This window comes from Mytilus trossulus, unplaced genomic scaffold (assembly GCF_036588685.1).
Source record: "Mytilus trossulus isolate FHL-02 unplaced genomic scaffold, PNRI_Mtr1.1.1.hap1 h1tg000373l__unscaffolded, whole genome shotgun sequence".
NCBI classification, from domain to species: Eukaryota; Metazoa; Mollusca; class Bivalvia; order Mytilida; family Mytilidae; genus Mytilus; species Mytilus trossulus.
Window position 1 is genome coordinate 3308666 of NW_026963340.1, and position 72089 is coordinate 3380754.

The window sequence follows — 72089 nt, forward strand, 5'->3', positions numbered from 1 at the left end:
AAGGTACAATGATTATATTGAGCACGCCAGACGCGCGTTTCGAGTACATAAGACTCATCAGTGACGCTCATATCAAACTATGTATCAAGCCAAACGAGTAAAAAGTTGTAGAGCATTGAGGATCAAAAATTCCAAAAAGTTGTGCCAAATACGGCTAAGGTTATATATGCCTGGAATAAGAAAATCCTTATTTTATCTAATAAAATCAAACTTTTGTCAACAGGCAATTTATACAAATGATCACATTATTGATATTAATGTCAACACCGAAGTGTTGACTACTAGACCGGTAATACCCTCGAGGACAAAACGTCCACCAGCAGTGGCATCGACCCAGTGGTGTAAATAGTTATCAAAGGTGCCAGGATTATATCCTAGTACGCCAGATGCGCGTTTCGTCTATACAAGACATATTTCGTTTATATACAAGGTATGCAAAGATCTACGACCGCGTCACTACTGCGTGGAGACACCGACACATCGTATACACATTGCAGTTTCAAAAACAACTGGTAAACAAATTAGAGGTTTTAATTAGTATAAAATCAGATCTCTTCGATTTCACTGGATAATATATGTATCAAGTAAAAATATGGCAGTTGATTTTTAGTCGTTCTATGAGTTTATTGAAATGAGCTTTTGGTTTTGTCAGGTTTGTTTTTCATTTATTATCAATTTGTTTTTAAGCATTACTTTAAACACTCTTAAGAATGAATTATGTTAATTTATCAATTTGCCGGGGCGGTAATCCATTCATTCTTAATAAGCTTTTGTAATAAAACATCTTTTCTAATACTAGATGTTACACCATTAGCTACACGAAATGAACATGATTTAAAAACCAATCACGTCCTTCCTATTTTTTCATAGACTAATGGTTGTCGAATAGGTTGCATCAATACTAACCGATCATTTTAAAATAAAATAGCATTCCTTGTATTAATGTTTGATCCATTTAATATGCAATTTAATTTTATTCATATGCATACCGTCGGATTCATAAGTAAGAAGTTTGTAATTTCTGATAATCCAGAAAAATAGAAAAGTTTAAATATGTACGATATTAATAAAAACATATCAATCATTCTTCGTCTTAGAGAAAAACGATTTCAAAACAAACATGAACTAATCGGTCCTTTTGAATTAACCCAACAGATATACGTTGTCTGCTAATTGTGGTGGGCTATGTTCAGTTTCATCAAATATTCGTCATGGTTTGTGTTATAAGGAGAAATGGCCTTCCAAATAATGATTCGGGTCTTTACATTGATTGTCGAAATAAGAATATAGTGTACAATGTTATGCACCTCATGTTTGATTTATACCATCTTATCCGCAAGTTTAGATCATTCTATAAAGGAATTTGATTTACATGCACACGTATAAAAAATGCGGTATAAATGCAACACAAATCAAGCATAATCTTACAAATGACAGTTTCAGAGAATGTTTTCAGAATCAGAGTGTTCCTTTACAAAGTATGTTTATTCCTCCCTAATAAAAAATACGTTTATCTACGTTAGTCATTCATTTTGATTAAACAACGCAGTCTTTTAATTTGGAATTGAAATTACTTATGTGAAGTATTGATAATTCAAATGTTTTGATAATTTTGCAAGTTAAAAGAGTCTTACATTGTTTGTGCTTTAAAAGATCTTTGTATTTTTTTAGGTGTAAACATTTGATTCACGCAACCTATTGAATAGGCAGTTTCACTAAACGTTGAAGCCCGTCTTTGATTTCTGATAAAATAGATGTAGACTGTTTAAATAGAGGTTTCGTTAAGTACTTTAAAAACTCAACACTATACCGTTGTTTGTAAGGACACTTATGCAGTTTAAGAATCCAATACAGTGATGGAAGACTCAATTCTTCATCTGTGGTTGAAATTCCAACGTAAAATAGTACAGACCTATCATTATCCAGATTTTCCTCTGTAGTAAGTGTCGTTATAATGTATGATGAGTTGCAAGTGAATTTTAAATACCAAAATAATATGTGAAGCAAATAATGTAATGATATTTTCACACAAATAACGTTAGTTGTTTGAGGCTTTATCTGAAGGGTACAACTTCATATTTGTCATGTAGGTATGACAAGTGTTGCAACAGGTATTGCAACATTTGTGTCTTTAAAGATTGACGTAGCATGTGTTTTGATAGACCGATCTAGTTTCACAATTCTTATTTGTATCAACGTTCCAACAGACACAATTCATTCGGAAGGAGTAACTGCGTCTTCTTTCTCGTGTTAATTAATATTCAAAGGTACCAGAAATATAATTTAATACGCCAGACGCGCGTTTCGTCCACATTTGACTCATTAATGACGCTCATGTCAAAATATTTATAAGGCCAAACAAATTCAAAGTGAAAGAACATTGGGGTTCAAAATTTCCAAAAAGTGGTGTCAAATACGGGTAAGGTAATCTATGCCTGGGATAAGAAAATGACCACATTTTTTTATATTCATGTCATGGTTATATACCATGGTGTATAACATACATGCACTTTTTTTTTTAATTTCTATTGTCAATAAACACTTATTAATCACCTATGTTGATACAGCTTTCATTTTCGTGAGGATTATCATATGAACTGTTGATTTCCAACTGTTTTGGCAAGGTGGCAGAATCAGGTAGGTTTATCTCGACAGCAGATGATTCTTTGTTTGGTATATTTTATGAAAATAATAATTAAATATCGAGTTAGCCTTTACACAGGATTGAATATTGGAACATTGCATTATTAAATATTCACCTTGTATAGTAATGGTAATACCCTCGAGGACAAAACGTCCACCAGCAGTGGCATCGACCCAGTGGTGTAAATAGTTATCAAAGGTGCCAGGATTATATCCTAGTACGCCATATGCGCGTTTCGTCTATACAAGACATATTTCGTTTATATACAAGGTATGCAAAGATCTACGACCGCGTCACTACTGCGTGGAGACACCGACACATCGTATACACATTGCAGTTTCAAAAACAACTGGTAAACAAATTAGAGGTTTTAATTAGTATAAAATCAGATCTCTTCGATTTCACTGGATAATATATGTATCAAGTAAAAATATGGCAGTTGATTTTTAGTCGTTCTATGAGTTTATTGAAATGAGCTTTTGGTTTTGTCAGGTTTGTTTTTCATTTATTATTAATTTGTTTTTAAGCATTACTTTAAACACTCTTAAGAATGAATTATGTTAATTTATCAATTTGCCGGGGCGGTAATCCATTCATTCTTAATAAGCTTTTGTAATAAAACATATTTTCTAATACTAGATGTTACACCATTAGCTACACGAAATGAACATGATTTAAAAACCAATCACGTCCTTCCTATTTTGTCATAGACTAATGGTTGTCGAATAGGTTGCATCAATACTAACCGATCATTTTAAAATAAAATAGCATTCCTTATATTAATGTTTGTTCCATTTAATATGCAATTTAATGTTATTCATATGCATACCGTCGGATTCATAAGTAAGAAGTTTGTAATTTCTGATAATCCAGAAAAATAGAAAAAGTTTAAATATGTACGATATTAATAAAAAAATATCGTCTTAGAGAAAAACGATTTTAAAACAAACATGAAGTAATCGGTCCTTTCGACTTAAAGACAAATCCTTCTATTCAGATCTACCAATAATATCTTCTTTATATTTTATATTTACTTTAGGTTAGGTAAAAGCTTCAAAATCAGCAAATAAAAAAATGGGGTCACCGACCTCGTTTTCGATTTAGAACGCCGTCTTTTTCATGGAATTTGGAAATCGGGACCTCTAGTCAATAGCAGTGTAATATTTTTTTAAAAGTTGGTTTCCCATAAAACTTGTTTGTTCTGTTAACCAAGTTGTTAATACAAACTATTTTAATAATATTACCAATTTCTGAGGGCAAAATAATAGCGATAAGTTGCTATAATAATTTTCCCGCCTTTATTTATTGTGAAATAACTATGAAAGAATGATGTTTAAAAAAAATTGACCAATAATTTCTCGATGAGTATTCAACGGAATATGCGTTGTATATTTCTAGATAAAATCATGAAATAAAAAGATGGGGTCACCGGCATGGAAAAAGAGATATTTCTACAAAAGGGTTAACAATTTGAAATGGCGGGAATAAATATAACGTCGAAAGCCGTTCCGCCGGTTTGGGCGTTATTCCTATACAAATTACGGACAACACAGTTCTCGTTATTTGCTGTTATGTTGTTTGTTTGTTTTAAACTACTATTAATGCATATTAATTTACACGTGATAGTACTAAGTTTTCAGTCAGTTTCACAGACACGTAATATAAATGCGGTGGTTGGAAAACAATGCGTTGAACAAATGTACACGCGAATGGATTATGCTTCTATTCAACTTATTTAAAGTGTGTATGTGTTGAACAGAATTTCTTCTTAAAATAGTGAATACATTTGTTATATCATTTCATAGTTCAGTCAAAGTATATCTGAAAGACAAGACAGACCTTTGCTTTTGATATCATGAATTCTAATTTCGCGGTTAAGAATGTTGTTCCTTTTTGTTTTGATGATAATAACTTAAAATCAATATAAATCTAAGACCCCTAACAATAAAGATCGAGGAGCCGATAATGCAAATATGACTCGGAAAAATCGGACTTAAAAATACCACTTCCAAATGTAGTTTTAAAAAGATTGATTTGTTTATGAACCGGGTTCCGTTCACTATCATAGCGGCTACGTATTATAGATTTTGATCTTATGAACGAGTAGCTAGGCTAGCTGCAATCAATATCTATGTAGCAGCTAGGCTAGCTACATGTTAAATAGTCATAAATCTACGTAGCTCTATGTAGCCGCTACGATATTGAACGCAACCCTGATTTTTGTTTAAGTTTAAACGCTTAAGCTTAGGTCACACATTCACGATTTTTACTACCGTTCTTGACAGGACCATTCCCGATTAAAATTTATTAAAAGTCTGATCAAGATCCTGTGAATCGTGGATGGAAATTCAAACTTAAATTAAAATTTGTAAAAAAAATAATTTGATCACGACAACAATCAGATAGTATTCAGGAAGCACCGATATTCAACCGTTTCTAAGCGAATAAGTCCCGAGAATCCCGTTCTGAATCCACTTCTAATCCGATTTGTATTTTTCGCCAGGTAAAATTCGACCGAGTCTGTCACGACTGCGTCCCGACTCTACCGAATGTAATCCGACTGAGATCAGACAGTGACCAGACAGTGAACCGACACTAACGGAAGTTATTTGTTCGAAAACTGTCGGCATATTCGGGATGATCAGGTACTGTCGGAACGTAATCCTATCACGGTCCGCTCTATCGCATTGCAAACGGCTTTGTCTGGTCTCAGTCGTATTGTATTCTGTAGTTGTCGGGACTCTGACGTGGGTATCATTGACTAATTTCGTATTTATAACGGGACTGTTTCGGAACGGTTTCGGCAAAAAACGGTTCGCAATCGACAAGATCTGGATGCAATCTGGACTCAATCGGCAGAAAAACAGCTATGAAAAATTACTCCGGATCATTCCCGTTCCACAGGACACCGTCCAGAATACACAAGACATTGTTCGGAATTCGATCCGATACAGCAGAATCTGTCACGACATAGCCACGATTGTAATCCGATTAGACAAAATCGGCTGAGTTGCCCCGAATGTTACGGGACGCACCTAATTGTCGGGATGCTTTGCCGAACTATTCGGACCCTTCCCGATCCGTAGGAATCTGTTACGAACTAAAACGAATGCGTTCAGACAATGATAGGACATTCCAGATAGTTGAGGATACCAATCCGACTTTTTCACTTTTCATATCGTATTGCTGTCTGATCTCAAACGGGAGCAATAATCGGCAATGTGTGAACCCCGCATTAGATAAATCGATCTACAATTCAAAATGTTTTATGTAGATATCAAAATAAATCTGCGCATGGTCAGTTTAATATATTCTTATAAGTAACTCATTTCAGAGTTTCATCCGTATACTCAAATGATTTGACAGAACATGAAGATAAAAAAAATGTATACGTCGTTTTTTTGCATCATTTTTCTGATAGATAAAGATATGATAGCAAATAATACAAATTTCCACAAGAGACCAATTGACACAGGAACTATTTATAATAGGTCACCGTAAGGCCTTCAACAATGAGCAAATTTCATAATGCATATAAAGCTATAAAAGGTCCAGAAATGACAAATGAAATACAATTCAAACGAGAAATAACGGCTTAATTTATGAAAAAATTAAAAATAAATTGAAAACAAATATGTAATACGTTAACGACAACAACGTAATTACAAGCTCCTGACCCGTTTCAGTGCTCGACTGATACCGTTACTTATTCGTTCCGTATTCGCTAAATATACGTGTGTTAATCGGTGCACATTTTAAAAACTATCATTTCAATTGTATTTATTCATTATTATTTGTTTTTATTATTTTCTGTAAATTACTCATCTTCAAACAAAATGACCGTTATAAGTAAAATTATTCTGACATTTCTTTGTTTTTAAAAGGACTTATGACATTTAAATCAAAAAGATAATTAATAAATGCAGAAGCACATCTTATGAACCAAATATTTCCTTATTCTATTTACTAAGAGGTTTTTTTTAACGAAATGACCGATTATTTTAGGATTGCAATGTATACTAAATTAAAATCACAAGTTCTAAAAAGATCGTAAATGAGAGATGTTCTTAAAAGATCGATTCAATTTCGTGTAAGTGTTAACGGGGTCTATTTAACATACTACTGTTTTCATCATTCATCCATAGGCATCTATTATATCAAAATATTCCGTCATATTGCTAGAAACTCAGTCTAAGTATACTCATACAGTTGTCATATCGTGATTATGAATGGAACCTAGTCCGACTTTTTCTCAAATCAACTATTGATTGTTTATGCCCCACCTATACGATAGACTAGTAGAGGGGCATTATATTTCCTGCTCTGTGCGTCCGTTCGTACGTCCGTCCGTCTGTCCCGCTTCAGGTTAAAGTTTTTGGTCAAGGTAGTTTTTGAAGTTCTTGTTGCTTATGATATGATCTTTCTAATTTTAAGACCAAATTTGACTTTTGATCCCAATTTCAAGGCCCACTGAACATAGAAAATGAAAGTGCAAGTTTCAGGTTAAAGTTTTTGGTCAAGGTAGTTTTTTGATGAAGCTGAAGTCCAATCACTTGAAACTTAGTAAACATGTTGCTTATGACATGATCTTTCTAATTTTAATGCCAAATTAGATTATTTTACCCGATATCACTGTCCATTGAACATGGAAAATGATAGTGTGAGTTGGGCATCCGTGTACTTTGGACACATTCTTTTTTCATATGCATTCCTCTTTAATTCTTCCACAGGCAGGATTATGTTGGTTTTTTTTATATAAAAATTGCGCACCTAGTACATAAATATAAAATTTGGCAAATTGGATCATACTCGGGAGTGGTCAAATACAAAAACCTACAATGTTAGAAGCGTAAATGTTAACTTCTCTAGATGGACTTTATTTTACACGTATGCGTCGTTGGGTTACTGATTTGTTGGTGCTTATCAGAAATCTGAATATTATATTTGTGTAAAAATGTAATCGCCTTACACATTCAAAATACGTATGTGCAATTTGCCATATCCATATAGGTACGTAAGGTTTCTAATTCTATAGATACATTGAAATTTGATGACATGATTGATGATTTTCGTATTTTCTTAATGATTTGTGGAAATATAAATACAATTTAAAACCTAGGCTACCAAAGAGATTGTCTCTATAGAACAGATAAATCCATATACGTAGCAAATTATGGAAATTATTTTTATATTATAATATATGATTGGCCAATCCCTAAATCCCGGACTTAAAAAAATCGAAATCCCGAGGTCCCGAATTTAAATAAAGTAAAGTTAAAAAGGATTCCCGGATCCCGAAATCCCGAGCTTAAAACACCCGATCCCGGAGTCCCGATAAAGGTCCTACCCCCTCCATCTTGTTGTCGAGTATCCAGATTTTTGTTTCGTTCTTGACAGTTGTTAGTTTGCTGTATATATAGTTGACTCTCTTTTTATTCATATATTTTATCGTTTGCTGTTTTGTTGTTTGTTTCAGATACACTTAATTCACATAATTAATTTATATATCCAATTCTGGAACATGTCTATTGTATAAAAACAATTTTCATTTTCTTCTCGGAAAATCTACTCAAAACGTTTGTCACTCTCTCAATCGGCTCAAAGGGGAATAACTCTCATTAACGTTTCAAGTTCGCGGAAACCACGACGTCATAAAACGCTGACGGCATAGTACTGTTGCGCTGGTATATGCGCATAAACAATAGGGGGATTTGTCTTTAACCCAACATAGATACGGTGTCTGCTAATTGTGGTGGGCTATGTTCAGTTTCATCAAATAATCGTCATGATTATAAATATTTTTTTGTGTAAGACACAATTCATTCGGAAGGAGTAACTGCGTCTTCTTTCTCGTGTTAATTAATATTCAAAGGTACCAGAAGTATAATTTAATACGCCAGACGCGCGTTTCGTCCACATTTGACTCATTAATGACGCTCATGTCAAACTATTTATAAGGCCAAACAAATTCAAAGTGAAAGAACATTGGGGTTCAAAATTTCCAAAAAGTGGTGTCAAATACGGGTAAGGTAATCTATATGCCAGGGATAAGAAAGTGACCACATTTTTTATATTCATGTCATGGTTATATACCATGGTGTATAACATACTTGCACTTTTTTTTAATTTCTATTGTCAATAAACACTTATCAATCACCTATGTTGATACAGCTTTCATTTTCGTGAGGATTATCATATGAACTGTTGATTTCCAACTGTTTTGGCAAGGTGGCAGAATCAGGTAGGTTTATCTCGATAGCAGATGATTCTTTGTTTGGTATATTTTCTGAAAATAATAATCAAATATCGAGTTAGCCTTTACACAGGATTGAATATTGGAACATTGCATTATTAATTATTCACCTTGTATAGTCCTATTGAATTTGACACGACTTCATATTTTTTCTCTAAGATGTTATCTATTTCTAAGTGTTTTTTTTCAATTTCACTTAATTTCGAAATTTTAAATTGATGTTTATATTAATGTTTCATGTTCTGTCCGACTCGGCTTCTGTTAAAATTATTATTTATTTAGGTGGACGATACACATTTTGTTACTAGATTTATGATGTTTGTGGTAGAGACGGCAATGTTTTCTTAACCGTCTCATGACTTGGTGCACGTGTTAAATTTTCAAAACATCGCGATCCTCACCTTCAAAGAAACTTGTCTATACAAGAATTTCTAGAAGCTTTTAATATTTACAAAAATATTATCTGTGAAAAGCAAGACCGACGAATTGAAATCGATATGTTTATTCAAGATGTCATTGATATCTCTGCAAGATATAAAGGTCCCGTTTTCTACGAGTATCAAAAGGCTTTCGCAAATAAGGTAGCTGCTATCAAACTGACCCATGGTAAGTTGTTGATTGGTCCATCAAAGACGAAAAACTCTATTCATCCATCATAAGTGGAAAAATAATTAAAGAATGTGAAACATGCGGTAGTCTTGTGCATCTCACAGATGATCGTCAAACGCTACCAAGCTTTGGTCCATCGAATAATCGATCCAAACCAACTTATAATCAAACTCATTTTCAGAAATCACAAGTTGGGAGTAACGATCGTGTTGATTCCAATACAGATATACGAGGACGCCCTGTTCTTTTCTTTCGTGGTCTGGAAGTGTGTAACAATCAGGAAAATGTTTCAAGGGGACAAAATGTTCATTCGCCCATGTCAATACTAGATCATCTACTGGTGCTTTCCCGGACAATAGGTCGTCACAAGAACAATTGAGGCAAAAAAATTACTAGTGTCTACGCCTATTGATATCGATCAACTTGAATTTGAACTTACACATTATCCAGATAAAAAAATAGTTTTCAATTTAATAAATGGACTTCGATATGGTTTTGACACAAGCATAAACGTACTGTCATGCAAATCTTTGGAATGTAAGAATTTATTGTCTACCAAGAAATTTCCCGATGACGTAACGAAACTGGTAGATGACGAACTTCGTAAAGGATACCTTATTGGACATTTTACAAAACCTCCGTTTGATACTTATAGAATTAGTCCGATAGGTATTGTTGAAGGAAAGTATTCAAACAAATTCATTAACCTATATGAGAATTGACGACGCAATAAATAATTAAGTCATTAGGAATTAAAAGTCAATTATGTCAGTGTGACTTAACCGATGCATTCAAATTAATACCTGTACATAATTCTTTATGGCGATTTTATGGATCAAAATGGAATGACATGTACCATTTTATACTCGTTTAGCATTTGGTTGCCGTTCAAGTTCCAATATATTCGATACATTATCAGTGGCAATATGTTGGATCTTACAAAATAATTACGGTTTACGGCACGAGTTACATTTGTTAGGCGATTATCTCCTGATTAACAATCCTAAAGTAGATACTACAAGGAATATGAACACAATGTTATATGTATTTAATAGTTTAAAGATTCCTCTCAGCGCTCATAAAACAGTTGGTCCATCTACTTCATTAGAATATCTCGGCATAATTCTCGATTCAATGCATATGATTGCTAAATTACCTGATGAGAAGCTTGCTCGAATTAAGGATATTTTATACAGCTATCTTAATAGACGTTCATGCACTTAGCGTGAAATGTTAAGTTAATTAAGTCATGCATCTCAATTATGCATGTAAAGTAATTATACCAGGGAGATCGTATGTGTCGTATTAATTGACATTAGCACACTCCGTTAAAGAACTTTATCATCACGTTACAATTACAAAGGGATGTAGAGATGACATGGCAATGTGGTTTAAATTCCTAAGTCAGTGGAATGGTATATCATTTTTTATCAGCGATAACGTTATTAATGCGTCCGATTTTCATTTATTTACGGATGCTTCATCAACCATCGGATACGGAGGTTATTTTAGGAAAAGGTGGTTTCAATGCATTTGGCCCGACGATTTTTTTCAGCCCGATGAGGAGTCTTTCTCAATGGCTTACTTAGAATTGTATCCGATTGTCATATATGCTATTTTATAGGGGCATGAATGGTCTACTAAACGCATTCTTTTTCATTGTGATAATATGTCTAGTGTGTACATTATTAATAAGGGTCGTTCAAAGTGTAACGTAATTATGAATCTTTTTCGCCGTTTAACTTGGTGTGCGGCTAAATTTTATTTTGTTGTACATGCTGTACATGTACCAGGGAAAGACAATAACATAGCAGATGCTCTTTCTCGTAATCAGATGAAGCGGTTTCGACAATTGGCTCCAGACGCTTCGCCAAATCCATGCACCTGCCCTCCTCATTCCGAAATTCTGAAAAATTAGATCAAGCAGTCGACAGCTTATGGAATAAAAGTATCAATGTGAATACCCGCAATGTGTATATAAATGTTTTATTCAATTTTGTGGCAATCATATCACTGGACTCAACTCAAGGAGTTTCAATATGTCTAAAGTTTCTGAAGATTTATTGATCTATTTCGTGGCCCATTGCCAATCAGTGTTTAAACTGAAATATTCAACAATCAAATTATATCTCGCTGGAGTTCGTTTTCATGAAGTAAATTGTGATAATGTGAACTCACTTTGTGATAAATTTGGTCATACATACCAACGCTTGCAAAATGAGTTAAATGGAGTTAAAAAATCCGAGGGTAAGCCTTTACGACAAAAGTTACCAATAACGTTTAAAATTTTACAGGAAATAGTAACTTGTTTGCAAAGTGAATTTTTCAATCATGATTATATGGATTTAACATTTCAAACAGCGTGTGTTCTGGCATTTTATGGTTTCCTGCGATGCAATGAGTTCTACATGTAGAACTGTGTTTGATCCAGATTCAAATTTATGCGTTTCTGACATAAATTTCGTGTCAGAATGCGAATTAACGGTTAATTTAAAAACTACAAAGACAGATATATTCCGACAAGGTATTATAATTTCCTTCTTCAAGGTAGAGGGCGTCGTTTGTCCGAATAATTTGCTATCCAAGCTGATGAGTGTAAGATCAAACCTAAATACTAAGCAGAATGATTCGTTTTTCGTTGAAGAAACTGGAAAACCACTTTCCCGGAACTATTTTATAAGCAAGCTGAAAACAATACTCATAGCATTAGGATATAGTGAGAAGGATTATAGCGCACAATCTTTTCGATCAGCTGCGGCCAAAAGTGCTAGTTCTCAAGGTATTGGGGACAGCATGATACAAACACTGGGACGTTGGAAATCAGATTGTTTTAAACGTTACATTAAAACTTCTAAATTGGATATTAAATCCGCGCTAGAAAAGATTAAATAACAAGATAATGCAGAACACGTTTTTTTACCATCGGTTATAACTTTGTAATTTGTCCTACATCCTAGCCTTGTGTCTTTTCTTCTCACGTTGATCTCAATATTGTGGTTAAGGAATTTTATATTGACATTAGTTTTTTCTCTATATCAACTTTAATTTTTACAAGACACAAGGCTTCATAAGGCACAACATATTTAATCTTTTGGGGTTACTCAATATGCAACTTGGGCAGGCAACATAACGTTACATATTTCGTTTTGGGCTATGATATTTTATTTTGGCCAAATATAATATCGTTTTCCCAAATCAATTCTGAGTAGTTAGGATGCCTATGTGCGTTAACGAGGAATAGTCTCATCTTGATTGCTCAACAGCTCTATTTCACGTCGGTCTATGCCCATAAAGATTTACATATGCGGTACCACGTGGAAAATCAAGTAAAGCTATACCACTCGGGAACGGCTTGCTAAAGTATTCTGAGACAAGTAGACTGGTAGTCGTACACACACGTGTATGCAAATACCCCTATGGTGACGCATTTCTGTCAAAGATATGTGTTTAGCTCAGGCAAAGTATTTTAGCGGCAAATTATTCTTAATTATCTGAGAACACACAATCATTTTATGTACATACTGTGTGTTTTGTGTCAACTGCAGGTAGCATGTAATTTGTTTATTTCTTGATTTACAATATGACAGAACTGAGTGAATTACATGATTCTAGAGACAAAATATCCTCAAGCATTCACACAGTGTGCCGCGCACACTGCTCGGATAGTTAAGTATAATGTTGGCGTCAGTTAGTTTAAATTCATCGCTTTTTATTCACTGACGCCAAGGAAGTTTTCTGTAACATAACGTGTTGCCCTTAAGCCAAATATTTGTATAATAAAAATAATTAGTTTATTATGTTTTATATTTTTTCAGTACTCAAACAATCACACTGGGTATTTAGAAATACTTCCTGCTGGACTTTAACAGGCTTTATATCAACAATAACTACTTTCGTTATTATGGTTTATTGTCTGTGATCGTTCTTATAGACGGTCATTAAAAGCTATCAATTATCTGCGGTCAAGGTTAATTTATATTTGTTTGTACATCTCTAATTATTATTCACGCCTGTAATTCTCTTATCAAAGGTCTATTAAGGTCAACGCACTGAGGTTTTATTGCAGTTAGTTGGCTTTGGTCTGCTGTGTCGGTATCAACTTTGGATCATACGCTTGATGTGTATTTATTATGTTTGAAACATGTTGTATAAATTCCAAATCAAGGCTGATCTGGAAACATCATATTATCCAGAAAAATAGAAAAGCTTAAATATGAAAGATATTAATAAAAAATATCAATCATTCTTCGTCTTAGAGAAAAACGATTTCAAAACAAACATGAACTAATCGGTCCTTTTGAATTAACCCAACAGATATACGTTGTCTGCTAATTGTGGTGGGCTATGTTCAGTTTCATCAAATATTCGTCATGGTTTGTGTTATAAGGAGAAATGGCCTTCCAAATAATGATTCGGGTCTTTACATTGATTGTCGAAATAAGAATATAGTGTACAATGTTATGCACCTCACGTTTGATGTAAACCACCTTATCCGCAAGTTAAGATCACTCTATAAAAGCATTTGATTTACATGCACACGTATAAAAAATGCGGAATAAATGCAACGCAAATCAAGCATAATCTTACAAATGACAGTTTCAGAGAATGTTTTAAGAATCAGTGTGCCAGTGATGTAAATAGTTATCAAAGGTACAAGGGTTATAATTTAGTAAGCAGACGCGCGTGTCGTCTGAATAAATAAGACTCACCATTGACGCTTACATAAAAGTATTTATATAGACAAACAAATTAAAATTTGAAGAGCACTGAGGGTCCAAAATTTCTTAACAAATAAGTGAGTTAAATACAGCTCAGGTAATCTATGCCATTGCCTTGCGTAATTCCCGATTGAATCCATATAATTTTCCAATTGATTGGTGATTTTAGGCTACGATATTTCTTTCCTTTGGATTTGACATTTTGTAGGGAAGTTTTATTGACAATGTTGAGTTCACCCATTATCACGTGGCCAGATTGATTTTACTGCAAGGAGTATCTTGATCAAAATAACCTGTTTTTGATATTTTTCTGGTTACGGATTGTTTCGTATAACATCGTTATTTACAATTGCTGGACATTTTTGTTTCGGATTTGTTTTATTTGTTTTTATCAGAGCATAGGAATGACTTTGATTTTTACTCCTGAATATATCATTTTCTATTTGGTTAAAGCTATGTTCACAATCCAGTTCCGATACAAAACCTTCGATACATGGATTTGAAACTATCTTGCAAAATTAGTCAACATTCATAAGTTCCGTAACTATTCGATGCGACTTCCTTTTTGTCATGTCATTACGTGTCACAGGTTACCTATACCTTATCTTTGCGTTCTGCATCTGTCAGGCGTACCACCAAACGATGTATTTCATATTTGCTATATACATGGATAATCACAGGGTTGACACTACTTAATTCAATTATTGTCACATGGTTTCCCATTGTAGTTAATCACCATGACTTTATGAAATGACAATACTCATACTTAAAATCTAGACATAAATTAAGGCGTAGGTACGGTTTCTAATTTGTTAGCCATTATGACGTAAAAACGGCGAATCGAAAAATTCAACTTTATTTATATCTAATATAAGATATTGCTGTTGATTAAACATTACTCCATTCCAGATACTTTTCTTTTCCAATTAATTAATATTATCAATAACTGATCAGTTCCAGGCTTAAGTCGACGGGTTCAAACAGGAAGAATTTGCAAGCAGATATAAATGTGCATCTTATAATCAACATGACATGATTAGATGACAATACCAATGCTACAAATGCAACATAAATAAGGCTTACACATAATTAGATACTTTAATTCAGTCACGTTGGACGCTGTGTGTTCTAGTTATTATTATACAGATAGTATGCATATGTGTGTATGCCGCGACAACTTATTAAAATTACAAATTGTACAGTAACTACTCTAGTTACGAAATTAATGATTTGTTCAATTGTGTTTCAATCATTTGAGATTTTTATCAATAATACGATGATTTACAGCTAGAAATTGAATATGAGAATCGGTTGAAAACAAATATCACGATAATAGAGAATATTTAAGCTTCCAAATTGTCAACTTTCCATTTCTATGTAGCAACATTCTAGCAGCGCATGCATATTGAGTATATATCTTCCAATTGATATGACATTCCCGGCCTGGTTTTTCTTGGTTGAAGGGTTGCTGCTCACAAGAAATCTATCAAACCAATTTCCAAATAGTGTTTAAAATCATCCCTTCGTTATTTACCAAACGACATCAAGAGTTTATTGACCGTTATGGAATACCTGTTTTACAGACAATATTGGACATGTTCATTATGCCGTCAAATCCCCTTCTCTTTTCAAGTATGTGTCATACTGAACTAGACTATTTGCCGGTTCTGTGATTACATAAGCAACACGACGGTTACCTCATGTGGAGTTGATTCTGCGCAACCTTCTGGAGCATCTTAGATCACTCCCAGTTTTTGTTCGGGTTTGTGTTGCTTAGTCTTGTGTCTTGTGTTCTTTTTTTGTCCTTTTCTTTGTAGGCTGCCATTGCTAGTTTATTTTTAGTTTATTTTCGATCTATGAGTTTGACTATACCTCTGGTATCTTTCGCCCTCCTTTTTAATTATAATGGTATTTTAACTTACTGTATTCTTTAAAGTAGCGACTGATAATATTGGTTAGAACAACTGAAAAATATAATGCATATCAATTAGTTTTTTACAACAGGATTGAATAAGCTTTAAATATTAACTTCAGTGGTCCAAATATATACAGGGGTAAATGCACAGTTCATATTTACTAAATGTACATCATACGTTCAATTTCGAGTACACATACAATGTTCAACGCTGAAGAGTTAGAATATTAACGGTATGCCTTTGAGGCAAAATAAATATACTGTTAAACACGTTTGAAATGTAAGCACTCATTTTGAAGATATATTCATGACTTCATAGTGTAATACTTTCATCAGCTTACTACATGTAAATGTGACCTTTAAACGATATATTAACAGGCTGTTGTTAATGAAATAAAGAGGAACAACAAAGAAAAATGATAATCATAAGAAATATTCGAGACCGTACTTTTTTTATTGTAAATATTGAATGAATACATTTAATATAACACTGTGGATGATAATGATATACTTACGAAACAAGAGGCAAATAAAAACAGGTAAACAAAATGTTAAAGCAATTGCCACTTCAGTTTTGTACTCTTCTGAAAATTTAAAAGATCATGAATACATTTCATTTATTGGTTATTTTATTTTCAACAAACGGCATATGCGTATTGCATAAAAATAGTCTAGTTATATTAATGTTTGTCCTGTGGAGGTCTTAAATTGTATTATTTACTATCCTTTATCATATTGCTCAATATATTTTTTAAACAATAGTTTTGTAAACATAACCTATTAGTGCAGCAATGTTTACCCTGTTTCGAAATTGAATACGTCGGTTTTTTTTTGTTATTAATAAATAGAAGGGTGTTTTAGGCTCGTGATCAGCCCTGTAGGTAATTTTTTCCTTTTCGTCTAGTCATGATTGTTTCGTCGGGATCGATGCTGAAGAATCATCAGCATAAGTACAATAGTCTTACTGTTGTTATGGTTTTAACGTCAAATATGTACATAAGAAAAGAATACACTCTATTTTATCAGCAGGTTTAATCTACCATTTTCTACATTTAAACATGACTGTACCAAGTCAGGAATTTGACAGTTATAATCCATTTGTTTGATGTGTTTGAGCATGTTTTTTGTCATTTGATAAGGAACTTCTGTTTTTGGATTTACCTGTAATGTTCTTTTTTTCATTATTTTATTTTCTCTAACATTTACGATTCGATAAACAGAATAATGCTTTCTTAAACTGTGCTTCATATGGCAACTTTTCTATTTTATGATAGCCATGTGTAGAAACTACGTTAAAGGTAACTCTAATTATTGTGACAAAACATTACCTAGAGTTGACGCCAATTTTCCTATTACAATGTAGTCAGTATCATTTTGGTTTCTTTCAATGTTATTTCTGAAATATAAACCTGTGTCGCTTACCTGATATTCAAGTTACCAACTGATGCATGATATTATGCAACTGTTAATCTTTTGCGTTATTTCAAAGATATAAGCAAAAAACTGCATTTAACCCCTTTGGTTGGCAGACGGGATCATCACACACATTTTACACAAAAAAAAAGTACACAAGATACCCTACTGATGATTTTCGCCAAGTTTGGTTAAATGTGGCTCAGTAGTTTTAGAAGAAAACATTTTTGTAAACAAATACAAAAATTTACGAATTGACCGTTTTGGTCATGCTGAATTGTTCAAAGATCTTACATTGTAGAACAGTATTGGTGCCTACTGTTTATCCATATCTTTAAGAATATCTAAGGTAATAACAAAAAAAACTGCATTATTTCCGTAAACATTACCAATTCAAGGGTAGTAGACGTCCATATGATGATTTTGCCCAGTAGTTTCAGAGGAGATGATTTTTATAAAATTTATTTTGAATATTATGTATATATGTAGGACTCAAATCTATGGTGGGTTCTATATGTTGCAGATCCCTAATCTATGGCAAATGTAGATAAAAATTTGCAATTCAATAGTTAGACTGTTTTTCTATATAAAGAAAACTTGTTAATTAATTGCATTAAACACAATATTTTAACAAATACCATTTTTTAGGGTTCTAAAATCATTTTCATAAAATGAGCCATTTAAGGGGAGATAACTCTTTTAGTACAAAATTTACTCACGGTTAAAAGGGATTTTTTTTTACTTGTAGCAAGAAAACAAGTTCGGTGACACCTTGTTTTTTTTTATTTTCTTAAAACATTTAGGAAACCTATCTTTATTCCTCAATTCTATCTCATAGATTTTTTTTAATGCTCACTAACTAATGAGTTATTTCATGAACAAACTTACCAAATTTTGGCAATTTTCAACGACTCATTGCTTGAAAATAGCACGGTGACCCATACCTTTTATGAAATTTTAAAAAAAGGATAGTAAAATCTTCATTTTGACAAATTATATGAAAATTCTGTCTCAAAAAATATATACTTATGATCTACCTTAACTAAAACTTAAGAAAATGTGAATATCATTATTCAAAAAGCAAATTAGTACCCAAAATAGTAAGGTCCCAATGTATTATTATATAGGACATCGTTTTGGTCAAATTCTTCATCCTCGCTTGAGAATGGGTTCAAGTTCATTGAATTCTCACCTTTTTGTTCGTAATTTAGTAGACTCTCCAAATTGTGTTGTGATAATGTAGAATCAAATACTCACTTCCAGTTATGTTGTCCTATATACACTTATTTAAGACATGAACTATTAAATAGTATTTCAGTTCTTCCTATCCAAGTAAACACAAAAACTTTACTTTTTGGACCAACGATACTCTCAGATGAGCAAAATTATTTTATTTAGTTTGGTGTAAAAATATATTATTAAAAATATACGTTTTAACCCTTGATGAACATGCTCAATCACTCAATAGGAACCCAAGCATTTCACACTGTATACATTACTATAATTCACGTTTATTTATTATCATTTTTATTTTATTTTTCTCATTATTTTTTTTTCTTTTCTTCTTTTTTCACCTTTTTCATATTCATATATTTATTACAGAGCATGCCAGTATTTATATTTATGCATTGTTCAATAAGTGTAAAAGGAGACAGATTTGGAAAAGCAAATTGCTTGTTTCTGAATCCGTTATATTATTCAATTTGATATTCGTTAAATGTTGATTTATCTGAATAAATATTGTTTAAACTTATATACACAACTTGTTTTGGTAGCAATAGTTTAAAGTATCGGATAATCAATGATTGTAGTTAATAGTTCTTGTTGAGCTTAAAAGTTGCTTGTGATTTTTCCTTACTGTTTCATGTAAGGGACTTTTCTTGAAACTGGATGAATGTGAGGCCATTGTTACGTCAAGGATAAACATATGTATAAAATATATAAAACGTGTTTGGGTTCCTTTTATTAACTTTTTATTTGTTTTAGCCATATTTCTAGTATTTACTCCTTTTTAATCTTTCTGGAACATTGGGGTCGCCAGGTTACCGGAAGTTAATCTAATGAATGAAACAGTGAGCTGCTTATTAATACATTAAGAATGAGGTTAATGAAATATCACAATATCAAATCAAAATGCAAATATGCTAAAGAAATAAAGAAACAACAAACGCAGAACAAACATTATATACTGCCTTTATGCTTGTAATATTATCTTGTGCATCTTACTTAGGGAAGGATAAATCCTACTTTGTAAAGAATCACCCTGTAACCTTCTTTATAGATTACTATATGATATTGAACTAGCTCATGATTGATGGCCGTACGGTTACATATAATTGATTATGAGACGGAATTAAGGCCCTTCTAAATAGTCGTCTGAATTGGCAACAATGCTATACCTCCGAATTTTTCATTATCATCGTTGTAGTTGTACGACAAATATGTGTTTAATATATTATCAGATCAATGTGATCATTCTAAGACTGATACTTACCGTCCAGCGTTGATGGGTTTACACTGATGTATCGAAATGTTATCCTTTGAATTAATATATTCGTTATCTGAAAGAGAATGAGTGAATACATAGCAGTTGACATCAATTTTACTATAAAGCTAAATCAACTAAATGGCAAATCTATAATTTTCTTTCTAAAATGACAGAAAGCTGAAAAATGTTTTGTTAACACATCGTTGTCAATATGATGGAATGGTTTGCGACTGTTATACAAGAGAGTGTTTAAGCTAGTCATAAAGCTAGGTTTAATCCACCACTTTTATCATTACAAAATGCCTGTACCAAGTCAGGAATATGGAGGGTGTTATCAATTCGTTTGAAGTGTTTAAACTTTTGATTTTTGACATTTGTTTAGGGACTTTCCGTTTAGAATTTCTCTCAGAGATTGGTATTTTTGTTATTGTACTATTTAGATGAACGTGATGATGTTTTCCTATCGATATTATATTTTGTAAAAATAAACAACTTTAATGGTACCATTCTACTTAATGCCAAATTGTATGACAAAACATAATATATAAATCACTTTAATTGAGGACTATATATAGCATATCAGTAACTGTGAAATTTTTTTCAAGTCAGTTTTATTGTGCGTATTGCTGTATGTTTCTCTTTTCTACACTAGCTACAGTACTACCTGTGACTTTATCGTATTAATGGTGGCCATAAAAAATATGTTCACCATGACGGCCCCATATGTCCATCATTATAACCCATGTTGCATTTTTAATACACAAGATATTAATCAAAAACTAGTCAAGGATGAAGGGAAATCTTGTATGCAATGAAGTGTTAACATTACATAACTAGTTACAGGTCATATGTGTCAGGTAAAATATACATGTATGTGTTTGTCAAATTTAATAACTGTGATTATGACAAGAAATTCAAAAATAAAATAAAATAATAAAACTAGTTGAACAAATTGCTTAATAAACATTTTATGTCTCATTACTTTTGGTTTTGATGTCATACCTTTTAAATATGTTTTAATCAATTTAAGTTATTTTTATTAGGTCTTTCCACCTTTCCGTGGAAAGACCTATTGTATTTGTTCTGATTATTATTATTATTATTATTATTATTATTTTTTTTTTTTTTTTTCTTCCGCCTAAATTTTGTTCTTGCGCAGTATTGATGTTTCAAAAGATGTCGCTTAGATATTTGGAATATGATGTCGTATAGTTTATACGCTTTAAAAAATTACAACTGCGTCACAAAATACTTTACGTTGTAAGAGTTATCTTCCCAAATACTGTTTTTCTTGTGGCCACTACTCCTTCGCAACCGTAAAAGATTACGACAAATTTATTTTACCAAATTGCTCGTTACTACTTCAGGATTAGGATATTCATTTGGACCGAAGTTATCCGGAGACTCCATATGAGAGTTATTTCCCCTTATGCATTTGATAAAAGTGATATACGTTTCTAACTGGTAAACCATCAGTGATATAGGCCTAGGGTCTTTGGATTAAAGTTCCTTGTTTCAAAAAAATGAAAATAAGGTCAAGGTCAAAGGTCAAGGTCATATTCTAAATTTTGATTTTGGCTTATTTTCTCTATTTTCAACAACCGTAAAAGATATTGACAAATAATTTTAACTAAATTGTGAGTTGCGACATGTTGTAACTTATAAATTTTGGTTGGAAGGGTGCGTAAACAATAAATGAGAGTTTTCGCCCATCTTATATTTAAAATCATGCCTAAAGTGATATAACTCATTAACCATACATATTACAGACCAAGGAACTTTTTATTTGAGGTCCTTGGTCGGTGACCTTGAAATTGAGGTCAAGGTCAAAGGTTAATAGGACGTTCTAGATTTTGACCTTTGCTTTAAATTCATATTTATACATTATAAAGTCATAGGAACTGACATTTTAGATTGATTTTTAATATTTTGAAAAAAAAAATAGATCTTGACTTGTGGAAAGACCTTCAATTGTTCTCTGAACAATTGGTTTTTAATTTTATATGTATTGAGTCTATTTTTTGGTAAGTGAAAAATAAATGAATATTATTTTCAACTGCAAACATTTACAATGCCTGCCTTTTTCAATTGAAATTGTGTTTTTCAAATTATTTTTTTAAAATTAGAATGGTTTATTATTGTAGATAGACTTATCTGCATTACACTTTGTTTAACATATATATATATATATATATACGAGTCTAAATTGAAAACTACGTTCAAACCTATGACTGCGTTGGATAAAACCGCAATTTTTATACGTGTGCATGTCAAACAAATTTCGTTGTAGAAGGGTCTAAAAACAGCACAAACAACATTTTCCAAAAGACCAAAAGAGTGAAAAAGTATATTTAAACAAAACGCATTTGACTAACAGGTCGAACAACTGATGTTCTTTAACCCTAACTGTGATTATGACAAGAAATTCAAAAATAAAATAAAATAATAAAACTAGTTGAACAAATTGCTTAATAAACATTTTATGTCTCATTACTTTTGGTTTTGATGTCATACCTTTTAAATATGTTTTAATCAATTTAAGTTATTTTTATTAGGTCTTTCCACCTTTCCGTGGAAAGACCTATTGTATTTGTTCTGATTATTATTATTATTATTATTATTATTATTATTTTTTTTTTTTTTCTTCCGCCTAAATTTTGTTCTTGCGCAGTATTGATGTTTCAAAAGATGTCGCTTAGATATTTGGAATATGATGTCGTATAGTTTATACGCTTTAAAAAATTACAACTGCGTCACAAAATACTTTACGTTGTAAGAGTTATCTTCCCAAATACTGTTTTTCTTGTGGCCACTACTCCTTCGCAACCGTAAAAGATTACGACAAATTTATTTTACCAAATTGCTCGTTACTACTTCAGGATTAGGATATTCATTTGGACCGAAGTTATCCGGAGACTCCATATGAGAGTTATTTCCCCTTATGCATTTGATAAAAGTGATATACGTTTCTAACTGGTAAACCATCAGTGATATAGGCCTAGGGTCTTTGGATTAAAGTTCCTTGTTTCAAAAAAATGAAAATAAGGTCAAGGTCATATTCTAAATTTTGATTTTGGCTTATTTTCTCTATTTTCAACAACCGTGAAAGATATTGACAAATAATTTTAACTAAATTGTGAGTTGCGACATGTTGTAACTTATAAATTTTGGTTGGAAGGGTGCGTAAACAATAAATGAGAGTTTTCGCCCATCTTATATTTAAAATCATGCCTAAAGTGATATAACTCATTAACCATACATATTACAGACCTAGGAACTTTTTATTTGAGGTCCTTGGTCGGTGACCTTGAAATTGAGGTCAAGGTCAAAGGTTAATAGGACGTTCTAGATTTTGACCTTTGCTTTAAATTCATATTTATACATTATAAAGTCATAGGAACTGACATTTTAGATTGATTTTTAATATTTTGAAAAAAAAAATAGATCTTGACTTGTGGAAAGACCTTCAATTGTTCTCTGAACAATTGGTTTTTAATTTTATATGTATTGAGTCTATTTTTTGGTAAGTGAAAAATAAATGAATATTATTTTCAACTGCAAACATTTACAATGCCTGCCTTTTTCAATTGAAATTGTGTTTTTCAAATTATTTTTTTAAAATTAGAATGGTTTATTATTGTAGATAGACTTATCTGCATTACACTTTGTTTAACATATATATATATATATATATACGAGTCTAAATTGAAAACTACGTTCAAACCTATGACTGCGTTGGATAAAACCGCAATTTTTATACGTGTGCATGTCAAACAAATTTCGTTGTAGAAGGGTCTAAAAACAGCACAAACAACATTTTCCAAAAGACCAAAAGAGTGAAAAAGTATATTTAAACAAAACGCATTTGACTAACAGGTCGAACAACTGATGTTCTTTAACCCTGCTGACTGCCATTGGCGATTGCCAAATAAAATTGATCACAAGATGTAACAAAATGGATTCTCATATAAATTTAATACGTCACAGAAAGAAAAAAAAATTGTTAACTTGTGGACAGGATGTTGTGCCACAAACATTCGGTGTCAATATTTCTTTAGTACACCATATCCGGATTTCGACAATAAATGTCTCTTCAGTGATGTTAGGGATCGAAACGATATTTGGAAGGCCATATAAAAAGTACCCTCAATTTTAGAGAAAGTACCCTCATTTTTAGATTAACTCTTGAATTTTAAGAGTCAATATATAGGATGAACGGATCATATAAACCGGAGGGAAAATATGATACATGCCCAAACAAAAAATATAAACGAGTCTAAATTGAAAACTACGTTCAAACCTATGACTGCGTTGGATAAAACCGCAATTTTTATACGTGTGCATGTCAAACAAATTTCGTTGTAGAAGGGTCTAAAAACAGCACAAACAACATTTTCCAAAAGACCAAAAGAGTGAAAAATTATATTTAAACAAAACGCATTTGACTAACAGGTCATATATATTATATGTGTTTATGATTGTCTCAGGACTTATGCTAAATAAAATTTAGGCAATTCATTATTTCTCTATCAAATAAAATATAAATATTAGAAATATTCGTTACAACAAAATTTGATCATATTTTTATTGTCATATGATATTTTAAACATGATCCATGATTTAGACGTTAAGCATTTCTTTTACTTTTTGTTCTTGGGTAAACAACATTATCATGAGAAGGCAAATATTTTTCGAATATATTATCTAAAGCTGTTTTGTTATTTTTACAATCAAGGAAGGACTGTTCTTCATTGACCAACAAGTGGTACAGTTTACATATTCTATCCTTTCTAGGAATTATATCTTGTCCACTATTTTCTATTTCTAAATTAGGACCACCAATTTCTACATTTACAGTTTACAGTTTTTATCAAAAGTTTTTATTCTAAGATTTTTCTTTAAATCATTTTTATTAAGGACTTTAAAAATCTAAATTCATTCAAGTCCCTGCAATTATTAACTTTATCTAAAAGGCCTATGTTGAGTTAAATATTATTTTCAAATGTATACCGTGCCAGCACTTTCGACAATATAATACACAGAACCAAATTATGATTTAACTTATAGACCATAAAAGTGTCACCATCTTTAGAAGTGCACTTATTTTTATCTGGAGACAGATTTTGACAGAAATTAACCAAACTGAAGATAACATATTTAATAATTTTCAAGAAGATTTCTTTAAATAATTTCTTTTCATAAGATTCACTTTATTCAGATATAAGAACATTTTCATTATGATTAGCATTTTTAATGAACATCTATCAAAATTGAATGATGATGGGCATTTTGAAAATAAGTCTAAATTCAGTGATTGTTTGTGCACAACTCTTGTTTTCAGATTTGAAAATATTTAGATAAACAAAATTATTTTTTTCCTAAACCATATAATGATACTTGTAGTTTTCCTGAATAATATAAGATATTATCAAAACTTATTGTAAAAGGATTGATATTAATCATCTTAGTTTCTTAAGAAACTGACTTGTTTAATTACTTTCATTTAAAAAAAAATCATTTGCATGATTATTAGTTATTATTAATTAGTAATAATTCATTTAATAATGCAAACAAACAATTTAATACAATGTACATCATGTACATTAACCTTTTACTAAAAAACAATTATTAAAAGTCTGTTTATTTCAAATGCTTGTCAATAACTTTATCTTTCACTGTTTGCCATTTCAACTCAAGATTCTTACCAAAAAGAAATTAAAAGAATAAGAAACAAAAAAGAAATACAAAAAAAACACATATAAAAATGAAAAAAAAACAATTAGAAAAAAAAAATTAATATAAAATTTAAAGACAAAAAAATATAATAAAAATTTACAGACTAAAACAATATTGTATTCTACATTTTCAAAAAAAGTTGAAATTGCAATTTTAAAAGAAACCTGAGTTACCTGTACAGGTAAATATTAATGAAACATACCAGCTGAAAACTTCAACCCTGATTGATTTTAACAGGTAACATAATTAGATAAAAAATCTACCTATATTTTATGACCCCCAATAAATGGCAAACATCTCAAGATTGAATACCCCAATAAATGTTCACCATTGGATGTTGACCATGCAAGAGGGTGGTCATAACTAAGAGGATGTCACGGGTTGTACTGTAGATATATGATGGTTTGGGTGGCTGGGGTGTAGTGTGTAGATGGGGATTGGGATTTAAAAAAAATATGTTTAACCCCGCCGCATTTTTGCGCCTGTACCAAGTCAGGAGCCTCTGACCTTTGTTGGCCTTTTATTTTAAATATATGTTTGAGAGTTTAGCTTCTGTGAGAGCAGAAACCATCGAGCAGAAGTAAAATTAATATGTGACAATAGTAATACACATTTATTTTGCATATCAGTGTTTTATCATAAGCATGCAGTTCCTGTACTAAATTGAGCAGAAAACTGCAACAATTGTTGACACAAGAGCTATCGCCGACATTGCCGACATTTTCGTCTCAGGCGAGAAGTATAATAAGTAGGTCCTGAATGACAGTTTAGAATATTGAACTGCCACTGGAAAGTTATGATACATTGAACAGATTATATCAAATAATGATTAACACTTTTTCTTACAACATGTCACCTTAAGACCCCTCCCCAAAGAGTTCTTGAAAATATTCTTAACATTCATAGAACGGTGTGCTTCTTACATGACAATACATTGTGTTAACCTAAAATTCAGACATGTGAGCCAAGGCTCTGTGTTGAAGGCCGTACATTGACCTATAATGGTTTACTTTTATAAATTGTTATTTGGATGGAGAGTTGTCTCATTAACACTCACACCACATCTTCCTATATCTATATGAACTATGTCATGCAGCAATGTCAAACTAACTTAAGAGAAATTATTCCTTTACACAGTCATCAAAATAGCTCAAATCAAGGACTTAAATTATTTATGAAAACATTGAGTTCACCAACCTTAGTAATTGTTCTTTGGTATATATCTAAATAATGTTTGCCGTACCATACTCACTCTCTTTACTTTATAAGCATAGGGAAACAATACCTGTTGATAAAGGGTTACACATTTTTAAATAACACGTGCAATCTTCTTCTAAAGGGACACAAAAACATGGATTGCGAGGAATAACGGAGAACTCGTAGCCTAGCGTGTAATCACATCTACAGGTAGCATCTGTGTTTCGATTTCCATCATCATAGACAACTTGTCCTTCGTCATTGCATACCGACTTCAGAAATATGCAGTTAGTACTGACATTTGTGTAGAATTTTATAGGCCATGGTTGATAACGCTCTGACGAACAAATGTCTGCATCTAATCCTCCACGAAGAACATTTTTTCTACCTGTAATGAGTACTTTATAACTTTTAGGGAAGTCGATACAGTTTAAGGGCAGATAATTTAAGTTTTTTTCTAAGTGTTTGTGTGTATGATAATGTTTCAAATTGGATACCTCATATCTTTCACTTCCAGTTTAACAAAACCTTAAATTTGTTAGAAAATTAAAAAAAAGCAAACATATCTGAATCCTTTTCAATGGAATGAAATCCATGTATTCCTTCTTTCTAGATTTTCTAATGTGAACCATACATGAATGCAGACATAATATAGAAACACACACTGTTTACAAGATTCCATGCCTTTATTCTTATAATTGATTTAATTTACATTTAGTCTTTGGACAAATCCCAAAATATATGAGAATTTAAAGAATTTGTGGTTAAAATACTAGTAGACGTCACAACTTCTATTCGGGACAATCAACGAAATCGTTTTCAACATAAGTTTAAACGTTTGGTAGCGTAGCAATGTGGCAAACATATCTAGACAATTTAAGGAAACGTTACAAACTAAAACTGAGGGAAACAAATCAAGTATAAGAGAAGAACTACGACAAATCAGAAACACAACATTTAAATGTAAAACACACAGAAACGAACTAAAATATATCAATGGCCATATTCCTGACTTGGACATTGTAAGAAAACATATAAGACAGAGAACCACACGAATAATAGCTAACAAAAGGTACCAGGTTTAAAATGTAATACGCCAGACCCGCGTTTCGTCCACACAAGACTAACCAGTGACTCTCAGATAAAAAAGTTCGAAAGCCAAAACAAGTACAAAAATGAAGAGCAATGAGGACCAAAAGTTCCAAAAAAGTATGCCTAATACGGCTAGGGTTTTCTGCCTGGGATAAGAACATTCTTATTAGTTAGATTAATTCATACTTTTGCAAACAGTAAATTTTTCATAAAATGACTACATGTATATAATAGATATATATGATGAAACGGAAGTGGTGAATAACTACAGAATAAAAACGGATACATAACATTAAGCAACCTAAACCAGCACATAAAACAGGCGAGGAGGCCAATGCCGCCAACGCACAAGGGGCCGTCTCATTTTAATTTATAAAAAGGATGAAACTTTGCCTAGTGAAGATTAAGTAGTGCGGTGACTGAAGACATATTTTCTAATTTAATCTCCCCACCGAACACACATATATATGATATATCATAAGAAAGAGGAGCTATTGTACTATAACAATATGCCTGTCGTTAAAATTTTCAAATTGAGGTCAAAGTTCGTCTGTACAAATCTGAGAAAATTTTGAAGAGTTTCAATTTATTTATTTTTTCTAAACTCGGCATTAATACAAACGACACTGTTTTGTAATATTTGTTTTTTTACATATACCTGAATCATTTATTACGATTGTTTTATCAAAAGAATTGACGTTTTATAAACAAAACTTTAAAAAATCCAGTTGTCCAACCATAAAACGTTTAGAGCACCATTACCGTATAAATAATTTCAATGTCAGGTAAAAATCAAGTGTCATGAAGGACAATACTTAAAAAAAATTAAACTTTCATATATGGTGAGGTATCAAACAAAAGCAGTAGAACACTTCAGCCAAATATGACCTCGGATTAAATTTGCGGATACTTCTGGGTTTTTTTTATAGACTACTCGTTGCTTTTGTTTTCCACAATTATTTCTGCTGCCATAGTATTATCCGTTGTTTTTTTTTATTTTACTTTGGTTAAAGTCTATTACATAATCGATGATGTATTTTTGCCCCCTCCCTCATTGAAAAATGTAATGTAAAACAAACGAAAAAACTAACGGCCTAATTAGTGAACCAAAATATGTTTTTGTATATACAAACAAACGACAACGACTGCATTAAAGTCTACTGATGAGACAGACACAAACGAAATGTTGCAGGGTTTAACTTTTTTAAAGGGGCGCCAACCCTTCCCTAACCCGAGGCAGTGCAACAAGCTATTTATACAATCAAGCGTTATCTCTATCAACTTCATATTCATCAACCGTCACAAGACATGTTTTGATATTTCTACACATTTCACTCAGGGACATAGATATGAAAATGAAAGCTTCTACTAAAAGAAATTACGTATTTTGTAGCACACAGATTTTCCGTTACATGTATATACAGACTAAGTATCTAAGGAAGTCCAAAGACATTTGTCCTCGAAAAAACCCCGCTTTCAAACCATCCCTTTCAATCCATCCAAGATGTACCTGGTATCTAATACTAGTAGGGGGTTTATGAAGGTGTGATGTCGTGCCGATTGACTCTAAAATTTCCAGGCATTTATACAATTAATCTGGTGCCATTTCATGAGAACAGAATTGGCGGTATGCAGTCTCATCGATTAACCATCAAATGAATTGCAACGAAGAGACAATTCATCTAAAGTTGGGTATTTTTCTATGGAAATTTATAGAATTTCTATGTCTTTTGTAAGTGCATTGCAGCAGAATGCAATCTATGTTCGTTATTTGTGTCTATTACTGTTGACATTGAGATTTTGAGGTCAGTCATTTAAGATTTGCCTTGAATTTTTGAAAGTTGTATGATAAATAAATTATGTAGAAGTCAATGACTTTGGACTGCAATTTACAAGTAGAATATTTTACATCAGAATCAGTAGCAAGAAAAGATCTATAAATATCAAGTAACTTTGTCATGAGGAATGGGTTTTTTTTCACCATTTAATCGGTGTCAATATCCCAGTTTGTTTAAGTAAAAACAGTTTTGTGATATAAGATTTGTGCTTCCACGGGTTTGAATTTTTGGGTCTTGTTTTCGTTGTCAGCAAATATCTTGTAATGCAACCAGAATGACAAATGAATGACAGAGTGCATGAATTGTACAAGATGAACGAGAAACTATTTCAACTTTAACTTTAAATTTCGTAGTTTCGATCTTTCTAAAATGTTTTGTTGCAACAAAATAAACAAGCGCTTCAGTTGAACGACTGAATTATAGAACGCGTACAAACACCCGAAACTGAGGGACAACAGTCCAATAGAAGTCTGTCGTCAATAAATTTCAATTTAGAAGCTTTCTCGCTCTTAAAGGGGGGACAATTATGTTTACTTGTGTGTAACTTATGTAGCATGAAAGAGGATAAACTGCCTGCAGATCTCCAAATTTACAGCTGTCGCATGAAACATCTTGATGTTCACCTTATCTAATCTTTTAGTTATTGCAGATATAAAATTCAACTTCCCAACACTGGTAAATTGACTGAATATTTCAGTCCATGTTTTTGGCATATTTTGAGCACTGCATAAAATGTTACGACTTTTGGCGTTTCGTTGTACTCGATGGAGCAAGTTCCAACGGACCTGGCGGATCGTTCATGTCTCAGAATATTTACTGAAACTATTCGTTGATTATTTTGACTTTTACAATACGACTTTTCTGACAAAGTATATTTAAGTTTTTTTACTACCAAAAAAACGTAGAATAAAATAAATAGTATACAAAGCATATGCCATATATTAGTGAACTTAAATGAGAATATTTTTAAATAATAGAAAAATAGGTAGTACCGTCATGTATCAGTTGTGAGCAAATTATTGACTAATACGCAAAATGTGATGGAAGGGTAGTGATTCAGTTCTGTGTTGAATTTGAGGTTTTTAACTTTATTCTTTTTCCATTGATTTCATATGGCTTATTTCATATTTAGCATGTTTAGGTTCCGAAAGTTTTTCAGTTACTAGTTCAATGTAATACTTTATGCATACAATAATATGGGATAATTTTTATAACTGTCTTGAAGAAGAAACTAAAGTTTATGTAAGAATTTCCATTTAAAATTACCTCAATTTTAAACTGTCAAAAGTTTGATTTTCAAAAAATTATAACAGTGTATCGGTTAGAAGAAAATAAAATACTGAATTGAATATTTTGACAGATGAAAATAAATTCAGAAAAAAATATTTCGATTTAATGTAAGCAAACCTACACTAATTTTTATTTTGAAAAGAGGGGTTAAAACTCTGCAATATACTACTAGTCTTTAAACCGACTTTTTTGAAAAATGTGACCATACGAAATGCTGAATAATGGGCAAATATAAAGAAGAATGATATATTTGTCTTTAAGTTAAGACTATTTTTAGCCGTGTGTTATTTTGGGAGATTAAACCTGCAATCTTGACTTCGGTCACCGCACTATAAGGGGGTATAATCTAAACATAGATATGTAGCAACAAAAAAAATCCGCAGGGCCGCCAAATTTGAAATAGCAGACATTAGGACTGGGAATACAAAATCAATCACTTGATGAAGTGTACCAATTTGCATTAATTCAGTAGATGTCATAAATTTAAAGAAATACATTTAAGGTATGCCGATAACTATTTTCAATTTTCAAAAGTACTGATCAGTCGAAATGGCGTCAACATGAGTCTTATGTAGACAAAACACGCATTTAGCGTACTAAATTATAATCCTGGTCCTTTTGATAAACTATTACCAATAGCACCGTAAAATATCTTATGTGTTGTAGAGAGTTAACAAAAAGGTGAAAATGATTCTGATATTTAGACACAGGTCTGTAATTGATCAACTGTATCAAGGAACACAGGTTATATTTTCATATTGGCGACAAAATGCAAAATTGCGCTGTATCAAATATCACATTTTACGGCATTTTGTTATACGTTGCATTAAATAGTTTTATCATGTTTGAGGTGTGATAAACTATGGAATAAAAATGGCACGCACTATTCAAAAACTATGTTATAGTAAATGTTAACATTCAGATATTTTATAATTTGCTACCCATTAAAAATATGTGTGAAACATAACAAAGATACAATACAATAATTTCTTGTTTTAGAATGACAAAAAAATTAAGTTGGCACCTTAAAATATAACAACTTTAAAGAACATTTTCAAGTTATCGATAACTTAGAATAAATCCAACTTCAGGATATTCAGTCTCAATCAATTTCTCTTTACCAGTCTGGTGAACAGTTGCATAATGCCTGCAATAATGTATATGTCCCTCAACATCCTTGCGTACAGCAACAGCCAATGAACCGATGAGCTCTTGACCAGAATTGTACCCACGTACCACCAAATGTTTGCAAATCTTATCCAGTGATGGCACACTGGGATTCCGATTAAAGTATTACCCAAATTAACACATTCTTAGTTAGCTATACCATTCGTATATTGTAGTAGTGCATTTCTTTTCGGAGGATTATCATGATTATGGTTATTTGTTCTTTTCTTTTGTTTGAAAACAATGTTTACTTAGCTAGTTCACTGTATTAAATATAATAAACTAACACTTAAATTGGAGGCAACATATTATCTAGAAATTATGACAGAATATCAGCTTTTGCCCCTTGAAGGATCGTGCCATTACGACAAAGCGATATTTCTATGTCTTGATATCAACCATTGTAGTCTTGAAAATAAAGAAGTTTTCAAATACAGTATATTAATTAGGATCGTCACGTCAACTCCCAAGGGCTATAAACACAACCACTTATATATGTAAGCCGCCAACCATCGTGACGTAGTTATTTCTATCATACATCCGATGCCATTGTGGTTGGGGAAACACTAGAATCTGTATGTAATTCAAATTTTTGTAGAGCACTGCAAATACGTTCAATCAGTGTCTTATCATTGCAAAACAATTAGCTCGCTCATAAATCATAAATAGATAAGACAGACACTTCTGGTATTTTTTTTCCTCTGCTAATAATGAGGCATGATAGCTAAACTATGAAATTTGGATCGAGCTTCAGCCTTAACACTTAAATAACCAGTACATATTCGAGCCATTTGACTTCCGCTTTTATGACCACTGGGACGGATGAGATGTCAATGAATAGTTCTCCTTCTTCTTATTTGATATCTGGTTCGTAGAAACTCAATACAGCTGGTAGAAGATATTAATAAATTTCATGTATAAAAAGGAAACTGTTTTTTAGAGGTATTTATGCACATCTCATTTTAACCTTTATTATATGTAGGAATAAAGATATACTGGTTTCGTGAAATGCACTTTTAGATGATTTACTGCTTGAATTGAAGTTAATGTTGTCTTCACTACAACAGACGAAGTGAATACATTTTGAAATAGATGTGTATGACAAACAATCCCATCCTGGATATAAACATGATAAAGACAAAAATGATCATTGGCCATCGAAATAAAAATTTACAATTCTCTGTCAAAGGCAACAGATAGTTTAATTTTGAAAAAAAAGTGTCTACTTTATCACGTTTCTTAATCTTAAAATGCTGACCATGAATTCTGATTCTCAATATGCACAAACTGGAGGTTAATGATCTTTAATTGGACGGTTTGTTTTTTTTCTTTTTATAACTATGTACTAGAAGCTGTGCTATTGTTTCTTTCCATTTGGGACTACGAATATGTAGAACAGAATACAGAATGTTGGGTTGAGATTGAACCTTACTGCAAAGAAAGTAATGACTTGCGTACAGACACTTCTCATGAAAAAGGAACTTTAAATGTTGCCTCCTTGTGATGTAGTGCGTTGCATATGTCGATTGCATCAATTCCTCTATTGATTAAGTGAACAGAAAGGAATTTCCCTTTTTCCTTATGTAAAGCTTCAGATCTTACCGTTTTGAACAGACATCACAAATTATACGGACAAGTCTGTTTATTTGAGAAAATGTATTGATGCATCCTTTGTCAAGAGCATTTTCATTTTATACATTCTTTATCAAGTGTATATTTTTACAAACCTTAACAGACAGTGGACACATAATACTTCTAATGTAATGTAACCTTTGCAGATGATGAAGATGTGAAAAAAAAGGTTATCAAAGCTCCTAGAGGGCGATTTAAATTTGGAAGACTTTTTTTTTTACATTAGGCCAATGGTAATGTTTATGCCCATATCAACTCGTCATCAAACATCAAAATTGCTTTTATAACAAAATTATTGGACCGCATCCACCAATTAATGCTCATCATATATGCACTTGATTATGAAAATTAATAAATTATAAAATCAATCAGTATTTTTTTAACTCACCATAGAATTTATATTTTTTATTTACACTTTTGCATAAAAACTTATATAGCGGCATAAAAATCCAGTTCAATTTTAACTCACGATGGATTGTTTAATTCAAATGAAAGTAATGTTAGAACAAACTGACCACATCATGTTATAGTGCCAGCAGTGTCCCCTTTTAATCTTAAATATTGACTTGTCACCAACAGCTCAGGATGCTCAGGATGGCTTGCTAAACCAAAATTGTTGACTTCATCAACCAAAACTGACTCTATTTGACTGCGTTTTATAAAAATAATAAAGACATATCATAAAAAAGTTAATTTGTTATTTCATGATGGATAATATATTACAATTTACAGCATTATTGGCCCACAAAGGCTACATAATGTTGTCAGATCATTCGGTTTTTTAGAGTGTCAGTATAACTCCCAGTTATCTGAAATATTGACTCAAAGCAAAAACAAAAACACTAAGTAGGCTTGATATCCCATTCAGGCTTGTTATTTACCACCAGGGGCGGATCCAGGATTTCAGATTAGGGGGGGGTGGGGGGTGGGGGGCGCAATGTTAATAATCTTTTTTGAGGTTATTTTTTTTAAATATTCTTCTAAAGGGTGCAATGTAGGTATTTCGAACTATTGTGAGATACAGTCAGCAAGAAATTAAAGTTTCAAGTGGAAACCACCTAAACCTGACAACAATTTACAATCACTAGTATCATGGACGGACATATGTAAAACAATATGTGCTTGTTCCGTGAAAAACCTCTAAGTTATTAAGGCAGGGTCTCCTACAAACTTGAAAAATCTTCAACAATCTCCTAACACCAATAACTTACGCACTACATGTAAGAGATTCATTCTGCATATCTATGATTGGGTTTATAAAGCTGCAGCCCAAAATCAGAAGCTGGAGATCATGCGAACATTTTATGTTGAGTCTGTGTTCCTATGCAAACCAATCTACACTCAAGACACCAGCACTTCTAAAATCATCTATATATCAATATAAGTTCATAAATATCTGTCAACCAATCATTGAAAGACATTGGTGCTGGTAGTTGTGATAAACAGAAACATCACAAAAATAAGAAGCCCTTGTTTGCAGATCGTAAATGTGTTTTAGCCATTCAGCATGGTTTCAATTATGTGAAATGAAACCGGTTCACTTAAGGATTACTTTAACACTCCATAACACCATCCTCGACAAACTTGGTTAGGACGATAGAAATGAAAAGAGTTGACATATAGACGGGTGGATCCACGGAAGCAAAGTGAGACAAGACAGATCACATCAGCTCACATTACCAGTACTAGATACTAGAATAAGATTTTGCAAACGAAAATTTCCACTTTTCGCCTTGATTTTCAATTGTCCTTTCATAATATGTTTTTACTTTTTGGATTTTCGGAGGTCGTGCCAGACTTTATGTATACTGTGTTCGCCACAAACCACTAAAATCAGAATGAGATGCATTTACCAAATTATTTTTTTATTTTGTGGGGATCCCGGACATGCATGTAATACGGTATACATAATTCAGCAATTCGACTATCAAAGAAATTGATTATAAAAACGGCAAATACAATGTAACATTTTTTTGTATTTTAACTGCTAAAACATTTTTTTTAATTTTTCAGTCAGACACCTTCCTTTGAAGTATATAATATTTATAGAACTTGAATAAATCGTAAGTCAGTTGATTAGTAAACACGTTGATTCTGTTACTAAGTTACTTAGTATAGAAAGTCCATGGTTAAACTGACTGTTTTATATACTTCGAATGTTAAGAAGGAATGGTCTCTTCTGATACTGAAAAAAGTTGAAGACAACCCATACTTTGTAAATTTTAGGGGGGCGCACGCCCGCCATGCCCCCGCCTGAATCCGCCCCTGACCATGACATGTAAATGTTTACTGTTTTTCAGGATCTAGGTAAAACCTGTTAATTGCAAAACATTGTTCTGTTTATTTAGTCATTTTAAATTGCAACTTATTTCATTCATGTTCATTTTCGATCAGTACATGTGTTAAACAAATACAAGACTAAATGTAAACGAAAAAGCTAAGAATGGTTCAAATTTTCATCCTGTTGTTTTAAGCAATTGTTTCATTATTCGTATTTATATACCCATAGAATATTCAGGTAGCCTAGACTAATATGAAGAGAACGGTATTTGGTTCCTTTCTTTGTGACGTTCAAGGTCTCTCTTTGACAAAATATGGGAACATTTGAGAGGAAATGTAAGGAAGTGTGCAATTTTTTTTTAGGTCCAACGAAATATTCTGTTTCACCAAAAACTACTATCAAAATATATGCTGATTTTCCAAAATTTAAACGTCTGAATTGTCTTACATATATCTTCTCGATTGTCAAACAGCTAATCTGACCAGATATGTCGCGTACACTCGGCGTCAGTCTCGTCATATAACTTTAATATCAACTTTCTCCTTTGAGTCAATTCTAACCAAATGTAAGCTACATGATTCTTATGGAATCTTATTTAAAGTTGGATTTTCATGATCTTGCTTGCCAACCAACAACACCGACATAGCTAAAATAAGATCATATGGGGCAACATGCAAGATCTACAAATACGTCACATGGCCACTATCATCAACTGCCGCTTTTTAGATGTTATTGCATTTCAGTTTTCTTTTGTTTTCTTTCTTCAATTCATTGCGTTATTTGAAAAAAAAACTTTAAAATGCAAAAACGATGTGCAATATTTTAAGTTTCCTGAAATTATCAGTCAACTCTTAAAAGGAGTTCATACATTACTGATATATTTTACTCATCTTTACATTTTGTGTGGGAAAAATTTTGGTAAGTAAAGAAAATTGTAAGTAACAAATTTGATCAGCAAGACAAGATCAACACAAAAAAAGTTTAGTTATGAAACATATCCTAGATTACAATGTTGAACCATTGTTGAAGGTGCAAATATATCCAGACGAGTGACACTTTCATTAGTACTCCATTACATTTAAACTTTTAATTCTAAAAGGTGGGGCAAATTGGTATGCATCAAATAAATGATATGTAACATAGCGAGTACATTGACTGTGACAACAACTGATCATGTATTATGTTCACTTGCTTATTTTATGTATGCAAAACTGTTTATGACAATTGAATGGCTGTAATGATCAGGTAATGATCAGGAATTGTATCGGGCTCAATTCCCTATGATTTCTACAATACATACTTTAAATCATCCAGCAACATTTTAACATATAAACACGTGTGTAGAGATAAACTGAAGTGATAAATGTATAATCGCCTGATATCCTGCTTCTGTTGTACTGTGAAGTTTAAACTACATTTTACGTTATAGTTTAATTTGGGGTTGTATTCACAGTCTGATAATAAGATAAAGAATTTAAGATATAATATTGGTTTCAGGATAAAAACAATAGTCATGATAGTTGTACATTGTAGGAAAATGTACAAATCAGTTTGAACTCACTAAAGTCTACAGACAAAATCGGCAAGATCACTTTATAGATTCTATATATAGAACCGCATATAAAAAAAAATATATTTGTATACAATGGATAAATAGTGAATGTGTGGTTTTTTTTATATAATTGATAAAAATGTTGAAAATCCTAGGCATAAAATGATGAGTCATAGAATCATGAATCACAATTGAAACTTAACTTCTGATAAATTATTTTGGAGGCTTTGTTTTGAAATGAAATGGACAAGAGTTTCATATCTATAATAGATTTAGATACAACTATAGAAACTCAGACTGATTTAAAACTTGATAAATCTTGTATGATTCCAAGTGTATTTTTGAAGCCTGTATGCAGTCCTTTAGATGCGTTTTGTAAGTTTGATAATTGGGTTGCTGTCCCATCAAATTAAACCATCATTTCCTTTTGAGCTCTCCGTATATTATGATGAATGTGGTCCAGATGTTCCGGTATGTAAAATATACATAGCCAGCAAAATGTATGTGAATCTTTTGATTAATTGTCAAATTTCTACATATTGCAAACAAATTTCAACAATACTTTCAAAACGTACCTGAATTGGGTGTCGTAAAATCTTGCATATAGTTTTTGTTTTCGGGATTTTTCCTGATACGTTCAGAGATTTTTTTTTGAATTTAGTTTTTTTCGGAATTTTTTTCCCCGAAACGTTCATAGAAATTTGAAACATTTGTTTGCATATAGGTTTTTTTCGGTATTTTTTCCCCGATACGTTCAAAGAAGTTTGTAACATTAATGTTTGTATTTAATTTAGTTTTCGAATTTTCCCCAAAAATAAGAAAACTAATATATGAAACAAGTGCTTGCTTATTGCTTGAGTTTTCAGGATTTTTCTTAGATATTTAAAAAAGAAATCATTGTCATGAGTTCGAGCATACAAATGGGTTTCGGTTTGAAAGCATTCATTTTGCATATAAATATTTTTTTAGGACTTTTCCCAAAATGTGTTTTAAACCTGGTTTCTTTTGTTATCTATTATGCGTGTGTTTCTCTGTCCTATTTGCTCTCCCATTTAGTTGTATTGTAGTCCTGTCATGTAATGTTGTCATTTAATGTTATATTTAACATTGCCACACAAGCAGAAGGTTTGGCATGCCACAAAACCAGGTTCAACCCATCATTGTTTTATTTAAATGTCCTGTACCAAGTCAGGAAATGCCCTTTTTTATATCATAGTTCGTTTCTGTGTGTATAACATTTTAATGTTGTGTTTCTGTTGTGTCGTAGTTCTCATCTTACTTATATTTGATGAGTTTTCCTCAGTTTTAGTTTGTAACTCGGATTTGTTTTTTTCTCAATTGATTTATAAATTTCGAACAGCGGTATACTACTGTTGCCTTCATTTAAGGGCAAACAATACATTTACAGGGGAGGTAATGACGTTGCTTAACTACAATGATATGTTTGCGACGTCAAACTGTGACATGTCGGGAAAAGATGCATTTTGACTGATTTTTTAGCATTCATACTGATATACATTTCAATCGAGTTCATGAATACCTCGGTTAAAAAAAAATCGTTCAGTTTGATTATGTATGAGGATTATTCGTAACAATTTTCATGAAAAGACAATAATGCATTTTTTTTTAAACTTGATAAATATATATATTTGATATTTGATAAAATTTTGATAAATGTTAGTTAATTTTAAACAAAAAGATGCAGACACTTTATAGGATACTTAAATGAATATAGGCAACAGTAGTATACCGCTGTTCAAAATGCATAAATCGGTAGAGAAAAAAAAATCCGAGTTAATGAGGTAAAAGTGTCAAAAATAAGAGAACTAAAACACAACAGAGACACAATAACGAAATGTAAAACCCACATAAACTAACTATACTGTAACATAAAAGACAAATTATAATTAATTTTAAAAAAGTAGCTTGTGTTCATTTTGTAAAACAGTAAAACAAAAAGGTTGTTCATTTCTGCTCAAAGGAAAATTACGTCCACAAATCCGAAATTTGAGCAAATATATAAAATTTCGACCTCATTTTATTCAAAGAGTAGCACATGAAGGTATATGTTTTATATCATATTAGCGTCTTTGCAAATTGTCATCAAAGTTTCAATATGGAATCAAAACTGTATCGTTTGCACGTAAGAACTGTTTACAACATTGCTTTGCTTCTAAATGTTACAACATATGTAGGAAATCATTTCGGAAATTTCCCGAATAAAAAGTTGTCACGTCTATCTTTATCACACATTCTTTAAGACTTCCATATAATGTTGAGTTTTACAATGATTAAATGTCAATTTGATCAATTATCAAAAGAAATGTCCGTGATATTGTAATTGCTAGTGTCTTATGCAGAACTTAGTGCATTAATTTTTATTTATGGTAAACATTAAATAAGCTCATTTTAAACTACTCTTTAAAAATAGAAAAACGCCGATAAAAGTCATATGAAGCAAGTGAATGGGGAAATATAATGCTTGTCCAATTCTTGAAGAAATGCATGTATAAATTGGTTTACTTTTAAACTATAGTGGTTTACTTTTATAAATTGTAACTTGGTCAACTGCATATCTCAAGTTCATAGTAAGTCCAACATTATTTAAAACTGATGTATGAAATCCCCAAAATTTACGCGTATACAGTTGACTGAACTCATTGTTTAATATTCAGATATCAATATAATATTGCAAAAACTATATTTTTGGACTATAAATCTGACCCTTGTAAATAGTTAACGGGTTCATATTTGTACTACTGCAGTTGATTGAATATTCAGACCAAATTAATTTTAGACGAGCTATTGACAGATGAATCCAAAGGATTTGTTAGAAAATTTAAAATCAATGCTAACAATGTTATCAAATCAATTTATGGATATATACATCACACAGAACTAGTAAAATGTCATGGTCTCTACATGTAAATTAATTTACCTGGCTGTAGAAAATCAAATATTGTGCAGTTTTCAGAATATCCGTCTATAAGATCATTCTTTAGGCAGAAATACTTAGACGGATCCTGACAATAACTTCTTGCACGGATTGACCACTGCGCTGGTTCGGGACATTTCAACGGGTATGCCGCACACGTATACACCTGAAATGTATGTGTTTGTCATATTAAAAGAGAGGCAACATATTTAAACACATAGGTCAAAAATAAGCTCATATGATAACATCAGGCCTAAAAACGAAAAAAGAATAACAGGCAAACTATTACACACAAAACACACCATAGAGAACTAGAGAACTAGACACTGAGCAACACTACCCCCTACAACAACTTGAAGTGATTTCATGTGCTCCAGAAGGATAAACAGATACTGCTTCACAACTGGCACCTATCGTGTTTTCATGTTAGTACAAACTTAGTGATAAGTCTAAGTCGGTAGTTCAGTTTCGGGATGTAGGGGATTGTATTTACGACAGTATAGACATATCCGTTGTTTCCTGCAATTGATTGGCTAAGTTTGATGTGCTTTATGAATCGATTCCTGTTAAAAAATGCTGATGGTTTGTTTCATACGCGACAGCTAGCTGTTTAACAAATGCACATACATATGATGCATTGATTTCTGATTTGATATCATGATGAAAAAAAAGACAAGAGTTTGTTTTTGGTGTATTGCACATTTGAAATAAGCATACTCTATTATTCTCATATATTGATATTCTTAACAAGGAGACTTTGTCTTACAAGTATGTGCATGATGCGTTGCTTGAATAAATGTGACGTAACCAAAACGAGATTTATTATTAACTGAATGTATATAAAATTAGAAATAACTTTGTTAAAATACAATACACAAAAAAAAGTAAAGGAAACTGTACTAGTATAACAATATCTTGATTTTATGCTATTCATCATGATAACGTTAGATGTATCGTGGTAGTGTGTACCCCTATATTCGATCCCTCAGCGACTATTGACATAAAGAACACTGAATTTAGAAATGAGTACATCGACAGCCCTTTCCGGGTCAGAACTTTGTGTCAAAATTCTATATCTGAACTGTTACCATAAGTTCTATAAATGAACTCATCATATATACCAGGATACACATTTTTTTATATTAACGTCAAACGCGCGTTTAGTCTTCAAAAGACTCATCAGTGACGCTCGAATAAAAAAATGTTAAAAGACCAAAAAAGTACGAAGTTGAAGAAACATTAAACCTTATGGAAATGAAACACCGATCAATCAATTAATATTTCTATCGATACTGTTCAAAACAGTTTCACCTATACAGCTATGTTATGAGTACCAACTAAAGTGAAACATATAAATCAAGAAGGAAATTTCGTATGAGACAATAACACATATTTTTTCATTCATATATCAGGATCTGAATGAATAAAATGCAAACTGTTTAACAATAGGAACCACAAATACATGTTCACGTTGCAACCGTTTGCTGCCTTGATATGAGTATAACGATCGTTTGTAGTTAAAATTTTGTGAAACATACTCCGTCTACACAAACATACATAATACGATGACCTATATATGTTGATTACTGTGTCATTTTGTCTCATTTGGCAATCATACAACATCTTCTTTATATATTGTATAACAATATTCGATTATATATTCAAACGCATTATTTCTTTCTCTTTTCTTCTATAATCTAGACACACTTACCAGGATCAGGAATCTAAAAAACATTATTGTGTAAAATGCTTTTTCTTCCTTAAAACGACTACATCTTTTCTGTTCGTGAAAATCTTTCTTGTTCCTTAAAATAAAATACACATTTTTTGTATTTCTTTAAAAGGTAAACCTACATTAAAATAATTTTGAAAATAAATGATTTTATTTAGGCATTGCATAAATATTTCTCTACAAAATGTTAGCAAATAAATACTTTTGTTCGCAGTATTGCTAAGTCAATATCAATAAGATTAATTCAGGGTAGAAATACCTGCAAGGACATCATTATATGTAGGCTGTGCCTATCGATAAAATTGTATACAATCAAGTTACATTGATGCCTTTTAAGGGCAAACATTTATGTCGATTCCACGGTGATATTTGAAGATAAAATGTGTCAACTTCAAAAATAATACACGATGGTCTGAAGTATATATTCCGGGTACTGGTGGTGTATATCATCTTAGTAACGTATTATAATATTCGCTTATTTGTCTTTTTAATATTACTTTTACTGTTAATACTGTGTTATTATTTCCATTTGACGTGGGCTGGTACTTGTACATCCCGCCATTGTTATATGGGCGTTTTTTAATAAAAGCGTGAATTTCAGACCTAAAAAAATGAAAAATCAACTTGTCTGAAATCTGTTTTCCCTATCTTATGGCTAGATATTGCAGTTATATAGTCAAGTCTAATCGGCAATTACGTATGTTCGTTTTGGTTGGGTGTTTGAGTTGCATTCTAATTGACATTAAAAACCATAAATCTCTTTATTCATAAGTATACTCTATTACAGTAACATCAATTTTACAGACGTCGTTTTCTGCTTACGGAATGTGCTGATCTGTATTTAATTCATTTTCCCAAAAAATATTTTTGAAAATACATTTCATGCAAGATGAATATAATTATTAAGCGTTTAAGGTTCACTAAACTTTATCAGTGATCTATTGGTAGTATGTTTGATTGCTTGCCAGTGGAATTATACTTTGTTGTTAAATCCCCCTCTTTAAAAACATAAGAAGATGTTGTATTATTGCCAATAAGAAAAATTTCCACAAGAGATAAAAAAAAAATTTGGATGTCGATATTAACAACTATAATAAATTGAGAATGGAAATGGGGAATGTATCAAAGAGCAACAACAGAAGGTCACCACCAGATCGTCAATGTAACGAGAAATTCCCGCACCCGGAGGCGTCTGCCAGCTGGCCCCTAAACAAATATATACTAGTTCAGTGATAATGAACGCCATACTAATTTCCAAATTGTACAAGATATAATATAAGACTAACAAAGACCAGAGGCTTCTGACTTGGGACAGGCGCAAAAATGCGGCGGGATTAAACATGTTTATGAGATCTCGACCCTTCCCCCTATACCTTTAGTTAATGTAGAAAAGTAAACGCATAACCATACGTACATTTAAAATTCAATTCAAGAGAAGTCCGAGTCTGATGTCAGAATATTTAACCAATGCAAATAAACAAAATGACAATTATACATAACTAACAACAGACTACTAGCAGTTAACTGACATGCCAGCTCCAGACTTCAATTAAACTGTTTAAAAGATTATGATTTCATAATATGAACATCAGGCACAATCCTTCCCGTTAGGGGTTTAGTATCATACCATCATAACATATATGAGAAGAACAGAACCAGTGTTATGCCAAAAACTGGTTTTTGAATAAATACGTTTAGTTCCGATGCAAAGACCCTATAAGTGAATCAATATCAACGTCAAAATATGCAATCTTTAATGACCTGACAACAGTTTCGTAACTATATTCCTTCTTAATAAGTCTATTTAAAGGTTTTGTTAGTTTCTGCGGTCAATACTGACATTTTGTGAAGAAGTTTGTATGTTGAGCTATATTTTCGAATGATGTCCTTATACCGATAATGTTTTGACTAGTTTGTGATATCGAAAAACCTGATGTAATAATGTTTCAGTAATACATACATTTCTCGCGTTAAAATCTAAAACAGTGTTACATACACGAGCGAGTCGTACAAGTTGAGATATTTAAACACTGTTAGATGGTGACAAGGGAACGTCACCATCTAAAAATGGATAATTAACGATAGGAAATGAAATCATACATTTAAGTATTAAGCTTTCCGTTAGTGATATAGATATCAAGATCGAGGAAAGGACAGTGGTCATTGTTAGTACTAGCTTTATTCAAAGTAATTTCAAGAGGATAAATTGCATTAGTATACATAATGAAGTCGTCATTATTGAGAGCCAACATGTCATCCAAATATCTAAAATTCATATTAAATTTGTTTATCAGATGTTGTTTCGATTGGTCCTTGCTGATTTTTGTCATAAATTGTAACTCATAGCAATACAAAAACAGGTTCGCTATAAGAGGTGCACAGTTAGTCCCCATTGTAATTCCAATAACCTGACGATATACGGAATCTCCGGATCCAAATCGAAAACAAATGTTATCTAGTTAAAATTTAAGGGCATATGTAGTATCAAAGCATGTCCAATTGACATAGTTGTTTTGTTTATTGCTACTAAAAAATGACCTAAAAGAATTTGATCATATATATTCACATTCTGACTTTTTAAATGCCCATTTAATTAGGTGGGTGATTTTTTTCTTAATGAGAATGTGAGGCAATGTGGTATACAGGGTAGAAAAATCTAAACTTTGAACAGATTAATGCAATTTGTCAAATACTTCCAACGAGTTATTGACACTCCAAAAGTAATTAATTCCACTATTTTCGAAAGCCTTATTTGAACAATTTATTATCAGGTTTTTTATTGCACCAAGTGTACTGGTAGGAAGAATAGACAATAGAAAAATAGAACGAGATGGACAGCAATATTACAATACAATAACAACAATTTTTTGTTCGCATAAATTTAGAGTGGCAGAATGTCACCCTTTTATTCAAAATATTGATACGTAACAAAATTTCAGTAGTTGTGATACCTCATGCTGACTTGTACAATTAAATTATTTGACCACATTGACCAAAACTGACCACATGAGCACTTTAATTTGTGAATTATATACCTGCATAGAAAATCAGCCATATTTTTATGTCAGGATTTAATATATAAAACAATGAAAAGCAATATTGCAATACAATAACAACATATTTTTGTTCGTATTCATTAAGGGTGCCAGCATATGTCATCCTTTAATTCAAAATATTGATACGTAACACAATTTCAGTAGTTGTGATATCTCATGCTGACATATACATCAAAATTATTTTAACGCAATTACCAAAACTAACCATATGTGCACTTTAATTTGTAAATCTATATACCCCGCATAGAAATCAGCCATATTTGTATGTCAGGATTCAATGTATAAAACAATGGACAGCAATATTGCAATACAATAACAACAACTTTTTGTTCGCATACATTAAGGGTGCCAACATGTTCTCATTTTATTCAAAATGTTGAGACGTAACAAAATGTCAGTAGTTTTGATACCTCATGCTGACTTGTATAATTGAATTATTTGACCACATTGACCAAAACTTACCATATGTGCACTTTAATTTGTAAATTGTATACCTGAATAGAAAATCAGCCATATTTTTATGGCAGGATTCAATATGTAAAACAATGAAAAGCAATATTGCAAAACAATAACAACACATTTTTTTCGCATACATTTAGAGTGCCAGCATGTCATCCATTTCTGAATGTTGCGATTGATTTAACCTTTGTCCTTTATGTCTTTTCCCGGCGCTCCTGTGCACATTTTAGTAAGACCACAAATGTAAGCAAAAATATTGGAGAACAATTAATGCAAAATTTTGTCCGCATAACGTGAGAGAGTCAGCATTTCATGTATGTATTCATAATATTGAACAGTAACTAGAGATAGTAGTTCGGGATGGAGTGTAAAACAAAATCATTAGGCCATATCATCCAAGTACCAACACTGACATGTGTAATTGGTTTTTGTGAGGTATTTTCGAAGTGTTCGACTGACAAAGAAAGTATAATAGATATATCCTTGCAGGGGTATGATACAATTGCACCGGACAGTCAGGGAGACAGAGGTGTTTTATTATTCGTGAAAAGCAACTTTAAAGTTAGTAAATTATCAATATTAGATCACGCATTTAATGAAGCAGTATGGTGTGAAATAGTGTTAAAAGGTACAGACAAATTATTAGTGGGGTTACTTTACAGAAGCCTAAATTCTACCCCTATTAACAATGACAATTTGTTAGTAGTAATACACAGAGCTATATAGCTTAAATATAGCCATTACTTATATTTTCGGGACTTTAACTTTAAAGAGATTGACTGGAGCAACTGTAAGTCAACTGTAGGTTAGGATCTTTCAGCTGCAAATTTTTTTAAATGCATTCAAAAAAACTTTCTTTTTCAACATGTGAAGTCTCCGAATCGTTTAAAGAAAGCTGTTTGAATTTGGTTTTTGAAAACGTAGAAAATATGATTGATAGTGACTCTTTAGTAATTTATTCATAAATTGGTAAAAGTGATCATGCCGTAATTCATTTTGACTTTAACTGTTATATAAGTTTTTATCAAGATACAAGTGAAAGGTGACTATAAAAATATTAGCGACGAGGTATATCAAGAAAATTGGGATGTCTTATTTGAAGACAAGAGCATTGAGCAAATATTGAACATTTTCAAGTCAAAATGAAGTCAGTGTATAGAAAAATATATACAACAAAGAAGGCATTGTAAAAAATATACGAATCCATCAATGTGGATGGATACTAAATCAGCTTCAATTAAAAAAGGTAGAGCATGCCAAAATACCAATTTTCAAGGTCAAAAGTTGCATATCTATACTATTAAACTAGAAGACCTCATTTTGGGTGTCGCTTCTCTTCTTTCCGCCATACATTAATCATCATGCCTTTGTGTCCTATGGGTACAGTGCATAATCGCATTTGTCATCCATTCATATGATTATTCAGATTGAGTTATTTTGGGTGAAAAACGAGAAAAAAGACGTCCGGATATGTGTCCGTCATTGGGCGAAATTTTAAGTCAGATTAGACTTCCGGTTTGCGTTTTTCTGTGCACTTTGAAAATACATTAATACTACAAATACAGGGTATTTTCTGTCTTATATCCGTCATTGGACGAAATTTAAGTCAGATTAGACCTCCGTTTTGCGTTTTTCTGTATACTTTGAAACAAAAACATATACTACGAATAAAGTGTATTTTCTATCTGGTATCATTTTCAAGTTTACTATCCACGGCAGTCACAGGGTTTATTTAATAGAGAGGGTCTGAACAATATATCAATGACCGCTGTGGATTAATTATTAAACTGAGAATTGACTAAAAAGAAAATACACTTTCGGGACGTCTGGAACAGGTGTTTTTAAGATCGAAATTTCAGGATTGACCATTTCGGGATCCGGGATTTCTTTTTTCGAATTTCGGGATGTCGAGATATTTAATTTGTATCATAAATTCAGAACCTCGAGATTTCATGTTTTTAAGCCCAGGATATTGGGATCAGGGCCCCTCCGCAGTAGCGGACCCAGAAATGTTCATACGCAGGTGCCCGTTGACTGCCTAAGAGGGGCCTGCTCCGGTCATGCTTCAGTGATTCCCTATATAAGCAACCCCCAAATCCGCCTCTGCCCCGACCCCGCCCCCTTTTAATAAATGTTCATAATATACAGATAAGCGCTAAAATTATGCAAGTGTCATTAAAATTAATAGAGAACAAACAAAAAAAAGGATTTTGTTTTGGTGTAAAAAAGGAGGAGCCGGGCTAGAAAAACAATTATCCTGTCCCAAATTACCTATGACTTTAGATATTTTTTCTGAAATTCTCAAGTCACTAAATGTTTTACAAAAAAAAGAAGATGTGGTATGAATGCCAATGAGACAGCTCTCCACAAGAGACCATAATGACACCGAAATTAACATTTAAACGTCACCTTACGGCCTTTAACAATAAGCAAAAGCCGATACTGCATAGTCTGATATAAAAGGCCCCGAAATGACAATGTAAAAAAAATCAAATGGGAAAACTAACAGCCTTATTTATGTACAAAAAAATGAACGAAAAACAAATGTCACTGAACCACTGAATTACAGGCTCCTGACTGGAATGTTCATAATACATGTACACTAAATGTATGTTCATAATGAAATTAATAGAAAACAAAAAATGGAAATTTTGGAAATAAAGGAGGAGGGTTAAAAAAAACTTTTTCCTGTCCCTATGACTTTTGATACTTTTTCTGAAATTTTCAAGTCATTAAATCTTTTACAAAATTCTTCCTACAACACTTTACATCCTTTCAAATACGCTCTGAATGCCCGCGATTTCGCGGGTGTGTTCTAGTACTAAATATGCATCTAATAGAAATAATTGTACTAACACGATACGTGAGGCTAAGAAATCTTTAGAAAGAAAAGTAGCATTAGAGTCTATAACATAACTGTAAGTCGTTCTGGAAATATGTCAATTCTAAATTGAAAACAAGAACTGGTGTGGGAAACTTACTGAAATCTGATGGCTCTGTAGCTATTAATGACATTGTAAAAGTAAATGTACTTTCTTTAGTAGTGTATTTACTCGTACAGAAGACTTAAATGAACAACCTAATGTGAAAGATATGGAAGTTGTACTTTAAGATATCTAAGTTACTGTTGTTGAGGTTTTAAAAAAGCTGAACAATTTACATGTGGACAAGTTAGCAGGGCCGGACAACCTTCACCCTAAAGTTTCATATGAAGTGAGACAATCTATAGGTGATTCGTTATGTATAATGTTTAATAAATCCATATCAGAAGGTGTTTTACCAGAAAAATGGAAAAACGCAATACTTTCACCTTTTTGTTTTAAATAAAGGTTATAAAAAACGGCAATGTAACTATCGTCCAGTAAGTTTGGCATGCGTTTTTTGTAAAGTGTACGAATTACTTATTAGAGACAAACTAATGAAGCATTTATAAGAGAATAATCTGTTGTCATATTGTCAGTATGGTTTTAGACCTGGACGTTCCTGTTCAATTCAACTACTCGAAGTACGTGACCATTGGTCATCGTTATTGGTTAATGTTTGTTCAGTGGATACAATTTATTTAGATTTTAGTCATGCTTTCGACACTGTACCTCATGAGCGTCTTATTGGCAAACTTTACAATCTAGGAAATCAAGGAAAAGTTTTGGATTGGATAAAATGTTTTTTAACGAATAATAATCATACTCTGATAGAGCTGAAGTGATAAGTGGCGTACCCCAGGGCAGTGTACTGGGGCCCTTATTATTTTTGGCGTTTATTAATGAAATGCCGAATGCAGTTGTTTGCTTGATTAAGGTTTATGCAGACGACACAAAAATGTATTCATCTGTAGTTAATGAGCAACAACAACAGGATGTGCAAGCCGATTTAGATAGATTATGTGATTGGTCAGAAAATGTAAATCATCTTTTAATGCAAGTAAATGCATAAAGTAATGCATTTTGGTCAAAATTATAACTTGTCTAGATACACAATGTTCGATAATGAAGATGATTATGTCCAGGTTAATCCTGTTACTAAAGAAAAGGACTTAGGAATATTTTTTGAGCCTAACCTTAAGTTTGATAAACATATTACTAACTGTGTTAATAAAGCACCGAGAGTCTTGGCATTAATCTGTATTTCCTGACTATTTGGAAAAAGATATATTTATTATTCTATATAAATCCATCAATAGTCCTTTGTTGGAATACTCCACAACAGTGTGGTCACCATATTTAAAGAAAGATATAAGGAGAATCGAAATGATCCAGCGTCGAACTACCAAATTAGTACCCAGTACAAAAATGTTAAGGTATGTTGAAAGATTCAGAGCCATGGGTTTTCCAACACTTGAATACAGAAGAGATCGTTATGGTATGATACAAGTTTATAAAGCTTTACAGGGGATAGATGCTATTTAATGGCATAATATGCTTGAGTTATCTACAAATTCTACTAGAGGACATCCTTGGAAATAAAGGAAAAAGAGGTGTAATTCAACTCAGCGTCTCAATTCATTTTCACAAAAGGATCATTGGTCAATGGAATAATCATTCAACAGTTACAGTTTGTGCTAAATCTGTGAAAATTTTTAAATATCATATTTATGATGAACATCGGAATGGGAAGACGTTTAATCCTACATAATGGAATAGTTTTTCTACAGTAACAGTTTGTGCAGAATCTGTCATTATTTAAAAGAAAATCATAATATTTTTTAAAAATCACACTTATTTAATGATTAACAGTGGAATGGGAAGAAGTTAAATCCTACATGACATTAGATAACATTTATAATATAAATGCAGCTGTATATAAATGTATGCGACAAGTATTTAAATTATTGTGGAAGCCATCGTACAACATGTATACTAGTGCTGAAAAAAAACATTCGTTCTCTTTATGCGCATAGCTCATAGTTAAATTAAGTAATTTAATATGAAGTAAATTATGAGGCGGCAAAAGAAGTTTTCAACTAAATGATCGCCGCAATAATCCAGGTAGAATCCATGTTAACTTGTCAAGGTTAGGACCGCACCAATCTGTAGCAGTCAAACCTCCCTTAATAGGGAAATTATTGAGAGAAAGCAAACAAAAGATGAACAACTAGTAAACGTAAGTTGGAAATGGTTGAATTTAAAGATCAGCGTTGAGTATGAAACTTAAGTTTATATAACTAGTTTAAGGCTTAGCAAAGTTGATGATTATTTAATAAAAAACTGTTGACATCGATTACAATATAAATCAGTACACATCTAATTAGCAACCAAAGTGAAAGGTGGATTCAGTTTTACAGTGAAAACTTCATTTATAATGTCTGTGATCGTCACCAATTACATGAATAGCTATTTGTTTCAAGAGCCTGGCACTTTCGTTTAAAAAAAAAAAATGTACACACTCTTCATTCTTATTTTTTTGTTTTAATTTTAAATCTGAACATGTTTGTTCCAGGAACATAATGGAACTAAATATTGTTTTCTTTATAAAGTCCCCCAACCGTAAATGAACTGTCTGTGCCTTTACAACAGGGGCACGATATTTAATGAAATTGAAGATAATAATGGTAATTTTATTGCTTTAGATATTACTGTTCGAGATTATAGCATTCTATGGCCCAAATAAGGACTGTTCTGATTTTTTTCATTCATTGGAACGCAAAATTTGTCTGTTTGAAAATTCTTCAGTTATAGTTGTTTGAGACTATAATGTAGTACACAATGATAATCTTGATACTATGAACTATCAGATTACAAATAATCCCAGAGCTCAAGTTAAGATTCATGAAATGATGAATAATTTAGATTTATTAGATATTTGGAGGATACAACATCCTTCAGTTAAAAAATATTCTTGGAGGGGCCCTAATAACGAACAAGGACGTCTTGATTATTTTTATATTTCTCCTGACTTAGAGCCGTTTGTTGTAACATCATATATTGGGATTAGTTATAGATCTGACCACTCACCAGTGAGGATTTGGCTCAAAGTTATTAATCAGATCAGGGGGAATGGGACTTGGAAATTTAACCATAGTTTATTGAATGATATTGATTTTATTAAAAAGTCAAGCGTTATATTACAGTGGTTATATCTGAATATAAATGTGATCCAAATGAAGATCTTGAAAACCTTGATAAGGCATACAAAATTGATCAGTTACTATGGGAAACTGTTAAAATAAAAATGAGGAGCAAAGTCATTTCTTGCTGTTAATTCAAGAAAAAAGAAAAGACAAGATGGAGAATATGCTTTATGGAAAAAAAGAAAAATTTAACAACGTATTTGCTTTAAATAATTAAGATGAAATTATACTTGATATTGAAAGGTTAAAACAGAACTTAACATTTTAAGAGAAGACAAATTAATTGAAAGTATAATTAGAGCAAATGCAAAATGAAAAGATGAAAAGGAGACAAACACACGTTTCTTTTGTAATAAAAAAAACCCCAACATTATACAGAAAAAAATATATCAAATTTACTGAAAAGATGGTTCAATATAAATGTCTTATAAAACAAACAAAAAATAAACAGTTCTTCATAAATGACATATTATTTAGTTTTAGATTTTAAGGAATCAAACAAAGATTTTAAATCCATAGTAGTTTCATTTCTTTTTTCTCTTTCTCCTCTCTTCCCTCCCTTTTCAAAAGCAATAAATGTTTAAATGATTTTATTAAATTTTAACTCTCAAGAAAAAAAAAAAAAAATAAATAGCTAAGATAGGCTTTAAAACACACTGAAAGTAATTCAGAAAAAGAAAAGCAAAAAAAAAAACCAAAAAAAAAAACGAAAATGGCCCTTATAGCCCCTAGTCCTTTATGAATATATAAATAAATATCAGGAAATAACAATGTAAAGAGGTCAATAGAAAAAAGAAATGAGAACCACTTGCATTCACTTTCACTTTCTCTCAGTCTCTCATACACACATACAATTCTTACTTACATACACACATACATTACTTAATTATGTACATAATTATTGTTCACAATTACATCAAAGAATAACCAAAATCTAATCAAAAAAATTTGCTCACAGATTAATATCATACTCTATGGTGGAAATATATATTGTAATGGGGTCCAAAATTTTTCATATACATCAACATTATTATATTTTTTTGCAATATAATATTCATTTGACTGATACTGTTTTATTCTATTTTTAAAACCAAAAATATTAGGAGTAAGTTCCTTAAACTTACATTTATAAATATAATTTTTGCTACTATAAATAAAAGATTCATGAATAAGCTTTCTGAATAGAAACCAAGGAATATCTGCTTTTTACTGATGGCAAAATCCCTGCTATACAATCTTATTTGCTGTAATAATGATGACCAAAATTGATATGTTATTGGACAATCATAGAAAAAATGTACAATAGTTTCGTCATCAAGTTTACAAAAAGTACATGAACTAGAATCTTTCTTCTTTATCTTGTACAAAAAAGAGTTTGTAGGAATTATTTGGTGCAGTATTTTGTATTGGAAGCTTTTTAAGTAGGTATCTTTGCAAGACTTCCTTAGCAGCATAAAGTATGTTTGCCAATTTTCAATTTCTGAGTCTAACAACTGCTCCCATTTCTGAAATTTTTCAAGGGGAGGTTGAAATATATGATCGATAAGACTCTTATACACAAATTTTGGTTTCTTATTATTAATAATCTGAGTACAAAAAGCATCAGAGATTTTGACATTTTCAATCTGTTGAGAACCACAATATTCTTTTATGTGATCTTTAATAAATTTTGGAATATTGGAGATTAGACTGTAATATTTCAGAAAATTATTTGTAAGAATCTTATGTCTAATCTTTTCAAATGTAAAGAATTCTTTGTTTTGACAATTTACAAGGTCTTTTATATACTGTACACCAAAGTCCTTCCATTGCATATAAATAGTGTAATCTGAAAGTGGCACAAAATTTAAAATATCTAGCGATAATATATCATTTGTACAAGCCTTAGTATCAGGCTTTGCAGTATGTAAGCAAAATAAAACATCTTTCCAAAAAGGATTCTTAACATAGCCATGAACTTCTAGTAGTTTTTCTTTTTGTAAAGAAAAGACTATGTCACCACCAAATTTGGTTAATTCAGACAATAATAAAGTCTGCCATGACCCCTCTAAATTCAAAAGAAGTCTTCTAACCCAGCTTATTTTTAGATATGTACTAAAAGATGACAAATGCACCATGTTCAAACCTCCCTGCATAAAATCCCCAATTAGTGTATTGCGTTTTATACGTTCTAATTTCCCATTCCAAATAAAGTTATAAAAGAGAGTATTAAACTCTTTAATTTTAATCTGGGATAGATTTGGTAAAGCTGTTAGCAAATGAACTATCTTTGGTAATGCCAGAGTCTTTACAACAGTAATTTTACCAAGTAATGTAAGTTTTCTGTGTTCCCAAGCCTTAAGTATTGATGACATTTCCTTGATTTTCTTTGTGAAATTTATATCTAACATAGCTTGTAAATCTAATGAAAAATCTATTCCTAAAAGTTTGAAAATTGACTTTGTCCATTGAAGATTATAATTAGGACAAAGTATATGGTCTGAATATTTTTTGGTTCCAATCCAAACAGCTTTGGTCTTGGATGCATTCATTTTTAGCCCAGAAACCCTGTGAAAAGAATCAAAACATTTTAAAGTCTCCTCTAAAGATTTTTCTTTTCCATCTAAAACAAGAAATGTGTCATCAGCATACTGGCTCAACAATAATTCTTTGTTGTGAATAGGAATACCATGGATGTCAGATGTAGATTTTAGTTTTAGCGCTAATAATTCAACACCTATAATAAATAAATATGGGGATAGGGGGTCACCTTGTCTACAGCCTCGCTCAAGATTGAAGAAACTTGACAAATTACCATTATTTATTACACAGCTTTTAGCTTCTGAATAGAGAGTCTCAAACCATTTGCATATAGATGGTCCGAAATTAAAGCTTTTTAGAGCTTTTACTATAAAATCCCACTCAACAGAATCAAATGCTTTCTCAAAATCGACAAGTAACAGTAAACCAGTCATATTATGCTCTTCAAGATAGTGCATAAGATCATATAATAAGCGAATGTTTTCCCCAATGAACCTATCTTTAATAAACCCATTCTGAGTGTCACTTATAATAAATGGCAATACTGGTTTGAGTCTGTTAGCTATAGCTGCTGAAGCTATTTTAATGTCAGTATTCAGTAAACTGATGGGTCGCCAATTACTCATATATCTCCTATCTTTTCCATCTTTTGGAAGGCAAGTAATGACACTCTGATATTGAAAACTAGAAAAATTTCTATGCTCATACCCAAAATATAAAGATCGATATACAAATGGACCGAGATCTCTCCAAAAGAATTTATAAAAATCAACTGTAAATCCATCAGAACCTGGACTCTTACCATTTGTCATATGTTTCAGTGCCAAAGCACATTCATCAAATGTCAAGTTACCCTCACACAGATCCCTTTGTTCCTGTGTGAGTTTAACATTATGGTTATAAAAAGAGTTGTCTTCCCTGTCAGATCTTCTGCTTGAATACAGAGTTTTATAAAATTTCTGTTGTTCAATAAGAATGCTTGACTGTTCAGAAATATGTTTACCTTGGTCATCAATCAATTCAGCCATTGTCTTTTTAATGAAATTACTCTTCTCTAATTTGCAAAAGTATTCGGAGCATTTTTCTCCATTTTCGTGCCAGTTTGCTCTTGATCTGAGGAGTAAACCTTCAATCTTTTGTTCCCTTTTATTTTCTAGTTCTAGTTTCTTCCCATATAAAGTAGCTTGAACATTAACATTCGGTGACATATTCATAATATTTTCTAATTGTTCAACCTCTTTTTCAAGCTTAGATGTATGTTCTCTATCCTCTCTAAATTTACTTTTGGAAGATAATCAAGTTATTCAAGATTCAAATGCTATTCTTGGGAACGAAAGATATTTTATGAAACTTTGAACAGAAGTTCTAACCCAGGGGATGAGGCGAATGCCACATTCATGAATGAAAATAACCCCTTCTTAAATAAACCTAGCAGCAAAGAGGGTGTGAGGGTCAAATTACCTAAAGGAATGCAGTATTGCCCTTAAAAATATGAAAAAAATAAAGTCACCAGGCATAGATGGTTTGACTGTAGAATTCTATACATTTTTCTGGAATGACAAAAAAATTCCACTTGTCAATTGCCTGGATGAGATCCTTGAAAAAGTAAAATTCTCAGTAATTCATCAACAAGGGTTACTAGTATGTCTACCAAAGGAGGGGAAACACTTTATCAAAAATTGGCGTCCAATTACTTTATTATGTGTTGACTATCAATTAGCATCTTCTTGCATAGCAAAGAGATTCAAACCTCTACTGCAAAATATTATAAGTCAGACACAAAAAGTGTTTTAAAAGGAAGATACATTGATGAATATGTTAGAATTATTGCATATATGACAGGTAAAGTAAAAGAAGAAGAAATTCCAGGACTATTGTTACTGGTTGACTTTGAAAAAGCCGTCGACACGGTCGAATGGTGCTTTATTGAAAAAAACTTTATGGGTTTGGTCCCACACTTTGAAGATAGATAAATGTTTTTACAGACATTACCATTAAAGTTTCAAATAATGAACATTTATCAGATTTTTTAAATTTGGCTAGGGGCTAGGGGGGGAGGGGTAGGCAACGGAATCCTTTATCCCCTTATCTCTTCCTCTTTGTGTTGGAACAACTTAGTTCAGCTTTAAGATATGACCAAATTGTGTCTGGTGTCACAGTAATCGACTCTTTGTTTTTACTAAGTCAATATGCAGATGACTCCTCTCTGATTCAGGACGATAATGAGGAATCTCTCAAACAAGCATTGCACATTTTTGATAGTTTTGCTGCCTGTGTTGGTTTAAGTGTTTAATGTAGATAAAACTGAGGCCATGTTGGTTGTTACCAAATAAGAAATTATCGTTGAATACAGCAGGAAAGTTTAAACTGTTGGGAATTCGTTTCAATCTCTAAAATTAGGATAAAACTATAAGAGGCCAATTATGTCCTATAAGTAAGGAGAAAACCTACACCCTATACATGATATAGTAATCTATAAGGACAACACTTACAAAATTTGAAACAAAGAATCAATAAACATTTCAAATATATGCCAGACTAATTTATAAAAACAAAAAAATATGAAAAACAAAAATGACGGATATGAACCATCATCAATCGCTGAATTATGTACACGCTCCCAATATTGGACAGGCATAATGTGTCTGTTTTTTTTTTTTTTTTTTTTTTCTCTAATAGTATGACTGGGTTGATATAAAAATAAGAAGCAGTCTAATTTCCAATAAGATTTTTCTCCAATAGAAATCAAATGACATTAAAGGAGGCTCGAGGGTATACAGATTGCAGAAAAATAGCTAAATATTTTTTTTTCATAACTAATTTTATTTATAACTTTATTAGTTGTTATTTTATCATATGGTACAAAATCATTCAATACAACCAATAAGTTTTGGCTCCAGATGACTCTTAAGATGAATACATTTTTTGAAAAAGCTCCAAATTATCTCCCTTTGGTGCAAAAATGCAATTTTTTAGCATTAGAATTGTAATATCTTTTTTAATTGTTGACATATATTATCTTTTTTAAATATAATAAGCTGTACTCAAACTAAACTATTGCAACATTTAAGCGATTTCTGTAATAAAGGTTTTTTATTTCGATATTACCTTTATTTCTCCTATTAGTTCAGCAGAAAAAATAGTACCTCTACAAAAACGAATGTTTCTTTGGATGGCGGATTGTGAGCGTACCAGAACGGTGATCCCATTTTTTATAATTTATTTTTCTATTAAGTATAAGAGAAAGTTCATTTATATAAAAATTTAACGAAATCCTATATAAAGACAACAAAGAGTTAGACCCGCGACACCTTAAATTTGACAAAAAATAGTTTACTGTACAGCCTTTGACAATGAGCAAACTATAAACCAGACAGTGGTTTTAATAACAGTACACCATATGAACAAATTGTAAACATTTGTTGCAATGGGCTTAACTCAAAAGACTGCAACAAGGAACCAAGCAACAACCGGTACTTTGTAAATCATACACACATAGCACTGAAATAACAGTACTAAGTTAGTACTACTAACAATGAATATTGAAATGTAAGTTTATCAAAATGTTCATAAACATGATCAAAATGCTTTTTCATTGCTGTATTTTTCTTCATTCAGAATGTTTTAGTTTTGTGTATTTGTAGGTCAGACATCTCGTTTTTATAGTCATCATTCAACAGATCAATACTGAACAGAAAACTTAAAGCCGATAATTTTCTCCATAGTGCGACTTTTTTAATTAATTTGAAATGGAACGTGTTTTTTTCCTATATTTATTGGAAAGACGATATTTCAACTTAATGACTATAAACAAAAAGGAGTCATATCATCACGATCATAAGATGCACAAGAACTTGATCATGTAAACATGGTAAATGCAACAATGTAATTATCATTTGAAAGAAGGAACGAAAGAAAAAAAATATTAGTATGTTGTTGTCCAAATAAACAACTTGCTTTGTCTTCTCATTTGAATCGCTCCATCCAATAAAGATGTACGAAGGAAGATCTTTGAAGAACAGATTAAACAAACGTTTTAACTAAGATTTACAGGAATAGTCTAGCGGATGGAATGATTTACAAATTAAAGTGCACATATGGTCAGTTTTGGTCAAAGCGGTCAAATAATTTTGTTTGTACAAGTCAGCATGAGTATAAAGAGGACAACTGGCACCCTAAATTTATGTAAAAAAATGTGTTCTTATTGTATTGCAATATTGCTGTCCATTGTGTTATACATTGAATAGTGATATGAAAAATATAGCTGATTTGCTATGCAGGTATATAGATTTACTAATTGAAGTGCACATATGGTCAGTTTTGGTCAATGTGGTCAAAAATTTTGTTGTACAAGTCAGCATGAGGTATCAAAAATACTGAAATTTTGTTACGTATCAGTATTTTGAGTAAAAAATGGACATGCCGGCAGCCTGAATTTATGCGAACAGAAATGTGTTCTTATTATATTGCAATATTGCTGTCCATTGTGTTATACATTGAATCCTGACATGAAAAATATAGCTGATTTGCTATGCGGGTGTATAGATTTACAAATTAAGGTGCACACATGGTCAGTTTTGTTCTATGCAGTCAAATAATTTTGTTGTACAAGTCAGCATGAGGTATCAAACATACTGAAATGTTGTTACGTATTAGTATTTTCAGTAAAAAGACGACATGCTGGCACCCTACATTTATGCGAACAAAAATGTGTTGATGTTATATTGCAAAATTGCTGTCCATTGTATTATACATTGAATCCTGACATACAAAATATGGCTGATTTACTATGCAGGTATATAGATTTACAAATTAAAGTGCACATATGGTCAGTTTTGGTCAAGGTGGTCAAATGATTTTGTTGTACAAGGCAGCATGAGGGAGGATAGGAGGGGTCCCAATCCCGAAATCCCGAACTTAAAAACACGAAATCCCGAAATCCCGGCCTCAAAAACAACATAATCCCGAGGTCCCGAAATTCTAATAAAGAATTCCCGGATCCCGAAAGGGTCAATCCCGAAATCCAGAGCTTAAAAACACCCGGAGTCCCGATAAAGATCCTATCCCCCTCAGTTGTTGAAAGAAAGAAAAACTGTGTAATGAAAATAATGGTCAAAGCTGGAAATTGTGACTATTATTACATACACGAATACGGTAGTTGGCTTTCTCAATTTACTTTCTTTACAGATTTTTTTTCATGTTGGAGATTTGCCATTACAGCGGGTTTTTTTCCTCTCGCGGACTCGGCCATGTGGTATAAACTGCTTACATCAACTTCATTTAAACTCTTGTTAATGTAACATTATTTTGTCTCATCGGCTTCAAAACCACATCACCTTGCAATTTTGATTAGGGCTAATTGCATAATGCTTGTAGAGTAAAGCTTTGGTCGACTTGCTACCTAAGCTTTGTAAAAAAGATTCACATATCAATACAATATATATGTATATCTAGTTATAAATTTAATACATAGCTCCCTGATAATAAGCAGTCTGGGGTCAAATGTAAATAAATAAACTGTAAAATGTGATTCTATAAGTATTTTGAAACATGTTAAAAAGTGATGCAAATGATATGAATATTACAAAAATTACGCAAACCAATAATTTTATTAATTTGAATTTATGCATTACAATATCTTTCATGTTTCTTGTGCTGTTCATCTGAAGGCCACTTTTCAATTTCTTTTTCTTATTTATAATTTTAAACGACTTCATGTACTATTTCCAAAAAACTTATTTTCTTCTTGTCATATTCAAACAATAATAATACTTCAATGAGACATCACACAAACAAAACAAAGGGGTAAAATTGCAGGATCAAAATACATGGATAAAAAGTTTAAATATCAAATGTCCAAAATCAGTGTTGTCCTATTATATTGGCAATAAGCTGACAGATGCGCTAGGGATGGATTTAGTTTGATTTTATCATGATAACTTTACTTTGTCGCTTAAAGCCACCGTCAATATATAAGCGATATCATAAACTGCACCAGCATTTGTATCAGATGTTAAATTGTAAATGCATTGACCGTAGACAACTTCATAGAAGATAAATCAGATACAAAGAAAGACGAAGGATGCGATTTTCAGCACTGTCGGTGTCCTTCTTGTAAATGTTGTGCAAAGTGTTTAAAAAAATGTACTTGTCGAGAAAGGAGCAAATTTAGTGGACGAGTTTCTAAAAACACCCAGAGATTTAAATTGCATTCTTTCTAGAACTTCCTTCTCTAACAACTTGCTATTATTCTTTGTAACAACTCGATTTTTGCCTAGCCAGCTATTATTTATTTCTATTTATACATACAAGAAAATGTTTGATGAATGAGAATTGGCTCGCTCACCCCCGTTGTTGGAACTCGTATTTTGAAAGATATTTATCTACTCATCCGCCCTCACAACTAGAAATTAACTTCTACTGATGCTTTAATAACAACTTGGACAGGAGAACTTTTGGTGAATGAGAATTGGCTCGCTCACTGTTGTATGAACTCGTATGTCAAAGGATCATCGCCTCGCCCGCTCTCACGACTCGCAATTGATTTATGTTCATTCTTAACAGCTTGGACAAGATAACTGGCTTGCTCACTCCGTTGTATAAACTCATATTTTGAAGGACATGTATGGCCCGCTCTCATAACTTAAAATTAATATCTTGTGATGCTTAACAACTTACTAAAGAACATTTGGTGAATGTGAATAGCTCACCTCTGTTTTATGAAGCTGTACTTGGAAAATCATGTATTGCACGCTCTCACACTGGTGCACTATCACGGAACATTTCAACTTTATACCGTTAGCAGCTAGCAGATTTCATGAACATTTGACTCGTATTTCGAAAGAAATCGCATCGCCCGTTCTATTGACTAGAGAACATTTCTTTTGTGAATTTGGCTCGCACGCCTCCGTTACATGAACTCGTATTTTCAAAGACATTTATAACCTCGCCCGCTCTCACAACTCGCCCATGATTTCTGTTGATGCTCAATTAACAACTTGGAGTAGAGAACTTTTTTGTGAAAGACGATTGGTTTGTCCCCCCCCCCCCCCGTTATGTGATTGAACTAGCGAATTTGCATTTGAAAGTCGGCAAAATTGGACAGTTATTGGATACGAACTGACTTACTTAATGAATAAGTTATACCTATAATTAATGTTTAAACATATTTTTTACTAATCTGTTGATACATTACAACTGTATTTTGGACATTGTTCTTTTCAACTGTAAACAATATACTTATACCGTTTTTTTCGGGGGGGAGGGGTGTTAAAATAGAACCGTGCCAATTTATGTTTTTTTTTTATTCTTTATGTTTTTTGCCGATTGTTCTCTATTCTGTTAACCCCATTCGTAATCTCTCAGCACTTTTTATGGTTATCTCAATAATTGCATGACACCATTACAATTGGACGGGTTTTCGTACGTTGTTCTATACTGGTTCTAAATATTATCGTCAAATTCGTTTCGTTCACGAAATCCTTAAAATAAAGAATCGGCACATATATTTGAAATAAAATGGCGTGAAAAAAATTGTTTGTCAACTCAAGATAAAAGTGATGGATTAGGAACATTATTTTTAACAATTAATACGGTAAGACGTTACTTTCATTCATATTTAGGTTGTTCCTAATAATTTTATTTGTTTTGGCAGTGGATTATTAATTTTAATTTTTGCTACGAGAAAAAATGACAAATTTTATAAGACTCTGGGGTTCAACATTGATAGTAAAAAAAAAATATCCGATAAAAAACGTTGAATGTAAATATCCGATAAAAAACGTTGAATGTAAATGATATGAACCTCCAGAGTCTTATATTATAGGACTAGCTGGCACCCTAAATTTATGCGAACAAAGAATTGTTGATATTATATTGCAATATTGCTGTCCATTGTATTATACATTGAATCCTGACATAAAATAATATGGCTGATTTACTATGCGGGTATATAGATTTACAAATTAAAGTGCATATATGGTCAGTTTTGGTCAATGCAGTCAACTAATTTTGTTTTACAAGTCAGCATGAGGTATCAAAACTACTGAAATTGTGTTACGTATCAGTACTTTGAGTAATAAGAGGACATGCTGGCATCCTAAATTTATGTAAAAAAAATGTGTTCTTATTGTATTGCAATATTGCTGTCCATTGTATTATACATTGAATCCTGACATAAAAAAATGGGTGATTTACTATGCGGGTATATAGATTTACAAATTAAAGTGCACATATGGTCAGTTTTATTGACTGTGGTCAAATAATTTTGTTGTACAAGTCGGCATGAGGTATCAAAACTACTGAAATTTTGTTACGTATCAATAATTTGAATAAAAGGAGGACATGCTGGTATCCTAAATTTATGCGAACAAAAATGTGTTCTTATTATATTGCAATATTGCTGTCTATTGTATGATACATTGAATCCTGACATACAAAATATGGCTGATTTACTCTGCGGGTATATAGATTAACAAATTAAAGTGCACATATGGTCAGTTTTGGTCAATGTGGTCAAATAATTTGGTTGTACAAGTCAGCATGAAGTATTAAAAGTACTGAAATTTTGTTGCATATCAATAATTTGAATAAAAGGAGGACATGCTGGTATCCTAAATTTATGCGAACAAAAATGTGTTCTTATTATATTGCAATATTGCTGTCCATTGTATTATACAATGAATCCTGACATAAAAAATATGGCTGATTTACTATGCGGATATATAGATTTACAAATTAAAGTGCACATATGGTCAGTTTTATTGACCGTGGTCAAATAATTTTGTTGTACAAGTCAGCATGGGGTATTAAAACTACTGAAACTTTGTTACGTGTCAATAGTTTGAATAAAAGGAATACCTGCTGGTATCCTAAATGTATGTGAACAAAAATTTGTTGATATTATATGGCAATATTGCTGTCCATCGTATTATACATTGAATCCTGACATAAAATAATATGGCTGATTTACTATGCGGGTATATAGATTTACAAATTAAAGTGCATATATGGTCAGTTTTGGTCAATGCAGTCAACTAATTTTGTTGTACAAGTCAGCATGAGGTATCAAAACTACTGAAATTTTGTTACGTATCAGTATTTTCAGTAAAAAGACGACATGCTGGCACCCTACATTTATGCGAACAAAAATGTGTTCTTGTTGTATTGCAATATTGCTGTCCATTGTATTATACATTGAATCCTGACATAAAAAAATATAGCTGATTTACTATGCGGGTATATAGTGAATCTGATGTACTGTAGTTGTCGTTTGTTTATGTAATATATACGTGTTTCTCGTTTCTTGTTTTGTTTATATAGATTAGACCGTTGGTTTTCCCGTTTGAATGGTTTTACACTAGTAATTTTGGGGCCCTTTATAGCTTGTTGTTCGGTGTGAGCCAAGGCTCCGTGTTGAAGGCCGTACTTTAACCTATAATGGTTTACTTTTTAAATTGTTATTTGGATGGAGAGTTTTCTCATTGGCACTCACACCACATCTTCCTATATCTATATAGATTTACAAATTAAAGTGCACATATGGTCAGTGTTGGTCAATGCGGTCAAATAAATTTATTGTACAAGTCAGCATGAGGTATCAAAACTACTGAAATTTTGTTACGTATCAGTATTTTGAGTAAAAAGAGGACCTGCTGGCACTTTAATTTTATGCGAACATATTATAAATTATGCTTTGAATCGGACATAAAAAATATGGCTGATTTACTATGCGGGTATATAGATTTACAAATTGAAGTTTACATATGGTCAGTTTTGGTCCATGCGGTCAAATAATTTCGTTGTACTAGTCAGCATGAGGTATCAAAACTACTGAAATTTTATTACGTATCAGTATTCGTGGTAAAGAGGGGAAATGCTGGCACCCTAAAATGTGTAGCCATGTGTTTAAACAAGGAATTGTATATTTAACAATATACAATTCCTTGGATTGAATGAATTGAACTTTTGCACATTGTGACTGCGTAGTTTAAGGATGTATTACTAACAAGGACGTATACAACTAACATCAAATATACTTCTTTTCAAAGATATACATAATAAAGTACAAATCTGGTTGAATTTGATAGGTAATGGAATATTCAGTGCCCGTTATCATTGTTACCAAGATCGTTTTTCTAATTGACAGTTACAATCAACGTTTTATGCGTATTTTATTTTCAAAATTATTCATTTTTTATTTAACACTGTTTATAAAACGGAAGTATTAATTTTACTTTATCTTCGATGTTTATACTACGAAACAAAGATATCAAAAATGTTTTTAAAAGATCGTATAGAGCGGTCCTGGTTACAAGTTAACTTAGTGTTGAACAGACCAGTCAAAAGTTAACTTGGGAACAGGTCTGGTTTTGATCGGATTTGTCCAAGCAAAAGTTAACTTATGTTAACTTGGTGACAGGACTGGTTTCGAAGTTAACTTAGAGTAACTTTATGACAGGACTGGTTCCGAAGTTAACTTATGACAGGACTGGTTCGAAGTTAACTTATATCAATAGCGGACCTGTTTCAAAGTTAACTTTTGGGCAGACATAAAAGCAGTCCTAGGACCAAGTCCGCTTTTCAAGTTAACTAGATTGTGGTCCTAGGACTGGTCAGAGCAGTCCTAAATCTGGTCACATGTTAATTTTGACCAGTCAAAATGACTGGTTATCAAGTTAACTTGCTGTACAGGTTAGGACTGCACCCATCTGTAATATAAGAAAGATAAAGAGATCGGGGGCTCTCGTCATTGCCCTGTGCCATTTGTCCTAAATTTGAAAAAAACCTACATGAAAAGTGACAATCTTAGCCCTCCGTAGATATCGAAGATGACGATATACTTGAAAATCCTTCTAAGACAATCTTTGTTTATAAATACTATTCGATTCAATTGAATTGTATGGACATTGAAAGACCAAATGTGGGGGGGGGGGGGGGGTCTCACCCTCATCTAAGCGGTCTTAGGTAGTTTTTCGCTATATATTTTTTTTGGGCGCTCCATAGATTTATCTATTTCTTTTTATTTTTCTAAATGTTTCGTATTATCATGATTATAGTTATTTGTTTCTTCGTTTTGTTTTAAGAGATATTATACAAAAAGTACATATTAAAAGTTGTTTTATTGATACAAATCTATATTACATAAACATGTGAAAGACAAATATGCAACTTAGAAAAGGGTTTATATTCGAGGAGAACGAGTATTTCTGACAGATAGAATGATTTTAAATTAACTTTTGAATACCGAACCGACTGCTTGCAGCCAGTTTGATATTGAATATCGAATATCGAATAACGAACTGGCTGCTAACTTCACATCCATGTATAATATAAGCATAATATTATGTACAAACCAAAGGTATAGAATGCAAATTGTTTGCATTTTCATGTATTCCACTGAAACGATAACAAAGAAAACCTCAACTCATGAAAAGAGTAAACTATTCAGTCAGTACATATGAAATATTTTTTCAGTTATATTTTTTTAAATAAAATAAACAAGACAAAGATTTCTAAAAATGTTTTTTCTTTTAATAAGACATGTCATCAATTTGTTTTAGTGAAAGGACTTTACTCTTTGACCGTAAATATTATTAATCCAAAATAAGAATAATCTTTATTGTCATATAAACCAATAAAATATATACATATATAATTATATAAATATTGTCGAAATCTAGATCTGGTGTACAAAAAAAATATTGACACCCTTGTGTTTGTGGCATAACATATTGGCCATAAGTTAATCGTTTTCTGTTTAGTTTTAAATTTATATTAAGATCCATTTTGTTACATCTCGTGATCAATTTTATTTGGCAATCGCCAATGCAATGGCAATCAACAGGGTTTAAAAACATCAGTTGTTCGACCTGTATTCAAATGCGTTTTGTTTAAATATACTTTTTTACTTTTTTGGTCTTTTGGAAAATGTTGTTTGTGCTGTATTTAGACCCTTCTACAACGAAATTTGTTTTACATGCACACGTATAAAAATTGCGTTTTTTATCCAACGCAATCATAGGTTTGAATGTCGTTTTCAATTTAGACTCGTTTATATTTTTTTGTTTTGGCTTGTATCATATTTTCCCTCCGGTTTATATGATCCGTTCAACCTATATTGAATCTTAAAATTCAAGAGTCTATCTGAAATTGAGGGTAAAGTATATGGCCTGTCAAATGCCGTTTTGATCCCTAACATCACTGAAAAAACATATATTGTCGAAATCCGGATCTGTTGTACTAAACAAATATTGACCCCGTATATGTTGTGGCATTACATATTGGCCTCAAGGTAATCGTTTTCGGTTTTGTATTACATTTATATTAAGATCAATTTCGTAACATCTCGTAAATCAATTTAATTAGGCAATCGCCAATGGTAGTCAGCAGGGTTTAGGAACATCATTTGTTTTACCTGTTAGTCAAATGCGTTTTGTTTAGATATACTTTTTCACTTTTTTGGTCTTTTAAAAAATGTTGTCTGTGTTGGTTGTTCAATTGTAATAATTCATTAACTGCCATGCTTATAAATTCAAACCACAGTTCTGCCATTTCACGTGAAATTGACAATGATTGTCATGCAAATCAAAAGTATGTTGCAACAGCAAGTCAGACTGTTTTCGATTAGTGAAGTTAACACTATATATTTCTTTAAAAAAACTATACAAAAATAGATCGATTTTACTAAAAGAGGACGTTCCTACAGGAAGTATAATAATTATCAATATTACGGATTACAAATTTGTCGAGGTTTGTGATTTGATAACAACACAGAGATGTCAGTATATATATTTAGGAAACTGCCGGGGTATATACGACGTTTTTATTCCCAATTGGAACCTCAAAAACGTCATCATAACACCGGTTACTATGTGACGTAGATGACCTTCATTAAATGTTAAGATAGTTACATCTGGTAATCCGAACCTCTCGTATAAACAAAAGGTGAATATATTCAAACACGTATTCGAATTTATCAAAAGGTCTGAGAGATTTCGTGTTGTGTAGAAAATGTATTTACGGTACATCCACGTCATCATTATCATCATCATCATCGTTTTCAATGTTTACATATTTTTCTGTTTCATTTTTTTTCTCAATTGATAGACTCGTAAAATATTGTTTATTTTGATATTGCATGCTCATATTTATATTGTATTGTAAATTATTGTCAATCGAAGTGGACTTCATATGAATGGCTTACGTGTGTCCAATCCATTTCACTTTGAGTAAATGAAATGTGTTTAAACTAAACAATCTAAACCTGGGCAAAATAATGCAAATCGGCATCTCAATTAGACATAATTGAAATGAAAGCAAAGTCTGCATCTAATTGATAAGAAGTCTTTGTCTAGATTTTTTTTTATTCTCTCATCAAATTATAAACAATACAAATGTATAATGTCAAAATGGAATATATGTATCAAAATTCTGAAAAAACGATCAATGCATAGCCATTAAATGGTTTGTTGTCCAAAAGATTTTTGTGTAATTCCTTTTTTTTTATTCATAACATAATCTAATGGAATCAACTGATTATCTATTCTAAGCTAAAATTCAACTCTTATTAAAAATTATGCTTCAAGGAATTGTAATACAAATATTAAGCTTACGACTTTAATGAAATACAGAACGTAAGGATGTACACCTCTGAGGAGCCAAACATTTCTAGAATTAAACTTTTTTTCTTAACCTGATTTTTAGGTTTATAAGACTGTAACAAAACAATTGGTGAAGAAAAAATCATATGGTGGTGTGCTTCTTTTTTTGCTACCGCCCTTTGAAAATGCCCAATTTTGATGATTTTCTCACTTTTCATCGATTTTTACCTATTTTTGGGCTATTATCGTGAAAAAAATCACAGTTCCACAATTAAACTTTGTTTCATACTTTCCATAAAGATGAAGTGGACCAATCTGAATAAATATAACTTACAAAAACTATAGGTAGGTGTTAATATAAGAAAGTTTTATCATATTTTGATGCTTTTTTGTGTAAAATTTACCATACTGCCAATTTTGTATTTTTATGATTTTTCTTATTTTAAAGAACCAAATGCATATTAATTCAACTTTTTTGTTATAAATGATTAAAAAAATACATATCTAAGAAATTTGAAAAGACCAAAATGAGATGGGATGTATATTATTCTTGTAAAATCATTTTTTGTATCCCTCACCCATTTTCTCAAAATTTTGACTAAAAATACTGACTTGAATGGTCGTAAAATTTGAAAACTGGATTATTCAAAAACAGTTCATGGTAAATACACAATTTTTTCACAGAGTAATGTTTGATTATAATATTTTTAAAATTCATTGATATTTTCCACTTCTATCATATGTTTTGGAAATAATTTAAGAACGAGATTTCAACGAGACTGAACGAGACTGAAAAGTCAGAAGAATACATCCTTAAAGGAGTTTTTGAATTGTTCTGGTTTAAATCACATATAAGTAAAATACTAAGACTAAAGGTCGCTTTTATAAAATAAATGTACAAATGACTTGAAGTTATTTTCTCAATTTAGCCAATCAGTTAACGCGAAAAGTAAACGCGCGTTTACTTTCAAGTGCACGTGAAAATACACTTTTAAAATCTGTAGTAAACGCCCTTTTACTTTTAAGTGTACGTAAACATAAATTTAACGAATTCTGAAGTAAACACCCGTTTACTACTGACTAAACGGAAACAAAGTAAACGCCCGTTTACTCGGGTAGACATTAGAAATTTTCATTTCGACCGCGTTAACGTAATAATAGTAAACGGGCGTTTACTTGTAAACGGGAAATTTGAAGTTAACTAAGTTAACAAAATATGTGCACGCGGCGTTAACTTGCGTTTATTTCATGTAATGTTTGGTCTGCATCCAACTGTAAGACTCATTTTTTAATTTTTTTTTTTATTTTGAATTTTAATTATATTTTCTAATTAAATCTGTCATCTTATTTTGATATAAAAGGTCTTGAATTTTTCACTAGCCAAAACATTCATTGTTCCAAAGGCTATATAAGAATAAAATTTAGCAGGGGATCTTGTTGATCATAATGCAGTTTGAGATAAAAGATAGAAATAAGGCAGTTGATAGACATGCTAAACTCATATGAATACATGCACTTTTGTCTGTACTACTGTATACACATTAATTTTCGTGGGGTTAAAATTTCGTGGTTTTGTATCCAAAATTAAGTTCGTGTGGATTACTTTTCGTGGATTTTAAGTTTAGAAAACAATTATATAAATGTCACATTATAATTACTTAATAAAACTGATCTGAACTTTCGCCCTTGGGAAAAATCAATAATTGCATTTTATAGAACAGTGAGCACTAATCAGGTGTTGTAACCTGCACATGTTAATTGACTTTACACACCTTTGATGTGTTATCCAAGGATAATGATTGTGACATAAATGTATTACGACTTGAGGGCATTACAGACGCATTAAACTGTTAAATGACATTGATCGACAGTTTTTGATGATTATTAATTACTGTACAAACAAAGGATTAGGATTATAGTCTGACTTAAAGAAAACCTTTGAATATCGATATATAATCTATTAACCTAGTATGTATTTCATTGTCTGCATGATGGTCATCAATTATATATTGTCAATAAGATATAGTCAGATCATAAAATAATGTAAATCTACAGTTAAATTTTCGTTGTGGTTTTAATTTCGTGGATAATTCTTATACACGAAATCAAAGAAATCAAATCCCCCACGAAAATTTCTGCTTTTACAGTATAAACATTATGAAGTGATGAATACAAATACATATTTTTATAAAGAAAAGGTTATATTCAAGCAATATAGTTTACTAAAGTAATCGAAATGAATCGAAAAGTAATCGATGATTACATCAAATAGTTATATTTATATTAAATAATTACGATTACATGTAATCAAAAATGTCTTCGATGACAGATTACTGTCGAATACTGAAGAAAATGTATGCCATTACAATCGATTACGATTACCCCATCCCTGATTATGTATATGTACATTCATAATAATAATTTCTAAGATTATTTCAGTTGTCAGAATGATTGTTACTTTTATAATGTCCAGTGAAAACTATGTCATAAATTTCAATGCAGAAAGGGTTCTCTATGAAGATTTTTTGATATTTTTTGCACAATGTTTTTTAAATATTAACTCGGTGTTTCAGAGTCAAACAAGATAATTAGTATTTTTTTCATATTTCTTTAATACAATTGAATATCTATAAAGTTCAAATCGTGTTTGATTTTTTTTGGTGCTCAAACAAATTTACTACGACAAATTAAAATGTATTGACGGTTTTGGAATCAAATGTGATGAGGTTTATAATTATTTAGGTATGTTCCAAACAGAGAAACAATACGCTGGTAAGTTGGAGACCATTCAGATTTCGTTTAGATGAGACATGGCTTCAAAGTCAATACAGTTTAAAATTATGGGGAATTTAAATTTGAAACTTTTTTTTATTGTTTACCATGTTTACTCTGCACAAAGAATGTCAATATAATACTTCCATGGACAAACCGATAAACAAAATGTTTCTTGAAATTATTCATGGTTGACTGCTGTAATGTTACACCTATGTCTCAGGTTAGGGGAGGGTTGTGATCCCCTTAACATGTTAAACCTCGCATCATTCTGTATGTATGTGCCTGTCCCGAGTCAGGAGCCTGTAATAATTCGGTGGTTGTCGTTTGTTGATGTGTTGCATATTTTTTTTTTTTATTTTTTTGTACATAAATTAGGCTATTAGTTTTCTTGTTTGAATTGTTTTACATAGTCATTTCGGGGCATTTTATAGCTGACTATGCCACATGAACTTTGATTATTGGAAAAGGCCGTACGTTGACCTATATTTGTTAATTTTGTGTCTTCTGTGCTCTTATGGAGAGTTGTATCATTGACCATTATACCACATCTTCTTTTTTATAACATAGTTGTATAACCAGTGGCATGTGTCCTAATGATTAAAACAAGGGATAGACACGTATGAAACACAAATAACTGGTTTTTTTTTATATTGTCAAAATTTACTGCATGATTTAAACAGATTGATTGTGTTGTTTTTTTTATTTTTTCTGTGTATGTATATGATGACGTGTCCTGAAGGGCTGTCTCATAAAAGCAATCGTATAACAAACATTGATAGAAAGTTAATACTTTAATATTCAGTATTTTTTCCGTTATATTTCATGTGAAATTGATCGATGAACGGGTTTTTATAAATACCGAAAGAAAAAAAGGTATGGCATAAAAGTCAATGGACAAGCAACCCAACGAGAAAAAAAATAAGAGATATCTATCACTAGTTTTGTTTTGGAGAAATAATTCTATGCCATGTGATTCTATTGATGTATTCAAAATTGTGCGTTTTTCGATTTATGACAAATTCAATTAGAAAAAAATATCTAATTGACCTATAAAAAAGAATATAAAAATAAACTGCATTGAATAAGGTAATAATATAAGTTTACAAATATGGACCCAGG